Source organism: Thunnus albacares, chromosome 1 (genome assembly GCF_914725855.1).
Source record: "Thunnus albacares chromosome 1, fThuAlb1.1, whole genome shotgun sequence".
Classification (NCBI taxonomy): Eukaryota; Metazoa; Chordata; class Actinopteri; order Scombriformes; family Scombridae; genus Thunnus; species Thunnus albacares.
The window spans coordinates 14175557-14238789 of record NC_058106.1 but is presented as its reverse complement, the minus strand read 5'-3'; the positions used below and the strand labels follow the sequence as shown (position 1 = coordinate 14238789).

Below are 63233 nucleotides of genomic sequence, written 5' to 3'. Positions count from 1 at the left end.
GCTTAATAGGCTTTGATTAAAGGACATGAAGAGAGAGACATATTTGTAGACAGTAAAATGTACTTCAAATTCATTTTATTAGCATTCATGTTGGTTGCACTGTATATGGCCTACTACAGATGTCCATAGTAGTGGTTCTCAATGTGGGATCTGGGGACCCTCAGGGGTCCTTGAAGGGGTTCCAAAGGGTCACCAGCAAAAAGGGGAATAACTTATTTTCACTATAATTCCATCCATAGGTAATACAATGACAGAGTGTATGGCTATGTTGGTCATGTGTTTCATACACATTCTGTAATAAAACATCTAAAAGTAAAAATCTTATCAGATGGGGGACCCTGGGACAAAATTGTATCAAATGGGGGACCGTGGTCTAACGTGTGTCAGTTTAGGGGTCCTTGATGTGAAAAAGTTTGAGAGCCACTGATCTATAGGTGTCTCTGCAGTTACTGTACCTTCAACACATCTTAATAACATTTGTAATGTACTCTCAGTAACTTAAGAGAGACTAAATGGGAAATGGTGCTAACCAAAAATACAATCCTGTAGCATATGTTTTATACCTTAACATTAAAACATCACTATCAACATCACTCACTCACTCACTGTTGATATCGTCAATCACAATGTGACTCTTTAAAAGTTTATCACAAAGACCCAGCAGAGGGCAGTCTATGCTAAAGTAAATGTGGAAATGAAGGCACTTGTAGAGGTGAGCAACATTGCTATCCTTCACACAGAAGGCTACTAATCATTTCAAAGGTAGGCTATATGTATTAAAGTAAATGTATAAGATTATAAAAGTATCTAAATATAGATATAAAAATGACATGTAAAATACTCAAACTGCTGTTCATTACAATAACTTTGTTCCACTGTTATTCATTACATCAGACAAACCCTTTTTACACAAAAACTTTAATAAAAATAATTTTGTCAGGTAACTAATTTAGTTAATTCAAGTTAGTTTTATGTACATTCTTTAAATTCATTAATTAGATCATTAAAGATAACATAAAATGATTCCTTCAGGGTCCCCATGCAGCCCTCAAACTACAAAATGGAACTATTTCTATCCTACAATAAACACCTCTGTGATGTTTTCCCTGCAGTTTTGCTGGGGTGGTTTTATTGACTGTTGTTAAACAGTTGTCTGGTTGTTAAACAGGCTAAATGACTGAGTCATGTCTGCCTGAAACTGAACTTGTACCCAGACACTGCAACTATAAATATAGAATAATACAACCTACTGCAAGTGTGGCTGAGTTACGCTTGCATGTGGCTTAATTTGCACTTGAGGTCATGGCACAGTCAAGCATTCACCAACAGCAGGAGTGTTTTCTCAGTGAGCACATCTGTTTCATTTTAAAGAGAAACTTGTGATTGCCTGCAACTATGTTTGATTAAGCAACACAAGTATAGTTGACAATAAGATATTCCCTTTTTGAAAAATCATAAGAATCAGCAAAAAAATTTAAAACTGGAAGCTGGAAACGTAAGCTCATGCTTGGCTAGACGACAACAGTCTGCATATTGCATTTGAAACAGACTCTTCAGATGTATTCATAGAGACGGAAGTGAGTTGTAGGAGGCGCATAGACAGGACTGGGCTTCTTGCCGAAAGAGGAATACTGTATTTTAAGGACGTAATTACTGTTTGAATACAATGAGGCATCAAACTACTGCTGTGATTGTCTAGCCATGGATCTATTTGGTCAAGAATAAGGTCTTCTTTGAATTTAATTATATGCTGTAAGTTTTTCCTAGTCTGCAGTCCTCTGCATGTGATTTCTTGATGGATGTTAAGCTAAAAATCTATAACTAATAAAACTAGATCGCAAATACCTTCTTTTATCATTGATGTTCAAATTATATTTATGTTACCACAAACATAATGAGCAATCATTGAGAAATGTCCTCATGACAGGTGGTTATATGTCACCAGCTGTAATACATTATAAACACATTGTCAGTAAATAGAAATTATTTTTTTCCTATATTGATCTTCCCTGTAGGCAGTTTGCATGAGTTTGACCTGACAGAGAGCATTCAATTTAAATAGCAGTAAAGGACGGCTGTTGAACACTATCAGACACACGCTAGTTTCTCTCTGTGGGTTTGATGAGGATGTATATAAATATCCTAATCTGATGCAAACTCCCTCAATTTATTAATATTTGAAGGATTATAGTCTACTATATTTATTACTTAATCTGTTGTTTAAGGGGACATATAATGCACATTTCACGTTAATATTTTCATTTTAGGGGTCTACAAGAAAATGTTTCAATGTTCAAAAAACACATTATTACAGTCCATATACCTGAAAGATACACTTCTTACCTTGCCCAAAATAAGTAGAAAGTGCTTAACTATATTATACTTTTATGACTATTGAGCCCTCGAGCCTCAATCAAAAAAGATTAAAAAGCAAAATTTTATCTTTCACTGACATACCAGGATATGACATTCTTTCCAAAGTACTATACGTTCATTTTTAATTCACTGGTTTTCTGACCAATATCTCTAAAATAACATTTTCATCAATAGTTCAGTATGTAAACCAAATGTCATCGGCTACCATTTCAAATATTCAAGAATTTGTCTTAATTTTCTAAGAACATTTTTTCAAATGCTACTATATCTTAAATTTAATAGTATATTTCTCTTTTGTAAAATAAGGACCTTCCCACCTCTTACACCAGCTGCACCCTGTCTGAATTAGAGGAACCTAAATATATTAATAAATATATTCATTGACCTCTTTAGCTTAACTCTTCCTGTTTGCACTGACATGCCGGAGCATTATAACAACATTATAATATATATTTTAACATATATTTTATGAACCTAAATGAATTTGATATTGTTTATTTGGCTGATTTTTGTCAAGCACCGAGCTTTACCTTGCATTTATTTCTGTGTATATAAGAAACAAACATTTAGTGCCTCATAAGTCCTTATACAAACCTTGATTTCATTGTTCCACATGAAATGTAATTGTCTTTCACCATATTTAACAACTTTCCTGCCCCAGATATAAAGGAAAGATTAGGTTCTAGCACTGGGACTGAGGCTGTTAATGGATGGACCCATGAAAGGTGTGTCCTTTTGGGTTCCCACAAATAGAGACATATACTGAGATCTTAGCTTAATAATTACATACTTGTGACTCCAACAGAATAAAAATTAAACCTATAGAGGATAAACCAAAATGGCTTTTTGGTGCCACTTGCGTGCTGGAGCGTGAAGACTTTAATAGCGTGTAGAACAGCATGTCGAACACTGCGGTCAGTTTATTGGGCTGGTGGCGACACAGTGCAGCCCAGGATGTCTGCCTCTGACTTGTTTTCCCCACAGCTGCTTTCAGTGACAGCATCCTGCTTTAAGCAAACTGTTTTTGTCTCCCAGTGCAATTATCACCACCTGGTAATTTTGACAATGTTGTCTGCTTGTACTTTACAAAGCCCCTAAATGTTAATGCTGTCCTTGTGTGACTGCTGCTGTGCTGCTCTGCAGCTCGTCATGTCACGTCTCCAGTTTAATCAAAGGGAGATGATGGGGAGGAAAAATTTTGTTTTCCATCAACCTCATACTATATTTAACTGGCGGATTTTTCTAAATGAGTTGTATTAACAGTAAGTGTCCTTACCCTCTCATTACTCCTGGCGCATTTCCATGCTGACTACTCAGTGACAGACACCCTTTCATGATCACGTGCAAGTATGTTGTTCAGTTTGGGCCTACAAGGTGTGTGTGTGTTTGCACATAGTCTACGATTATGTAGAAATACTGACGCAAAGGCAACTGAATTTGCTGTTTTAGGTTTGTGAGTGTTTGTACTGTAGTTTTTTTCTAATTCAGTCCAAACAGGTGATAGATGATTCATGAAATCACGCAGTCGCGGGGAAGACAAGACACTTTCACCTTCAACATTTGATTGCAACATCTTCATGCATACAGGCTGCACATGTTTGGAGCTCTCTTTGCTAACGCTGATCATGAAGTGGTGGAGGCACTGATGTGTTGCAGTATAAACTTAGTATGACAAGCTGGACGTATGGTGCATTCCTCTCTGTCTCATTTCACCACTGCCATCCATCACGCTGCCAAAGTCCTGCCTGCTGTCGTCAATGATTGATGGGACTTGCTGATCCCATCTTCTGCATCTGCCTTAATGTCCCTCGCATCCTGGTTGCTGGAGCTAATTTTGACATGAGCCTGTGCAATTATTATGTTGTTTGTGCTGTATTTCAGGCTACTGTACATGTATTTTTTTTCACTCTCTCTCTCCTCTGAAAACCTACATTTTACGACAGTTGGAACTTATTTCCCCAAAGCATTTAAACGAATGGTAGCCTATACTGCGAGTTCAGTTAGTACTGTACATATGTTTTTACAAATGTATTGTTGCTTATTATTGCTGAGTTTGGTTTTGAGGTGTATTAGTTAACTGAGCCAGTGTGTTACTTGTTTCTTTTAAAAATCATTCAGACTAAAAACCGAAGCTTTCCTAATGCAGTATATTTAAAATGTAATCAAGGTGACTTTTAACCCAAAATATATTAGTTGAACATACTTGATAGATTAGAGAAATCTTGGCAGCTGACAGTAGTTAGCTGGCAGAGCTGATATATTGTTTCAACTTCCCGACAACAAAAAAAATAGCTATTGTTTGATTGTTGCTGTGCATATTTGGTTTCAATAGTACAACTTAAAATATGTTGTGTGATGCCAAGCCAAAGAGCACTGAGTCCAAAATTTTAATTTAGATTAAAATGGTCACAGAGGTCCTTTATATAATGGAAATGATCATCCCCCTTTTTTATAGTTGTACATAAACACTCATACTTGCACATAAAGATGAAACAAACTCTTCAGTTCTACACATAAGGTCAGGTTTTGCTATTGGCATTCATGTTAAGCTTCGTCAGTAATCAAGAAGTAAAACTCTGCAGCATGTTTGATGAGTTGAATCATTGAAAAAGAGATTTACAAACTCGCTGTTTCTTCCGGTTAAGAAAAAAATGGAGTTATATGTGCAGCTCTCATGGGTATCATCACACAACTATATTATGCAACACAGTGATTCATTTCACCTGCCTTTGTTCTCCTCGGCACTGAACATGAAGCTTCAAACAATATAAACACATTTTACACTGTGGAAACGGACATTAAAATGGGTTAATGTGTTGCAGTGTGGGGGGAAATAGGACATGTAGTGAAGGTTTTCTATTGACTTCTCTGCTAGAATGAGTGAAATTCTACAGGACAAGGAAGGGGTTATGAAAAATGTTATGAACCTCCTGATGCCTCAGTTTGATTGTGTGATCTACTTTTAGGCTCTTGTTTTTTTCTTTGCTTGCCTTTCCTTCCTTCCTTTCACTTTTTGGCACACTGGATAAGACATAACTGAAACCCTACTGTTGACCTTAAAATATTAATTTCAAAAATAAAGTTTTGGCAAGTCAGAACCAGAAGGAGTCCGCCTGTTTCCTGCACAGATTAAAAAAGGAGGTGGAGGAGGCGGATTTCATTGTTTTGAGGTGATGGAGTCAGACAAAATGACCTTCTCCCATTCATCTTTCATATTTCCACTCACGTCTCACCTGCTTCAGAAGCCATTTAGACAGAACCATTGTTTCACCTTTTATCTGAGGTCTAGCTGCCTGAGGGGAACTAGTCTACATAATCAAAAGTTAGTTGGGGACTAAAGAAGACATGTGAGCATCAAGGTAATTTCTCCTGGAGTGCAGATGTTGCACTGGTTGACCCTGTGCCGTGGAAACATTTAAACACAATCCAGCAGGGGTGGGGATTAAGCTGGGTTGAATTTCACTGACAGGACTGTGGATGTAGCTTTCTGAAAGCACAGAGAAAAATTCCTTGACTTAAGGATTTCTTGAAGTCAGGTCAGGTGCATAAGAAAGGAAATACACAAGAAAAGCTCCCACAAAAAGCAAAATTTTGATTTGTTGCAGACAAACAAAAGCGATTCATTTGCACATGACTGATTTGCTTCACAGTGGAAACAGAGGAATCAGTGTTGTCACAGACATGATGGGTATATCTGGGGCTGTGACACCAAGTGAACACTGTGAGATTATCAGGAAAAAATAGCAAATTTAATTTGATCTGCTGATTCACAAATCGGCTTCCCTCAGCTACGCTGCTGTGTGCAGTGAAACGTGACAACCTGTCTCTGATACCACTTAATTGAATGTTCTCTCACAAGGAACAATAGCTGTCATCCGAGGAGAAAATGACGGCTTCATTTTTTCTAAATTTACACCAGAAGTACACACCGTCCTCCGCTGTGTTTGTCTCATGTTTGTATCCTGGTCAAAGTCACTTGTAACCTGCTTTTAACAGCAGCAAAATGAAGGAGCAGAGCTGTAAATGCAACAGGCTGTTGTTGAAAAAGTCCTCAAAGTTACTTGAGTGATTTTTGAACCACATTTAAAGCATTGGACTAAAAAGAACAGAGCCTGCAGACAAATCCATAATGCTGTTTTATGGATTTCATTGCCCACATTGTCAATATGCTGAGCAAATGGGCTTACGTCAAGACTGGTCTCATTACAATAATGAAATGAAATCATGACATTGTCCAGATGATGTGTTTTCGAATGGTTGCCAAGGTAACAGCCATTTCTCGGCTAATGCATGTCGAGAATATTAGGGTTGACTAGATAACAGTGGATGGAGTGCTGGATCATACCAAGTGCCTATGACAAGGTTGGCTGGTCCAACACTCAAATTGATTTTGGAAACGTGATAACCGCACCAGAACTACAGAGAACACATTCACTCATTCAAGCTCTGAAGTTTCATTAACGTTCAAAATATGAATTATGACCTCCTTTATTTTTTGCAAACATATTTGCTAATATTTTCGTCGCACGCTGTGTCTGTCTTCATCTCTGTCTGCCTCTTCATTCTCCTACTGTGGATGAGGTTCAGGTTCAGGTTACTTTATTTATACAGGTAGGTAGATTTGGTTTGCAGTAGAGGACAAGCATTCATCTTGAGACACATTTTATAAACAGACAAACATAATAAAGTGCTCAAGGCTCCAATAAGCAGGACTTAAAAAGAGAAAAATACACAACCCTAGAATAAACAAGGTAAGATACAAGGTAAAAATAAATAAACTTTGCTTCTGTAGCATCTGGGCAATGTTACTACGTCTTGTTCATCTGAGTGATGGCTGCTGGAGCTCACAACTGTCTCCTGGCTGACTCATCTTGGTTGTTTCCAGCAGCTGCAGACGAGCTGAGTGATGGCTCCGCACTCTGCATGTAAAGTACAGAGAATTATTCCATCTCTGTGAAATCTATTGGACGTGCAGTGCCGACTCACTGAAAACACTCTGTATGCATGAGATGTTACTGATTCCCCTGAGCTCCTTGGTTGCGTCTCACAACAAATTTCTACGGCTCATTTCTATTGCCAAACACATCCAGCTGGACCACAATATGATTCTGATACATGCAATTTAGTGGCTGAATAAAAGTTGTATGGTTTATAAATCCATATTTTTAGTCAGTTTCTGTTCTTATGGCGAGACAGATCGCCACAGGGTTGTTTGAACAAGTGGTAAAGTCATAACTTCACTGCATTTCTCTGCTTCTATACCTAAATATGAGACTAATGTAAAAGAAAATCTTCACACAGCAAATGAAAATGTTCTATCGTTCTTCTATATGTACAAAATGTATAAATGTTCAGCACAAACTTACCATTGTGTTCCCAAAAGAGCAACACTAAAAGTAGCATCCCAGATGTGGGAGTCTCCTCCATGGCAACTTGCCTTTACCGGGCCTCAATTAGCTGAGTGGCGGGACACATGGGAACCCCTTACCCAACTCCAGACAGGGCTCCCGGGACCGGAGCAGAGGGGAGCGAGTACAGCAGATCGGTTCTGTACAGTAAAGCCCATTACTGTTGGTCTGAGGTGTCACAAATATGCATGGTGCCTTTTCCCCAAGAGCACACCCAGAGACAAATATTATGAAGGGTGGAATTAGATGCAGCATGCTCCTTTAGTCTTGTTGCAGCTCCCAAGACTTCTCAGCTTTAAAAAGCCAGAGTAATGTGGATAATACTGAATACTTAACATAATCTCTGTTATGTGGGAACCCATCATTATTTCACGATTTGATTTGTTAACACTAAACAACTGTAATACTACTTGCTTCTTTCCAAAGCACAAACCGTGTTGTTTTAGGTTTCTGGATCATTTTCTGACTGTTTTCAGTGATGCGTGTAAACAAATGTGCATATTAATCCCTTACAGAGAACAGTTATCATTGCCAAACTTGTTCTGTGAAGGAAAAACAAAAAAGTACAAACTGGGTCAGTGTGTGTCAATATGACATTTTAACAATTTTAGGATAGTGTGTGCTCTATCCTTTACTGTCAATCATAATGAAGTTGTGCAGCATGATGCCCAGTGGTGTTTCAACCAGAAAGCCCTTCAGCAGCAGCAGGATCTGAACTTTAACATGCATACTTGTATTTCTTGTTTTTCATTTCAAAAAGCTGTGGTAATAATCCAGAAAAAGACAAAAATATTTTCTGCATGTTTTTAAAGACATAAAAAAAAGCAGAGCTCTCATTCTCCTGCTGTCTTGTTCTCTTTTTTTTTGCACATTCAATCAACTTTTCTTCACTCCGTCTTTTTTTCCTCTCCATCTCTCACCCATTTTTGGGAAACTGAGTGCCGTGCAGCTGTGGCAAAACGAAGGCACCTGCTCTGAATAAGATGACGTCTGTGGCCTCAATGAGTCATCCAGACCCTTAAGAGCTGCCGAGGAAACTAGCTGGCTGAATGACTGTACTCCCCCCCACAATCATCCAGCTGAACAACGGGCACAAAATGAGTGGTATTAAAACCCGGAGATAAGACACTGGGCAACTCTTTTGTACATCTCTAGTCCTTTGACTTCCTTTGACTGAAGTGTGATTACCTGGCTGTAATACATAATACAGCTCTTGACGAGGCGACGACTTTAATCAAGCTTCAAAGGCAACTTTGTGGTGGTTACACACACAAAAAGAACACTGCAATCTGTTTTTCTTTTTCTTTAAAGCAACGCGTCAGCCAGCCAGAGGGCTTTGTTTTACATGTCGGCATCAGGAGTGTTGAAATATGGGCTGGTCAGTAATAACTTTACTTTATCAGGACTGAGTCAAAATTATTCATGACATGGATGCAGCAGTGGATTTTATTCCTGTTCAATTTTCACTGCTTCTATTTCCTGCAACTCTTTTACGCTGGCATATGTGGCACTTTGGGTCAAGAGCAAATAGTCTGTTCTGCTAATCACAGGTCTATGATTGTGCTTTTGATGTTGTCTGATTCAAAGCTGAATCTGTCATTTGAAACAATAAAACGTAACCCCACCCCACCCCCCCAAAAAAAGGATAGTACAGACCCAACTTACAGCCGAATCCCAGTTTGGATTTTGGAGGCATTAGATTCATCAGAGTGTTAAAGTCTGGTCACTCCATTATTCTGCTCAGTCAAAACATGGTTTCAAAAACACAACCCCTTCCTGGTCCCTTGACATAAATGCTTCAGTAGTCTGGTGTCTGACTTTTATTGGATCTCTCTGTCACTGTGCCCCTGTGGTTATGGGAAATCTGCTCCTGCTCCCAATTACCCAATCCTGTTCCAGTGACGGGCGCCATTCGTTGTTTTCTATTGTGTGCGGTGCCAAAAGAACCGGTTGTGCCAGAACAGACTTATATTTTAATCAAGAATTGTCCAATTATGCCAATTATGCTGTAAAAACACAGACATCAACCATCCCGAGATTTTGCTGTAAGCAGAATGTGGTTGGAGTGTTTGCAAAAAAAAAAAAAAAACCCAAAAAACCAGCTTGAAGAAAACAAAAACAGGGGGGATGTGAGAGAGAAGCTGAATGATAGACATTTAATATGCATCATGATCATTGTCAAAACCCAACAACAGCAAGGAATAGTCACTCTTCTTTTCTTTCTGAAGTCTTAAAGGTGTTACTACATCTACGTGGGGGCACAACGGTGCTGCAGAACACTGATATTATGAGGATGTTTTCCAGGTTGGGACGACACAGAGCCGCTCTTGTTTGACTGCTGTCTCTTTTCATGCGTGGAATGATCAGTCACACCTGTAGTCACTGTAAAAGTAGTGGCTGTAAAGGGCATGTGATCTCAGTAAAACACCAAACACCTGGGTCTGCTTAGCAACAAGTGTATACATGCATGTGTGTATATGTGTGTATCTGTGTGTGTGCGTGTGTGTGTGTGTGTGTGTGTGTGTGTGTGTGTGTATGTGTTTGTGTGTGTGTGTGTGTGTGTGTTTGTGTGTCTATGTCATCATCCATGCACACAAACACACACACACAGAGGGAATGAAAAGTCTGATTGTGTTGCTTTGTGGGAAAGTTTGCGCCCACCTTCACTTTGAAGACAGTGAAAACAAACGTGCAAATCTCAGATGTGAACATAATCCACCAACATTGCTGAATAAGCCTACTTCTTTGTGGCTACTGTAGACTATTACCAGGTCCAGATGTTTTTTTATTATCTCAGTTTTTTTTTTTGGAGGAAGGAGGTAGTTAGTTTGATCTAAGCCACCGCACTTTACAGCAGGTAGATTGTTTTGATTAAATCTTATCTTACATCGTGGTGTGACAGCTTCAGTAGGTTTTCAGTTTGAGTTTGGTAGTTTTGAATCTGTCTGAGTCTCTTTTGCACTGACTGCACTCTTTGTCCTTGGACCAAAGTTGAAGAAAACATTATACTAATTTTGTTAAAATGTTGCTTAACTTTGTTTTTTTGTATTCATTCTGTGGGCTATAACAGATCACACACTGACTAGCAACAGCAGGGTTTTAGTGAGAAATGGAGAGGTCTGTCTACTGCCAACATGCCTTGCAAGTAACACACAGCCTTGAAATTCCTCCACTTCTGAAACACAGAAGCCTTAACTGTGTCTTTATGCAGCAATGTTAGGACTCCTGAGTTTTACTTTCACGGTTTACTCATATAAAAACAAAAATTGTATCCAGTACAGTTGTCAGATACTTGTTTGGTGAAAATTTGTGAAAATGTAGAAGTTTGAGGGCACATTCTTGTGCATGAGGTCATAACGGGATCATGGTTAACAATAACCATTACTGATATATTATGAAAACCACAAAAAACTACTTTAAGACATAAGATTTGACAACAGCAGTTGATAATGGGGAATGTTAGTGAAAGCGTGTTGGGTGTCATATGAAGTTGAACAGATTTTGACAAATGTTTCTTCTGTTGATGGGTTAAAATCATCATTATTGATACTGATGAATAGTAGTGAAGCCCAATGACAAATTAATATTACCTCTCCGTCACTTCATAGAGAGTTTGGAACAAACATCAGCAATAAAATTCACTCTTAAAAGCATTAACTGAGAACAATTTGAAATGTGTTTTTTGAACTTCAATGATACAGCAGATTGTAGACTTTTAAGATCTCAATCATCTTCTTTTCAAAAATACATTTAGTGATGTTCATATTTTTTTTAAAAATGTAACACTTTTGTGTTTAAATATTTTGTTTACAAAAACTCAAGCATTTATCAAATTGAAATAGCAAACCTGAATTACAGAACTGTTTTTAAATATCTTCTCTGCATTTACAAAACTGAATGAATGTGGTGTCATACACAAATTGGTGTGTCACATGTCTTGAAACCTCTGATAACATGTCTCATCCTGTTTGGTTAGGCAACATTTTAGCAGATCATATTAACATGAAAGTCAGATATGCAAAAGTCAAGCGAGCCAGCAGGACACATTTATCTGTCTTTTCAAATATCAGAGAATACAATGATATGATCTGTACTTCAGAGATCACACTCATTTGCAAACATCACACAACCTGCTGGGAAACATCAATTAACTGATGTCTATTACAGCTCAGCCAGCATCAGGTTCCTCTTAACCAGGAAGAACAAGCAAACATCCATCATCTTTAGCATTTCACAAAGTGTCCAGTGTGAACTGGAGTCTGATTACTTGAAATAAACTTCGGGATAACAAAACATTCTCTGGACTTTGTAATGTTGCTTTTGCACTAAAAATGATTGTTCCTACTTGTTCAAATTCTTACCATAATATATTTTGAAAAAAAAAAAGAAGATCAATTTTTTTGGGACCTGTGGAAGAACACCATGACACCAGGAGAAGCGTCAGTCTCACACAAAAGGCGTTAGTGTGTCTAACCTGATACCTTTCCCAAATTCAAAGTGCTTTCTCACTTTGCTAGACACACCATCCCTGCCAGCTGAAATAACAGTGTGTGTGTGTGTGTGTGTGTGTGTGTGTGTGTGTGTGTGTGTGTACACCCACACTGGAATATGCATGTGCACATCACCCTCACACATCACACTCACCCTTTCTAAACCTCAGCCTTTGAGTCATTTGCACTGTCTCTGTGAACATTTTGTCAGATTTTACTGCACAGCGAGACATGCAATGACTGAACAGGGTGTGTGCTGTGTGTGAGATGTGTGTGTGATGTGCGTGCTTATGTTTTTATGTGTTTCAATCATAGCAGGCAGACCAATTGCATATGTGTTTATCTAAATGTGTGTGTGTGTGTGTGTGTGAAGACAGCATATTTTACAATATAAATGAACACTGCAAGTAGGAAAAAGGCAAATCTAGAAGACTACAGCTGAAATCAGCATGCTTTGAACTAATGTACCATTATTATATGCATTTGTATGGTGGCGACTGACGGGAACTGCACATTTATGGCGGTTGGAGTTTCTCTCTACACTTAATGAGAAATGCTGATCAGGTTTGTCGGGTCACACCCATCTGGTTGACAAAGCCAAAGCTTTCTAATTCTATCACTTCACTAAAATGATAGATTTGCATTCACATTATGCTATCGTTACTGAACTTGAACTTATTTTATGTCATCATTGCTGCAGTTTGAACACGTTAGAAAGCCAATCCTCAATGGAGCAGACATATATTCCTATATGAGGTGCAGAGGTGTTAGAAAAGTTTGTTAAACTTTGAACTATGTAATTGCACAAAATATTCATGAGGTTTTGTGTTTTAACATAGTGCATAATATTCTGTACAAGGTATATTAAAGCCCCTATGTGCAGGATTTGAACATTTCTGACTCCTTATAGGTATCACAAAAGACAGCGACGCATGCTGCTAACCCCCCTCTCTCCACATCCTATCCTGAGGTACTGAGATGAATGGGCTGAAAGTTTTTATCTGCACTATGTGGTTCTAGGAGGATGAATCATAAAAACTTTTTAAACTTCCTGACATTTCCTCTAGCAGCAGGTCCAAATTTTCAATTTTCCAATGAAATATATCAACACATATTAGATGTATTAGCACAGAATTTTATAGTCATGGTTCCCTGATGATGTGTCAGAACAATTTTATTTTCCTCTAGCACCACCATGACATTCACATTCATGGTTTGTGTAATCACTTTGTAATAATCATATTATTAAAATTTACATTCATAGCCTATATAGACAAGATGTAAGCCACCTCATTTTATTTCCATCACAATGGAGCCATATGTAGACCATGTAGACATCATGTTCTCTCTGTGAAGTTGTGATGTAATCCGTATTATTTAACCTTTGCCGTTGATTTTATGGACAGATTACATTTTTACAACGCACACTGTTCAGCACTAAAGAAGGGAAACATGAAGGACAACAGTACAATGTGAACAAACTCTGCTTCTTGCCAGTGGCAGGTGTCCTGGGAGTCTTTGACCTCAGGTGTGAAACGTCACTCCCAGGGGGTCGGTGTGCATCAGCGCTTTCCCATGCAGCAGATGGCAAACCACAGACAATGAGTGGATGAGACAAACGAGCCAGGTAAAGAAGAAGGAGGGGCTCAAATGGGTTAATCTCTCACTGCTGTTGGAGGAGCGACTTGAAACCTAAAGGAGAGGACAAAAATGCATTAGTGGGGGGAGGGCGTGTGGGTGTTAAGTATTATTATACAGTATGTAATCATCACAGGAGTTGAATTTACAGATTTATATTTTGTTTAAGTACAAGGTTTATTGGATTTTAGGGAATTATGTGATAATCAGAAGATACAAGGTTTTTCTAAATCTCAGATTCATGGAACTGAGGCATGATGTGAAGATTCAGCACCACCTGTTCTGACCCACAGTAACCCCTCCCCCTCCTGCTAGGTACTTTCATTCAGGGAGTAGCTTAGCAATTTAAGTAAATAGGCTTACTTGTCAGACTCATCTGCTTCACCATCCACCATCAGTAGTGCGCTTTCTCACAGTTATGCAAACACTTAAGTTGCTTAGATTTGCTGTCATTCAGCTTGGTCATGTGTGCTGGGCTGTAAGATACATAATAAAACAGATAACAGGTCTACCCAGACGTGGGTTCGGTATCAGTTTTAGCTGTGTTCACTAATGGTCCTCAACCAGCAAGACAAGGGAAAGTTGGACAGACTGTCAAAAATTACGATAACTAAGCCCATTAACTCCTCAGGATAAGAATCTTTCCTGCCAAGGATTATTTGCAAACTGACCCATATTGTGATTGTTGAATTTTTTGTTTCATTTCTCTCGCTTTTTAAAAAAATTATTTTTAGCCTTTTAGGTCTTCAAATAGATAACCAGCCAATTATCATTTAAGTAAAAACTAAAGATAATAGATATTTGTAGAAACTATATTTCAAATTTTTTCTAATTATTCAAACTTTCTTTCATTATTTGGCTAAGTGCTCAATATGAATGCTCTCATAGACCTACAATAAAAACAGTTCAACTGAATAGACAGTTCATTCATTCCTTTCATTCCTTTTTGACTACCAGTGTCTTGTGATGCAAAGACATCATATCATCAGTATCAACAATCAATTGTTTGTACAGCAATTGACAATTTACATCTTGGCGAGTAATGTAGTAATACATGTACTTTATAAAATCACATTTTATAAAGAGTTACTGTCTGGTACACACACCATCAAGCTGGACTCCCTTAAAAACATCAAGAAATTTCTCTAACATCCAGTAAAATTATATCTGAAAGATGTCAATTGCTTCGAGAGAAGATGTTTGCAAACAAACTATCTTATTCATCACATTTGCAGGCTGCCAGAGCTGACCTGGCACATATATGATGGTTGGCACATTCACCACAGACTGCTATTTGTTTAGAAATGTTGACCGGCTTGTTAGGTCGGGCCTGAGCTAGTTGACTGCCAGTAAAGTCAGTTCAAAGCAGAGCCTGCACAAAGTAGTGACACATTTCTCATTATGTATTTATTCATATGCATCTAAATAAATCTAAATCAAGATATTGCATTTATTGCAACTTGCAGGTTTGTGCACTTGGAGATTTAGACTGCTTGAAGGAGGAGGACCACACACAGACTTGCTTGTTTCATCAACTTCCTCTTTATTCAAACAGCATTGTGCTGAATCAAAGCCTATTCCAGCTTATGCCTTCATCTTCAAACAGGAATAATGGGTTGAAAACCAAATTTTCTACATTTTCAAACATCACACAAGGCATCCTATAGGATAATTATATCATTCAGTAATCAAGCCATCATCTGTTTCATCTGTATTATTACCTGTGTTTGCTTTATACATTGTGGCACTGTGTTTTGAGTAAATCAAAACAAATCCATCCAGACAAAAGAACAAACAAAGAATCAAATTCCAGTGAATTTTCAACAAATGGTATCAAAGCTAAATAATAACAGTTAAACTTAGCTTGTAAGGAAACACCTCAAGTCTAGCTCTTCATTCAGTCCATGTGGCGATAGTGTTTAATTTATGTATCCACAATGCTTCACGTTTCAAAAGTAATAGATCCACATTGCCATCTCGTTTATTGAAATTCACTTTCTCACTGCTTTAAAAGCATAGACTAGAAATAGTGCGACTGTGTTCTACAAAATATTTTGCTTCAGGAGAAGTTAGATCCTGTCTCCTAATGGCGCTTTTGTGTTCTGAAATCCAAATTTTCAATTGTCGTATTGTCTTTCCCACACACATCAAGCCACAAGCACATTTCAGCACGTAAACAACCCCACTGGTGGTGCAAGTAATGCGTCCCTTTACATCAAAGGTCTGTCCTGATTGGGGATGTCTGAACTCTTTAGTATGGGTTGTGTTATCACAATGAGCGCACGAATCACAAGGAGAATTCAGGTTATCAGGGACTTTAGTGGTGCTTCTCAAATTTGAAGAGACCTGAAGATTTAGATGAATTACTAGCTTTCACCTAACCTTACATCACGAGTCTTCCATCTTTGCTGTGGAAATGATGAATTTCAGCTTAGAGCACCCCTGTGAGATGCTTTATGGTGTGTATGAATTAATATTTAAGGCCAAAAAACTTTGGCAAACTATTGTATAAACACACCCATAACATAAAGTGGGTGGGTGGAGTTTGAGTTTTACAGGCTTTACCTTCTATTATATCTCCTTGCAAGTTTACCATTTTCTCTAAGTAACTGTAATACTGTCTATTGTTTAGGTACTAAATCAGATTTTTTTTAAAGTTAAAGCAAATAGATTATTTGGCCACTTGCAGTCAGCAGAACAAGCTGTAAACATAACATTGACATATTATCATCATAGAAGGTTATATGGTGAATGTGTTTGCAAACAGTTGCCTATTTACACATTGAGCAATCACTAATCAACATTAATATTCATTAGGAGTCATGTTTCTGTCCACCTGACAAAATAAGTCAGATGGTCACTTTCCTTTTAGCTCTGTTTTGCTCAACGACTCTTATCTGCTCTTCACCTATGTGTGTCAGCTACTAGCTAACTTTGTCAGCTGTTTGTTGTGTTGGGCAGGTAGCATACAGTGGGTTCATTAGAGCTTTTGATGAAAACAGCGGCCTGCTGCTGTTGGAAACAAGGTTAACAAGACAGGTGAGAGTGAACCAAAACAGTAAACCAAAACAATGAGCTGAAAGATGCTAAAATGCTCCATAGAGCTGAGAAGGAGGAGATAATAATCTGTAAGGTTTGTCAATATGAGTGAGCCCTTTCACATTACTTTACATTACAGTCATTTCAGCCATTGTTTATGTAAAAGCTGATTTTGTGAAGCTTTAAAGGTGCAGTGTGTAGGATTTAGTGGCATCTAGCATTGAGGTTGCACATTGCAACCAACTGAATACCCCTCCCCCTCTCCTTCCAAGCATGTAGGAGAATCTACGGTGGCTGTGAAACTTGCAAAAAATGTGTAAGTCCCTCTCTGGAGCCAGTGTTTGGTTTGTCTGGTCAGTCTTTTCTATGCTACTGTAGAAATATGGCGGTGCTCCATGGCAGAGGACCCGTTTCCTATTTAGATACAAAGGGCTCATTCTAAGGTAACAAAAACATAATGATTCTTATTTCCAGGTGATTATACACTAATTAAAACATACTTATAAATATTATATTCCATTTCTGCCAAATCCATTCTGCTAGATGCCACTAAATCCTACACACTGCACCTTTAATATTAAAGAAGGAGCACATAAATTCAACAGTAATCCTACAGACGGTGTGTCTGGGACTAACAAAGAGCAACCAACTATGAAAAGAATAAAGAAAAAGATGTCATAATGAGGATGTGGTAATTACATATTGTATATATATATTTATTGTATAAATAGAGATACAGTTGTCTTCGCTGAGCCCCGCCCACACGGTGACGTAGGAGGCAGAGTGTTGAGCTGAGGGCTGAGAGAGGAAAGCTGCTTTAATTGCGGGGCAGAGAGAAAAGCCAGCGATGGCTTCGCTCAGGCAAGAGCACCACTATGGGCTCTCCTGTGGAAAAAATAACAAAAACAGCCCCAACAGGACGCTGTACCATGTCAAGCTCACGGACACGGCTATCAGAGCGCTGGAGGCTTACCAAAACATCAAGGTACCGAGATAAACACACAAGCAACACTTGTCAAAGTTGTCGCTTGTGCTTCTCCTCTTTTCTAATTTGTTGAACTGTTACACTTGGTTAAATTACTGCTCCGTTGTGTATATTTTTTTAAAAGCCTTTTTATATTTCTATAACCTTTAGTCTGTCTTTAAATATATAAGTAAATAAATGAGAGTCGCTCAAGCAAGTTCACAGTTATTCTAACTGCGTTACCCCCTGAGTCAGTTATTGGCTGCATTTCTGCATCGCATACCGGGACGTGAAACCTGTGATTGTCGGGAAAGACTAACCCGTCAGCTATATGCTGGGAAACCTTCCTTGTGCTTCAAAGTAAAGAGAGGGAGAGAGAGAGTGAGAGAGAGAGAGAGAGCCAGCAGTCTGCCTGGTTATCTAATTGACAAGTCCGCTAGTTTGTCTCATAATGAGCTCCAGTAGTGGAGACCATTAGCAGCACACAGGCGTTTAAGATGTGTAACTTTACATTAAAGCATAATTATGTTTAGATTACAGACTTCCCTGAATATGTGCAACTATAACACAACCAATCCCGTTCTTCCTGTAAGATTTAATCTGTCTTTCTTTCTCCTCAGGGATCTTTACCAAGTGAACCATCCATTTGTTTCAAAGGAAACCAAGGGGTAAGTTTTTTGCTACAAGTTCAGTTTATTGTGCACATTAAGTCTAATCTTGTCATAAATCCAATCAAACAGTAAAGCACTGGCAGCTTAAGTTTCAGGTGGCTTAATCACTTTTGTTATTTAACTCGTCTGCGTCCCACAAGGCTTTATCTTATTTCTTTAAGTGGATTAAACCATTATCAGATGATGAAACAGTGCTTTTGTTAAGAAGGCAACTCATCACTTTTATTTTGCACGTTTCTTCAAATAAAGGTGTATGTCATGTTTGTTTTTTATTTCAAAAGAAGCGTTTGTTTGTCACCAATGGCTGTTGGCTCACATAGCCCATCATATACTGTATACTGCACCAGTGGGAGCGCTCAGATGGGAGCTTATAGCTGGTCGTCTCCAGCAGATAGGAGGCATGCAGGTTACTGGGTCAGGCTGGTGACTGTGGAGAAGCTTTGTTAGGTCAGTGAGCGGCGCTGGGAAAAGGATAGGAGGGAGGGAGGGAGAAGTGCACACACACACACACACACACACACACATACGCTGACAAAGCCAGAGTCAACAGTGGAGAGAGGACTTCTAAGTCAAATGAAGAGCCCTCAGTGACGCAGATTAGCCTTTTGCACCTTGTTTTCCTGTAGGAAAATACACTTTAATACTGTGTGTGAGTGTGTGTGTAATAAACAAAGACATGACTACATCAGTAGTGTTCTCGGGCTTTTGAATTTGAACCATAATCTTTAGTATGTAGCCTGAACTATGCATGTTTAGACTGAAGTGAAGAGCAGCAGTGTCCTTGGGGAATAGTTTACTTTCAGTCAATGCTAATTGCACGGGCTTGGAAAGAGTTGCAACCCCCTTCCTGTCTTGACAAGACGAGCTGAGAGGTGGTGAGTTTTGTAAGGGGGCTTGTGTGGTTAAGAGAGTGGTTTTAAGTGTGTGTGATAGTGGAGTGTGTGTTCCTTTTACCTTGTCTGAATTTTAGTTTTAACTGATTACGTGTTGCACCTGAAAAATGGCTTTTTCCAGTCTTTTTCAGCATTCTTTATATCTCTCTCAAGTCAAATTCATTTCTACTTTTTGTATATTGTTAATACTTTTATTATGGTCTAGTGGTTGGCACTTTCTGATTATTCCAGGAAGTTTCTGTAACATGTCCAAACTAGCTCCTGCACAAACTGTCATGATACCACAGGATTGAGAAGCAGTACTCTGCTTGAGGGTCAGGTGTTGGAGGTCAGCTGCTGTTTTTTTTTTTTGTCTGGCTCTGTAGATCCCGACTGCAACTCCAACGAGGCACCGGGCGTCGACAGGAATATGTCTGGCATTAAATTAGAAGAAAAGCTGCAGATCTAATCCACAGCTTCAGGTCTTTAGTCTACACACTAAGCTGCGGGACAGAGTTTGTGCTGAGAAGTAGTTGGTTGGCCATAAAACCTGGCAGGATGGTTGGATTCAGCCCATTTGATTGGAGAAATAAATGTTGCTGTAAAAGAAAGTGTTTTGAAATAGAAATCTAGTTTACTAAGGACAAGCAGTTTGCTAGTATTGTCTGGTACCCAAAGCAGGAGAGAGAAAGCTTTTAAAACAAAAGGAGAGAATAAAATTTTGAATTACATTGATTTATATGATACTTTTTCTCAACAAAGACGGTGCTGGTGAGATTTCAGCACATTACTGCATCAAATACAGTATTGAAAACACCAATCAATACTAACATAAAACATGTTGGGGGACCTGTGTGAGGCCTAGGTCTGTTTGGGTGAGGTTTTACATCATGACAGTTCATTTTTGCACCTGTGGCGTCATTGTGATGCAGAGAATTTCACACCCCTCGCTATATGTAGCACTGAAGTTATTAGCCAAATGAATGTTTAGAGGTAATTACAGGAGCTATAATGCTCTTGATTACAGCGTGAGGCATCGTGCCTTCAGTTTGCATTAGCTTTCCCTGTCTGTCTGACTCAGACATTCATGAGTGTTTGTGTGTGTGTGTGTGTGTGTATCACTGGCACACTTTAGTTGCAGTAATAGCCAGGCAGATGACATGAACTCTGGCCTGCTAATTTCCCCCTCACATTCCCAGGTTGTAGTCCCACATTTTCTGTGTGTGTAATTTAAAAGAGACAACACACACACCCTGGATGCTGATGTGTGACTGATATGCTAAATTCTGTGCATGTATGCATGCATTTTTATGTGTTAAGTGTTTGAATTTGCATGCTATAACATGGGTGTGGATCTGGTTGGGTTTTTTTTTTATGCGTTTATGTGTCCTGTGTGGCCCTAAAGGCATGATTTATTCATGTCCCACCTCCTTTTTCCTGTCCTGCCCCCTCTGCCCATTGTGCAGCAGTCTTTACCCTGGCAGGACCAGAGTGGATCCCCTGAGGACCCTCAATGTGTGGTGTGTGTGTGTGTGTGTGTTTGTTTATTTGGTTTGTCTGTGCCTACAAAAGAGTGCGAGAGAATGAGAGAATATTGGTCACTTTCTATGTGTGTGAGTGAGTGTGTAGGTTTTTTGTCTGTCTGTGTGTGTTTAGGCTGCCTATGCTCAGATCCCCAGAGTCCCCCCTGATTGTGTGTTGTCTCCGCTGATTTGAATAACAATGAGCAGGGGAATGCAGCCTGTGTGTTGTCACCCTGCTTGGATCACCCAAAATGAATCGGGTTTTTCAGCCTAACGCATTACAGTCAGTCCAGATGTGCTGTGGCCTGCCCCGAGGGTTTGTTTGTGCCCAACATGATAGAAGCTTCCCTGCTGTGGATCTAATGGAGTGGAGACTAAAATGGAGAGAGCTGCAAACAACTTCTGTTGTACACATAGTTATTCAACCATGACCAAAGTTTTAGAGTCTAGACTTTTATGTGGTCTGTATTTTACATTAGGATAAATTATGTTTTGGTACGAGTACAGAAGAAGCTGAATAATCAAAGTCATAGATATCAAAGCTGTGTGTAATTTGAGCATAAATCATTTTGAAACATGAAATTAAAAAGTATTTAACAGCACGTGAAAAGATGTAGGGCAATTAAGAATATAAGCATGTGTATATTTTCACATTACAAAAGAGCTTTCACTGCATTTCAGTAATCTCTTCAGTATACTGTATATGTTGTGTGTGTCACTTGTGATAAATGTGTGTTGTTTTCTCTCAGATCACGTTAATCAGTGAGTGCCCACAATGGGAAAATTGTTGAGGGATTATGATGTTTTAAACACTGGTGGTTATAGCTTGCTACTTTTTTTTTTTTCTAAAAAGCCGAGAATGAAAATCTTGCGTGCACCCACCGGATTACATGTTTATTTAGCGAACGTGTGAGTGCAAGACGAAGACAAGCGCCCTCAGAGATCCAGCTGCAGTGCTGGAAAATGCGTTCTCTGTCTGATTAAGCAGCTTGGAGATATGGAGCACATCTTGGCTCGCCGAGGAACGTGTCCCGTCTAATTCCCTCCCTCATGTGAAAATCCACACCATAAGCTAATGAGGCATAAAAGGGCACTTGTTTTCCCCACACATGTGTCATGGTATGGCCCTACATGTCTGGAAAGATAGCATTCTGTGTAAGATCCCACCTTGCTTCGGGGGATAGAAGGAGGGGCTTTTGTCGGGGCACGGTGACCCACAATTTGTTGAAGTTGACAGTTTGGCCCTCGGGCACCTGCCAGAGACGTATCATTCTTGGCATTAGAGGGGGAAACCTCAGGGGATGCTTGTGGCACAGCACCCCTCCTTTCCGCCCTCCCCCTCTATACCCAACTTCCTCTCCCCCAGTACAGGAGCTTGCAGCTCTGGCAGCAGCTCTGGCCCTCTGTGAAATTGCAAATGAAAAGGAGTGGAAGGTGATTACAGGCTCGGGCTTGATTACATGCACTGTCTCCCACTGAAGGCAGCCACATTAATCACCTAGTGCCAGAATGTGGAGCTCAGCTAGAGAGAAGACACCGCGTTGCTCGAAGCGTCGGCTAATTGACTGTAGGATCATAAAAACACGCAAAATCCCTGTTTCTCTCTTTGTATGTTCTGCTCCTTCTTCGCCGTGTCCCGTCCCTCTCTCTTCCAGTCGGCCAGAGACACAGACGCACATTGTGTTTCGTATCGCTGTCCTACGTTGTGGTGGGGGCTCGTCTTAAATGGCATGTGTCAACTTGTGGCCCTGGGAACGATTCTGCTCTTTTGTTTGTGATGAGATGATGAGAAGTAGTGTTTACTGAAGTGTGGTGAGGATGAGGGTGGTGGCTGGCTGGCTGGTTGGCTGGCTGTCTGTCTGAGCGTGTGTGTGTGTGTGTGTGTGTGTGTGTGTGTGTGTGTGTGTGTGTGTGTGTGTGTGTGTGTGTGTGTGTGTGTGTGTCTGTCTCTGTGTGTGTCTCTAAGCCAGTGGCGAAGATGTTTGGCTGATAGCTCGACTTTGGCCTTTCTCCCTCCTCAGGCTTATGAGTGGCAGTAATGCTGATTACACCCCGGTGAGAGGAGCTGGAGCTGAGCCTCCCTTTGCTCACGCTGGATTAACACAGACACACACACACATGCACCGAGTTTGCATTAGCACCCAGCCCAGAGTGACTTGCCTCCTGCTGTTAGCAGACAGCGGTGGTGGCGACAGGTTTCACTCCCTCCTTCTCCTCCTCCTGCACCTCCTCCCTCTCCTCCTATCAACCAGAAAGGGGAAGCAGTGCCATGGCATCCCACTCTGGAGCCGAGGAGGCCAGAACAAAAGACAGCCTGTTTTCAGAAGGCCATTACTCAGACTGCAGAGGATGTGGAAACAATAGGCTGCATGAGATCTACACCCAGACCCCACATTCAACCAAAAGCTAGCAGGAAACATAAGCCCTGTGCACCGACAGCAGTCTCTCACAGTTTTTGTTCAATTGACTTTATAGTTTGATAAAGTCAGGAAAATTAGCCTTTCCCGTCCATGTCTCCAATGTGTGGAGACATTTATGATTTCAACTCATTTTGACTGAGTCAAAACCTAAAGTGCTGAATTTTTTAGAAATGGCAGCATTATGTGTTCAGTGTTACATGGCAACGGCTGGGAAGTATTTCTCAGGAGAAAATTTTAAATCATATGTAGGGTGATCCTGTTGAGCAAGGCTTGTACTTGTGTCTCATCTCACTCAGTGGGTGTACATGCACACTAATGATTAGATTTGTAACCAGATTACTATACTCCGGTTATTGCAACTGTTATGTAAACAAATTAACTTGGTCAAAATTGAAGTAAGCAAGATTTTTTTGTCAATCTGTCAATGTATTTCTTGATCAATCAAACAACTCATGTAAACTGGTGTTATTGCTTTTGGGGTTATTGGGGAAGTCAGGGGAAAATGGAGTTATTACCTTAATTTGGTTATTGACAATAATCGTGGTGTTAATATTGTAGGTCAGTATGAAGAAAAGCATCATTATCAAATGTAAGGAAGAAAAACTGACGAGCCATCATCTCATCTTATATTGTTTAATCTTAAACAGAAGAAATCTTCAGAAATATTGTATTCATTGAGTCTGATTGCAGACCTCTGAGTCAGTGAGCAAAGTAGAGATTTGGGCGGAGATTCAAATAGTGAATAAATAGAGTGAAACAAAATATCACTTCAGCCCTATTATCAGGCTAGTTTTTAGTGAGTAGATGTAAACTGATGGCAAAAAAGGTTGGCAGAGAAATACTTTCATTTGATTGTAAATGCAGTAAATGAGCAGAGCAGACATGGCATGCATAGAAAAACCTGCTGTTTTGATCCTGTTCCCCCTGTATCAAAGACCGTTAACACCATAGCCTCAGACCCACAAGCAGGCATATTGATGCACAATTAAGTGTAAACACACAATCACAGATCACAGATATCACTGCCCATACTAGTATTTCTGGTTTTCTCACAGTGGTACCTTTCAGCACAGAACACCCTAAAGAGCCCAGGAAACTGCAAGTAACGACTCACCAAATCTTAAATCTGCTGCTGCAGTGTTCCCTTACATAAGCTGATGGGGTGAAAAGTTGAAATGTCTTCACATTTATTCAGCTAAATTATAACATGATTAATATAGCAAGATCATGCACAAACATTGTGGAGGCCTTAGGGAATAGATGTGTGCTGATTTATGTGTGTGTGAAATGGAGGGAGTGTCCTGCTCAGTTCAGTCAGTATAGAAACAAACAGGAAGTCAGAAAGTGACATTCAAGTGAAGTTAATACAAGAAGATCCTATTAGTTACAGCAGTATGGTTTTGTTTGGTTTGCATTTCACCCGTGAGCTATGGATACTGTTTAAAGTGGTGCACTGATGCACCTACACAGGTGTTTTCACTTAATTAGACTGATCAGACTTCTTCTCAGGACTGTGTGGACACGCACAGATCATGATCGATTGGTGTCTCTTTCCTGTGAGCTTTATTGCACCTGATAGGGTGGGATAAATTACACTAGCATTTAAAACTGTTCATTTTTTCTGTGGACCACCAACAGCCGCACATGTAGTAAGACTACTAATTTTCCTTTTTCTCTGCAGGCTTGTGTCGATGGAAATTACAAAATGTGAAAGGAGTGAAGTAAAAAGTGTAGTGAAGTTTGCAGACGAAGAAAACAGATGAACAGACAGGCCTACGCCAAGAGTAATGCCTTCGAGAGAGAGAGATTTATGAAGAGAGAGACAGACAGAGAGACGTGGAGGCAGACTGACAGACCGAGGTAGCACAGAAAAGAGTTGGAAGAGTTGTTCTTTACTGCGCTAATTAAAATGAAAATAGGGAATGTGTAGAGGGGGACAGAGGAAGGTTCAGGCTCGTCTGGAAGTGAATGGGTGAAGTGAGTCGGCATCAGGGGCCACGGTTTGGGTTAAAACAATGAATCATATGTGGAAACAGTTGTCAGATTCAGGCTCGTCTTGGTTTGCCCCTTCACATTTTGGCCTCTGGGGTCACTGAGCATTACTGAGGTCATACGTCACTCCTAAGTTTTTTATTACATTAATTTCATAAGAATGGACTCTTGCTAGTGTGTGTATTTACAATTAACCATCTTGGTAACTTTGTCTACGTTTGATGTTTTGTTTTGTTGTTCCGGTTTTCTTTTATTTGACAATCGCAAAGATCAGGAGCAGCCCACAGATTCCCTGAATATTTTACTTGAAAGGAAGACAATAAATATTTCATTATGCATGGTCAGTTGAATTCTTTAAGAGCCAAGTCCTTTGTAATAGCGCCTCTCTGGGTTTGAATTGCCATGTGTGGCTCTCAGGAGAACGTGCTTTGGTGCGGGCCCCAGCAGCTGGGAACGAGAGTGCTTGTTGTAGTTTGCACAGTGGGGGTCTAGAAGTCTGCCCGTGGAGGTCATATGAGCAGCCATCTCTGGCTAAATGCCAGCGAGTGCTGCTCAGTGCACTCACTGGGCATTTATAACAGCTGGAATCCTGTGACGGCACACATCAATCCAGTGAACACAGAGTCCATAAATAATTAATTGTTACTGTGGAGGGAGATTGGAGGAAATGTCCTCTGATGATCCCCTCACTGACAGAATCATGTCTTTGTCTTTTTAATTCTTGAAAGTGGCACAGGCTTCTCTTAATAAGCATAACAATTCAGTTATAACTTATTTAAAACATTAAATTTCTACCTAGATGTACAATGTGTCTGCAGATGATATGTGAGATGTGTGAACTCACAGGCTTTCCAGCTCTTACAAAAACTAATGCTGCTGCTGCTGCTGCAAAAAAAAAAAACATTCCTGTGCAGCCTTGTGCTTTTAGTCAGTGTAAACTCAGAGAGGATTTCAAGGTTGAGTTTAAACAAGTCCAGTGTCGTTTTATGACTTTGTTTTGTTGGGTTCTTACATTTTACAGATAAGCTCCCACTATGTTCTTGTGAAGTGGCATTTGTCCAGATCATTACTTTTCTAATACCTCCCAGGAAATACTAATCACACTTAATGTGAAAGTTGGATTTGACTGGAAGTGGAGCTCAAAACAAGCAACAAGCCTCTATTTAAGTAATCCACATGAGCAGCATTTGCCAGGTAGACAGTGAACCTTTCATTTATCTACTTTGTTGCCTCAACAGGCAAATGGTCACCAAAACTTAGTGTAAGCCCTGCATCTTTTTCATAGGATTTTGTGTTTTTTTTTTGTTGCACTAATGATTTTTATCATTATAGACAGAGGTGGCATAAATTTTAAGTCTTCCGATTGTTTTGTCCGAACAAGAGTCCCAATCCTAGAGATAGCTTATTCAATTTAAAATGGTATGGAACTAAAAAAAACAGTTAATCCTGGTATTTGATAAAAGGGAGTTAGATAACGTTGCACGTTTTTGCAATAATGGGAGTGGGGGATAATCACTAGTCCACCAGTTGAATGTAAGTCCAATATTCACTCTCCGTTTCGCTCTGTTTTGGTCTCCACCATTTCCTGGGGTAAATACCTGGCTCTTTAGCTGCTAAATGCTAACTTTGCTAACTTCAGCTAACTTTGTGTGCTAAGGCTGTCAACAAATATACTAAATTCGATTATATAATCAATTTGTAAAAAACAAACAAACACATTCGATTGTGAAAATGAATATTCAACTCCTGAAAAACAAAAAAGCAGCACTACTGTAGCTGTCTGCCTTGTGAGTTCTCGTGTGGGCCTGGGCTGCTGCACTGAATGCGCTGCATGACGGACAGGAGTCATATAACGTCACTTTCATTGATTGAAAATGAAATGAAGGTCAAGTTGAAATGAGCGAATAATTCAACAACAACGACCGCGTTGAAATGATGGCAGAGAGTTCACAACCCAACTTGGCCACAGAGAGAGTGATTTGCACTCTGAGCAATCCAAAAAGCCCCATTAGGAAATACTTCAGATTATGGTAATCAGTATGAATATTAACTAACCTGTATAAAAATTAGGCTACCGAATAATATATTAGTCGCGAATCATTCGTTTGATCTCGCTCCGAGAGACAGCTCGTTTTCAGTTCTCACTTTAACAGAAACCACAGCGCAGTGAGAGAGACGTCTACGGCCTTTAAATGCAGTTTTTTGGTATAGGACATTATTTTATTTGATTGTTTTGTAATGTGTAGGTATGTGGATCTTTTAAAAGATGTGTTTATGTTGAAATAAATATACCTATTCAAGTACTTATTTCTTTTCTTGTATTGTTTTGCCCTCATATGGACATAATGCCCAAAAATAGATATTCGAATGGTTCAAACCCATGTGTTTTTTTAGAGGGAATAATCAAACGTCATTTTTGGCCAATTTTGGCAGCCCTACTGTGTGCTGGTAGTGTGGTGTTAAGGGCTTTTTTCCTGAAAACCTGCTGTGGCTGGAACAACATTGATTAGACTGTATTGCACCTCAGTAAAACAACGTAAAACAACACAAAGTTATGCTAACATGCTGATGTTCAGCAGATATAACGCCTTGGACACACTGGATGCCTGAACCTCAGCAGTGTGTGTGCGTCGCTGAACTGCTGTGTCTCTCACGCTTGCAGCATCCACACAGGAAGCATGTCTGCTGCGGCACTTCTGTCACTGGCAGCCCTATCTTTCTAGTTTTCAGCCTGGGCGGGCAGTGTGGCCGCTCTAACCTGTTTACATGGGCACCGAAATGAAAAGCAAGAGGTCCCGCGACGCACACGCGCTGCTCACGCATCCAGTGTGTCCCAGGGGTAATGTTTACAATGTATACTATCTTTATGTTGCATGTTAGCATGCTAACTTTCTTCTGATTATCTTTGTGGGTTTACAAGCGACACCTTTTGCAGTACTTATAAGCAACTTTAAAAGATCACTTGATTATCAAAACTGTTTAATTAGTTTTTCTGTTGGATGAAGTAATTGATTTATTAGGTAATCATTTTAGGACTAGTAGGGATAAGATTATCTCAAACCTCAGTTCTCAAAGAACTAAAATATGAACTGTTGTTTTGTGAGGCTCAAACTACCAACTATTCCTCTGGTTTCACAACTAATTTAAAGTTAGTACTTTAGTAGTAGTTTAGTAGTAGTTAGTAATTTTGTTAATCAGAAGAGGTAGATTGCTTGAACAGATTGGGAGGTGTAAGATGCTTGGACTGACAAAGATGAGCAAGCAGTTAGTGTTTGCTGAGACAGCTGTATTTATATCACTGTCACCATAGTGGCTGTTTAAATAACAAGACTTTAAATGTTTAGTTAATGGATATGACTAAGTGGTCATTAAAAAAATGTGCATAATCTTGTGAAATGTTAAAAAAAAATTGTCTCATGGTGAGAAATAATCCACTCCAGTGTGATGATATCTACGCATGTTTTTTGACCTCTGTCTCACACAAACAATGACACATCCAGGATTAACCTACAGGCTGTAAGAGTGTATCATTGAAGGGCTGCCCACAGGCAAATATTACATAATCCAGACCAAGACACGCATTAAAATGTCAGACACTGAGGAGATCCACCTGCGCAGCGACATGCAATCTGGTATATATCTTTCAGCGCTATCAGAGCTCAGCTGTATATAGTTTGTATAAATTCCTACAGTGAAAGCCTGCGTGTAAAGACATGTGGAGCAGGCTGATAAGAGAATAGAGCCAACGTCTGTGTTGCTTTGTTGCACATTTACGTAAAAACATTTGAAGTGACTTTTGAAAAAGAACAGAGAAGCAGTTGGCCAACCTACTTAATGTGTGGGCTGAGCAGCATTCACAAAACTATTAGTTCAGACTGAGTTCACAACCTTTTTTAAACATTCATTCATTAAACTTTCTATCATGTTCAGATCGCCTTTGTAAGCAGAAATGGAATTTTAAAAAAATGTTTGAAATGACAGCTTGTTTACCTGACCATCATCAGGACATTTGTTAATGTTTAACAAGTTAAACATTGGTTTATTAGGGAACAATTTATCCTGTGAGCATGATTGCATTAAAAAAAACTCTCTGATTCCTAGTTTGGGTGGACGTTCAGTGTTGTTCCTGCTGTGCAACAGTCAAAAACAAAAACACAGTACAAATAAATACATAAATGGTGTTTCTCTCACATTCAGTAGAGTAGGGATCAAGAACCTCACAACTCTTATTAAAATGTTATTTGACTCCTGCATTTACAGTTTTTCTTCCATATAGTGGATGTCACAATCCTCACAACTTAAACACAGTTTCAATCATGCAATTAAAGTTGAAAAAATATTATAGTTTCATCATTAGTAATATGAATATCTAATTAACAAATAATTGTAATTATTTAAATGTAACAAGTTGAGAATTGTTGGTACTCTGATTCACTGGTAGAGATACATTATGAGCCATGACGTGCATTAGCTGTTACAATAAATTAGGCAATGTTACTGGAAGGCCAAAGAAAGCACTTGAGCTTAGGCTAAGACAAAGGCACATTTGCATGCTAGGAAATGTTGGGTGAAGAATTGCAGCACCACAGAGAAATTATTTTATCCATAGTTTGATTTTTAAAAAAGTCAACTAGAATACAGTTATCTGGAGACCATGCAGGGCAACTGTTGTCAAAAGTGCCAATACAAGCAACCTCTTTTATCATTTCATGTTGGAAAGTATGAGGAATTTCTGAGTGTGTGCTACAGCTCCAATGCAAGTAGCCTCAGTCACTGACAAGTTGTCGTCCTTAAACCTGCATTACCAGATTGTTTGACTACTTGGGGTCAGTAGAAATAAAATAAGCTCACAACAACACAATGCTGACATATTATCACCTTGGAAGTTGATATGAAAAAATTGTTGGCAAACAAGTTTGCTTATTTACTTATCTAGCTGATACGGTGTAACATTAGCATTCATTTGGAGATGTGTTTCTGGCCACCTGATCAATGTAAACCTAGTATTCACTCTCATTTTTAGCTCAGACTTTGAGGGAAATATCTGCTTCTTAAGCTGCTAAATGCTCGACTACGTTCACAAGCTAGTCGCTAACTTGCTCTGTCTGTCTTGGTGCTGATTAGGTAGAATACGGTAGGTTCAACAGAGCTTTTTTGCTGAAAATATCTGTCTTTTGCCACTAAAAATGATGCTGCGAGATTGAGCCAAACAGTCAAGTTGCTGACCGTATAACCAAAACAATGAGCTGAAAGATGTTAAAACACTACATAGAGTTGAGGTTAACTGCAGAGTCAGGTGATAATAATCTGGTGGTTCGTGATTACCAGCAACCCCTTTCACATAAGGCGGAGTAATTTGATTGTTTGTTAATATAACAGCTTTAATAAAAGCCAGTAGTGTAAGGATATTATACAGGGAATAGATAAATATATACCATTCAGAATCTCACTTAATTTAAACCATACCTTTATTTGGTAACACTTTATGGTAAGGCTACGTACCCTTACCATAAAGTGTTACCACATATTTTAACTGTTCAATATTCAAACATACTGTAAATTTAAGATTATACTGCCCAGCTGCCGCACTGCAGCCTCTGTGGATGCTAGTGTCACATGCACACATCCAGGTGGGAAAATCAGAGCAGGAACTGGACATGATTGGCCAAGTATGTTTGAAAAAAACGAGACCAGAGCCATGTGGGAGCATAGGAGCACAATAGGAGAAAGGATAGGAAATCCCCCGTGATACCTTAACGCTTAAAGCCGCTTCCCACCCAAAAAGGATGGCACAGCTGCCTGTAGCATGAAGAATGGGATTGTTGTGAAACTGTTGACCCCCCATCCCCCCCCCACTGTTAGAAGGCAGTGAAGGATACATGTGGTGACAGCGTGGATCTCCTCTGTACGGGGATGTTTCACTCTGACATTTTTCTTGCTGTCTCAGCTGTAGCTCCTGACTAGCTTGTGCCTCTTTCTCTGTTCAGTCAGTCTTATTCTCACGCATGTGCCCTCAAAAGAACTCTTTCATGTACTCTTAAATAGCTGCAAATTTTCCATAAAGTGAAATTAAAATACCAATGAAGTAACTTTAAGAGTCCTGGGAGACTCAACTGATCTGAATGTGAAAGCTCTGAATAAAGTATTTCAGAATCCTGCTTTCATAGACGTGCAATTACATGTTTTTCAGTGGTCAAATCAGTGTAGATCCTTTTTTCTGATCTTCATTTTTCCTGATCTGTTATTATATGTCTCTCTGTGTGTTCGTGTGTGCATTTGTCTGCCCTGGAGGTTGCAGCCTTGGCTCTGCTGCGCTCCACTGAGTCTGCCAGGAGATCTCATGGACGCCTCAGTGGAGCGGACTCTTAAAAACACTGTTTACCCAAGGAGATTTATTTAAAGTTACAGAGCGGCACAAAGTCTCACTCTAGACCGTTTTGTGTGTGTGTGTGTGTGTGTGTGCATGCATGTGTGTGTGTGCGTTAGGTATTTAAATGTGTGTGCTCACATGCAATGCCTCGCTGTGAAAACAAAGATGGAGCAAGTGCTGGATTGCTGTTTCCCAATCCTTTCTTGAAGGCATAGATGACCTAAAATTTAATTTCAATATTTCTCCACAGCTCATCAATCATATTCAAGTGCTTAGTTTGTTGTTTCCAAGCCCTCTTTATCTACTCAGTGACAATGATTAGGGCATTTGTGTACCCTACTGACACAAGACTCAAAAGCATGACATCTGATATCAGGATCTTTGCGGAATGTAAATGAGGCACTCAGACACATTTTTTTAATGTAATTTTGTTGTTTATTTGTGTTATGTATGAAAACACGGATGTAGACTTGAATGTATTAGACGTTCAGACTGAAAACTGCCCAGCGTTAAAACAGTATAAGGACCTGCAGTGGTGAGGGCGTGTTGTTTGAGGTACTGGTGAGACAATTAAATAAGATCCAGGAAGTCCAGTTGGAGTTGCAGATAGAATAATATCTATAATATGTATATATATATATATATATATATATATATGTATATGTATGTGTGTGTGTGTGTGTGTGTGTGTACATGTATATGTGTGTGTTTATCAGAAGCCAAAACACTGCAAAGCTGTTTGTAATACTCACAGACAAGATTTTGCAACTCTGGAAAGTTATGACGGCGGCGAATGTTTTATCTTTTGTTGCAACGATCGCTTGGTAAACAGTTAAATACAGCATACATGTTACAAATAATCCACCAGGAATGTGCACTTCTATGTATGTGATTGGCCAATGCAGCAGCTTACCAGATGATGTCGGGTTGTGTTGCGCCAAAAGTTCAACTTTTTGTCTGACGACCGCTGCGTTTTTTTGTTGAGTCGTGTGCATTGGCAACCCCCCGCATGAGCCTACTGCCCCCATTCAAATGAGTGTTCTGAACACGGCCTTAACCTATGACAGGTCACATGGACAGGTTCCTAGGTGGGTTGAACATGTATACAACAAAAATGGGTCTCCTGTATAGTGGTGGTATTACCACTTGCACAAATGCTCATCAGTAAGGAAAACAAACATATGTGGTAATGACAGATGAGGAAGTAGCCTGTTAGCTTCTGTTTGGAGATAGATGAGGTGAAATGACTTAAAATGGTGTTTTCTTTTTTATACCAACTTGTTCAAGTTGATATTTTCAACTTGAACAACTATCAGTGAGTAGTCAAGGATGGTAAATGTTGGTGGGTCAGTGGGTATGTCTGGCTGTCTTTGCTGACTCCCTGACCTTTCCTGTTCTGCTACCATCACACCAAAATTTCCACCCAAGAAATCTCTCAGTCTGATGGTCATGCTATAAAGTTTAATGGGCACATTCATGCTCCACAGAGGGCGGCTGTGGCTCAGGAGGCAGAGCGGGTTGTCCACTAATCGGAAGATTGGAGGTTGGATCCCTGGCTCCTCCAGTCCACATATGGAAGTGTCCTTGGGCAAGATATTGAACCCCAAATTGCTCCCGATGGCTGCGCCAGTGGTGTCTGTGTGTGAATATGCTTTAGATTAGATCCTGATGAGCAGGTTGGCACCTTGCATGGCAGCCTATGCCAGTCAGTGTAAGAATGTCTGTGTGAATGGATGAATGTTGACATGTATTATAAAGTGCTTTGAAAGTGGTCGAAAGACTAGAAAGGCGCTATGAACCTTCCTCTTATGGCATCTTCAGGCCAAAAATGTCAGCTTTTTACACAATCTATTGAGATGTCATCCATGAAATTTGTTGCACACATTCATGTTCCCAACAAGATAAATTAGTAAAACTTCATTGGCCCTGTGGCCTTTCCTACTGGTATGGTACCACACATTTTTAAATTGTCAGTATATTCCATTCAACACTATTTTTTATCTGTAATGACCAGTGCCACATCAAGGAACTACTAGCAGGCTTTTAGTATAATTATTTCAGGATTAACTGTCCTTTTCAGACCTTAACTTCATTTGCCAGAGTCCAGTCTTTGCAGTGGGCTGAAAGTTGTGAAGAAATAAACTTCATTGATTTATGTTGATTGCAAAAACCATGATTTTGGACAGTCATGTGTTCTTGGCTACAATGCTTTTGGCATCAGAGTTGGCGTCTGAAATTCTGCTGAGTAGATAATTGCTTTTCCCTACAATAAGTTGACAGTTTCAAAAGATAACAAAAGACGCATGAACTCGAGAGGTCTCAGGAAAACATTTACAAGTTAAGGCAGCTGGCTGTTATCAGGCCGGTAAAACAATATAACCTTTTTTTTTACTTAACATGTTCATGTACAAACAAGTAGAGTTGGATTACTTGGGTTGGAATAACCTGTTAATATACACAAATAATCTGTTTATACAGACAATCTGATTAGAAATATCAAATGTTTATGTGGTTTTGGTGAATCTGACTTTTCTTCTTCCTTTTTCTGTGTTTTCTTCTTAGTACATCAAGATCCCTGCTCCCACATCAGAGTCGCCAACTGCTCTTCGCGTCTTCTCCTTCTACTTATCCAGTGACAGCAAAGACCAACCTCAAGCCAGCTTTGACTGCATCCATCAATATGTTTCAAGGTATGAAGGTGAACAGTAGAAAGATACTTGTTATCCTTTATACTGTATGTCTTTACATTAAAGAGTAAATAAAGCACTCTTTAATTTATTTCTTATCAACATTTTACACCGAGCTCAACTATTTTTTTGTCTTATCCAAGATCCTGATTTGAGCTCCTGTGAAAACTATCTAGAAATCTTTTTTTTCCACATAGATCAGCAAAGAATTTTGGCAAATTTATACTGCAAAAGTTGATTCAGTAAAGGTTAGCTAAGGCCCCAGGTATATCTGTTCCAACAATTTTAGATGTTGATCTGATCTACTGGTTGTGGCATAATTGACCCCAGACCATAACTTTTTATTATCTTTATAGGTCAGCAGCCTTTCACCACATCTATTTTCATGATTCGTCAGCTGTCTGTGTGCTTACACCTCTGAAGATATCATAAGAGACGGTTAGCTCACTGCATGCTGTACACAGGATGGGGCTATTGTAATTTCCTGTGTATTTCTGGGCTGACCCTTTCATTACTGAGACCCGTGATGCCTTGTTTATGGAGTGGATATGCATGGAAACTGAGGGTTATGCTCTGTTGCTGCCTCCTGCTGCCAGATGGCTAGCTGCGGTCTGAATTCAAACTAGTTCTGGTTCCAGTCAGCTGCAGGAGCCAAAAGCAACAGTATAACTGGTGAAGAGCGAGATCTTGCTGTTGCTCCTCCTGCATTTGTTTAGATATTTAGAGGATGAAGAGGAGAAATGATCAGTGGTCACATGTATATAACTGTTTGGCTCTAGAATTGGGCTAAAGGCAGGTGGGGAAATAGCTCCTATTTTTTTAAATATATAAAACTGACTTTGGCAGTGCAGGAAATCCCTGATTTATTCACAGCATTAATGCAGGCCAGGTTGATGTATTAAACTTTTTACTTTTGTCCAAGATGATCCTTGTTTTGCAAGTGTGCTGTCAGGAGCCAAGCTAATCCTGGAGGTTTTCCACAGGCTCTATCCTGCTTTGACCCAGGATATCTGACTTTCTCACATGTAGAGGGCTGCAGGGCTATATACAGACTGTGACATAACATACAGTAACCATAGACCTCTTTTAGCCAGCTTTGACCACAAAGCCACGTTATGCTGTGTGGAGTCCATATTGGTATGCTGCTCTGAGATAGCTTATGTCTTTGTAGTGTTCACAGTACAGTCTGCGGAAAGCTCTGCGGTTCAATAACTGTGTTTTTGTTTTGCAGTGACGGCCATGAGCAGCTGGAAGGTCAAGGTATCATCCAGGACAAGATCACAGTGTGTGCCACGGATGACTCCTACCAGATGACCCGTGAGAGGATGTCTCAGGTGGAGAAGGACAGCTGGAGCCGCTCTGCCATTGAGATCAAACCTGGAGCCACACATCCAAGTAAGAATAGACTAGAGGTCTTTGTGGACTAGAGGAAAAGCTGAGGTATCTATGATGCATCTGCAGATTTCCATGGAGTAAGGCCAAACAGTTAAAGAGGGATCAGCAAATTGGATGTGGATACAATGATGGAATTTAAGGAACAAAAGTTGAAATCTGATAGTATCAATAAAAGTAGTAAGAATATTATCCTTAAAGTCCCCTTCCAGCCAAACATGTGTTTTTCTTCTTGTTCCTACAGTTGGATGTTTGAGCTTCACTATGCAGAATGATGTATGTGCAGAGTTTGACTCTTGAAGGCTGTTTTCACATTAATCTGCTGAAAGTGGAAAGTCTCTCTGAGTTCATTGAACATTCGATTTTAAGGGCTGGCCCTACGAGCAGGATTTGTGACATCCCAACTACTTTGGAGCCAATCCTGGTCCAGATGCAACTTACACAAGTGTGACGTGGAAACTTGAAGCCTGCAGTGCACAAACACTGAGAATGAACTTTACAGAGATGTAGGAGACAACAGGAAAACTTCTGAAATGAAATATATTTACATATTTATAGATTCTAGATTTTTAATGAGGGAGAAGGAGTAGTTGCCATTTTAAGGATTTTAACATGGTAATTATACCTTTTTCTGGAAAATTCATATTAGACACACATTATTGTTCCAAGCAGAGAATTTTTTTATGTCTTAATACACGTCTGGAGGGGATCTTTAAATGAGAAAATATTGCTCTATTCATTGCTTCATTTGAAAAACAGATATTTTCCTGTCATGTGTAATGAAACCAGATGTGCAGGCCATATATTGGTTATTCCAATAATACCAAAAGCTAACTCTTGTCCCTTATATTTATTATTTTGTAAAATTTTTGGCGTTTGGTTGCCAGTTTGTTATTAGATCTTATTTAGACTTTCCTCTCACATCTGGCTTTGAAAAGAGTTTTGGCCAAATTGATGGTCTTTGAACCATCATTTCAGAGGTAGAAGGCCAATATGAGATTCAAAGCCAGGTTCTTCCTGCTTACACTATTGGAAAACAGCGTTTTAAAAAGAAGAGTTGGGGGTGGATCTTCAAAACATGGCTTTGGATATTAAATGTGAGCTGTAAAGGGCTTTAACTGTAGTTTCATTTTTTCACCAAACAACTTGGTTTGTTAAAATATGGTCCCACAAGTCGGCAAAATAGCTAAAAGCTTGTGCAACAGTGGCTGACTGTTGTTGCAAATATGTCACAAATAATGATAATAAAAAAAGTTAACCAGAGGTTTGCCACAAAATGTATAAGTAAAAAGTATAAATTCACAGGTGATAAGTTGTTGCTCCAACATTTGCATTTTGACAAAATTTTCAACACATTTCCTGCAACATTTGCCAGAGTTGTCTGTGTGTATGTGTTATCAGATCTTAATCAATAACTTAGAGCATATTAATCATAGGAGAAGCGACATCAGCTGGCAAGCTACTTTCTTCCTTCTTTTCTTTCCTCTTTTTTTCTGTTCTTCAACCTTTGCTGTGGTTATGCAATATTGTTATTTGGCATGATTGTAGACCCCCGTGTCAGTGCTGGAGCCCCAGGGAAGCTGTAACTCCTGGTGGTTTAGACCAAATTTAGACTGTGTGGATTGTGTATCATCAGGTCTTAGGGTGAAGATGACTTCACAGCATATATGCCGATAGGTAAACATTTAATAACTGCACTCTGAAGCCTCAGGAGGTGCTTATAAACACAGTGTATATTATCAGGCATGCCAAAACCTATAGAGCATGCAGTTGCCACTTCATACATCCCACACCATAATTATTACATAATTCAGAGTATTTTTATCATGATTAGTGGCTGGCAGTAGAGTAATGATGATGCATTATTATCATTACTCTACTGCCAGCCACTAATCATGATAGATTTATTATCTCTTGGCAGGACATACTTTTGTGGTTGAAAGTAAAGCCTTCTTTTCCTGTACCTCTGCCCCACTCTGACCTTCAAAGCGCAGATTAACCTGTAATGGGATTAGCACAGAGAGATAGCTTTCACTGCTCTAACATGCCCCATCTGTCTGCAGCAGGGATGTAATGATCAATGGGGTGTTTATATCTGAAGACAAATAGCCACAAGCTAGCATTCAGGTGTGATCTACAGATAAAGGTTATTAGACGATATTTTGATGAATGTTTTCTTGTTCCTCTTCAACCAATTATCATGGTAGAGCATGCACGCATGTTAGGCAGGTAAAGGCAGTGGTGAGAGTCAGGCTTTCAGGCTTCTCTTCTTTTAACTCTTGTCAGTCACATCTCACTGCCTTTGTTTGACCACTTACATAAAAATATGTGTCTGAATTGCACATTTCATTAAGTTCCAGTTGTAGATTTTCTTGCTCAGGGCTTACAAATTAGTCCTAAAGAGCCGAAATTTAGTTTCTATAATGTCTTAGGATTAGCTTATTTTGGATATGTCATATCTTGTCATATTGTCATATTTGAAGCAAAGACATGTGTACTGGTTGTAAAATGTATTGTACTTTATACAGCTTGTACACAAACACAGAGTTTTGGGCACTATAATGAAAATACAGCTCAATGAGTTACACTGTGAAACCTACTAATGAATCCGGTTCTTTCTCGCTATCTGCGTTTTTGTGTGTTCAGGTAAATGTGTCCAAAAGTTCCAAAAGAGGCCAGCACCTCTGTCTGCATCAGACAGCAGCTTCTACAAGCAATCTTCCAACAACCGGAGGAACGGCAGTATGGCCATGCCAACCCAGAAACCCCTGAAAGAGCGCATCATCCACTTGCTGGCTCTCAAACCCTACAGGAAACCAGAGCTACTGCTGTGGCTGGAAAGAGAAAGAGTTAACCCCAAAGACAAGGCTGAGCTCGGTGCTATACTGGAGGAGGTACGCAGAAATAATGTGTATGCATGCATCCATGCGCACACATATAAATGCATAGAAATAAATGCATGCATGCATATACACACATTTGACTCATCACACTACAGACACATCATGCACACATGATTTTCTACATTTATATGACTTGTATATTCTTAAACACACATGTACACATCTAGAAAGACATTATGCACACTGTTGCATGTGTGTGTGCCCATGCATACATGACCTAAAGTTATATCTGCATGCTATGCACAAATAACACACACACACACACACACATTTCTGTCTGGTGGGTGTGTTTGGAGTGAAAACCCAATTGAGCAGTGACATATAAACACTACAGTGTTCCAACCAGCCGTTAACACGTAATAAAATGCATTTAACAACATTAAAAAAACAATTTCTTTCTCACACACACAACTTTATTCATTCCTACTAGTACCAGTGCTTTGCACCAACCTTTCCATTAAAAACAACAACCATAAAAATGCTTAATTTTTGCAGGACTGAACATGATCCTGGTTTAAAGTGCATATGACCCAGAATCTGAAAAGTAGAGATCTTCTTTCCAGCTAGCAAGCATATAATCTTGTACTGAAAGAAACCAGGGGCCAGTTGTGCTTTAATTGAAGCTGTGATCTAATTTAGAAACGTTTACTTTATGTGACTTTCCTGTATACATTTTTGTGTAATTCCTAAATGATGTTTGTGTGCTTTTACTGTCATCATGTGTGTGTTTGGGTGTGTGCGCATCTTTGTGTATTTACTGGCCATAGTGCATGTCGATACGTGTGCATGCGTGTGGTTTTTGTGCCAGTGTGCGTGTGTAATTAGGTCAATGCTGTAATAGCCTCTGCAGAGATTGTGTTTGCAGTGGGGCGGGCCGCTCTGTCAGGAGGCCCCAGAAAGATAGATGTCCACAGAGAAAGGCAGCCTGACTAGATTAGAGAGGAGGTTAAAGTCACTGTGAGAAAGAAAGCCAGAGAATCTCAGATGGGAACAGAATCAGAGAAAAAGGATTTTGCTTTTCAGGAATGTGGATGTGCCACTTTCAGCACATCCAGGACTCCAGTTTGTGTTACTGTTTGACACTGATTTCAAATGACAGGGTGCTGGTTTAAAATTTAGACTCTACTATAATTTACTTATTTACAGTGGTCAGTTCTTCCAGATAACATCAGTTTGCAACAAGCCAAAATGAAAAGTTTGGAGAAAAAGAGCTGGAATATAATAAGTGTGTATTTCAGTGTGATGTGTGGATTTCATGTGACACTGATTCTGATTGCTCTTCACTGGCTCCCCATCAAATTCAGAATCCAATCAATGTTCTTGTGATCACCTAAAGAGCTCTGCATGGTCAGGCACCTGCCGAGATCTACTGCAGCCCTACTGTATGTCACCAGCAGGTCTCTAAGGTATTCTGGTCAGTGTTTGCTGGTTGTTCCTCGATCTAGGCTTAAAACTAAAGGAGACTGTGCTTTTGAGGTTGTGGCTCTCTCCCTTTGGACTTAAGATCTGTGGACTCTGTGGAAACCTTTAAAAAGCAGCTCAAGACCCATTTTTTTAGACTTGCCTTTATGTAATATTTCTATTTTCTATTTAATTCTGTTTTTATTGTGTTTTTTTCTGTATGTATGTTTGTGCTTTATTTCCTCTGTGAAGCACAGTCACTTCTGTGACGTCTCTGCTCTCGAAAGGTGCTATATATAAATAAATAAAGTTACTTACTTACTTACATTGTGTTTTAAGTTAAATCAGATTAAATTAGGAAAGTTATTGAATATATTTAAAGTCTCCCTCCAGTCGAACATGTGTTCGTGTTCCTACAGTTGGATGTGTTCCTACAGTTGGATGTTTTCTCTGTGCTCACCTTCAATCTGAGTTTAATGGGCGTACCCAGGAGCATGATTTGTGACATCCCAACTAGTTTGGAACCATTTGAGGGCCAGTAAACCACTTACACAAGTGTGATGTAGAAACTTGAAGCCTCCAGTTCACATACACTGAAAATGGACTTTACAGTAAAGTAGGAGACATCATGTATCCAGCAGTTCTTTTTAAATGAACACTATTATTATGCATATTCATTCATAGATTCTGGATTTTTATTGAGGTAGAAAGAGAAGATGTGATTTTAAGGATTGGATTTTTAAGGAATGGATGTTCATATTAAAGGTGGCCAAAGTTTCAAATAATGAGGTAAACACATGTAGAAGTAATCCCAATGAGCAAAAAAGCACTGCTTTCAGACTGCTCTGAATGCTCGGTGGCCAACAGTTTTTTCTACTTTCAGCTTTTTAATGGCGCTAATGAAGCTCTGCTAATTATGTGAGGAACACATTTCACTTCCTGTAAATTCTTCATAATAAGTCTCCTGTTATTTAGTGATTTAAAAGCTTTTAATTTGAAGCAGTAAAGCAGGAAATGTTGGTTTTTCATCGGTGGTAACTTAACACGACTCTGATGCGGCTTCCTGAAAGCTGGCCAATCAGAACAAAGTGGGTTAATCAGGAGGGGGGCCTTAAAGAGACAGGAGCTAAAACTGCCTGTTAAGAGACAGAGGCTGAACTGAGGGGCTGCATAAAGGGCCAGTAGAAGATAAATAAGCAGCTTTTTGAACTGTGAATCATGCAAAGCTATTCTAGTGGAGTCCCAGAATAAAAAAAATAGAGCTTGAAATGCGCATAATAGGTCCCCTTTAAATTTTTACCTTATTTTGACCAGTGTTTCAATACCATGTTGAATATTTGGAGTTAAAATAACTATACTTTCAACCTTTATACAGGCCCATACATAGTGGGCAAGTTACAACATCTAAGGTGCCACATAACACATTTTCCCTATCTTGCTTATTTTCTGGTTCACCAAAATAAAAACGTACACATCGATATAGATATAGTAGATAAAATACCTACATGATACGTTCTAAGTAAGTCATCATCAGTTGAATTAATACCAAGTTGTATGTAACAGAAATGAAGACAGATTACAATCAAAATCAACCCATTAATATAATGAAACATGAGGTGTTGTGCCTCAATACATTTTCACTCAAATTAATGTTTTGTCTGTTCTTTGTGTTTGATTGCTTGTATGTATTTTTAAATTTGATAGACACTGAGAGCAACATCAAGAAGGAACAAAGCAATAGATTTTTAATATTTTGATTCTTTAAGAGTAGATGTTAGCTGACAGCTACTGATGTGAATTCAGTCAGGAATGAAAGACTTTTAAATGGGAGTTACCTCATGCAGTATCTTGTATTTTAGGTGGCAAAAGTGAATCCCAAAGACAGCAGCTACCTGCTGAGGGATGACTTCTACAAGCACGTGCGGAGGGACTGGCCAGGCTACAGCGAGGAAGAGAGGCAGCTGATCAGCAGGCTACTGGCCAGGTGGGTTATCAAACGAGGATGAAATCTCTGCTGTTTAAACAAACTAATAATTGCATTGCCCTGCCTCATTATACAGCCTGTTTATTTGACTTGGCATCTACTGTACATACAAGTTTACTTTAATTTTCAGTATGTTCAATATGTTATCAATGTTTTGGTTGGTGCTTGAAACTCTTTAATGTATTGTGGTTAATTTTCAGTATATCTCTGTACTGTATTTACTCACTACTTCTGTTCTCCTTATAGTAAATCTACTACCGCTGATACTTTTTGTGTACTCTTTAGTCTAATTGTCTACTTTCTCTTTTTTTGTCTCATTAAAAGTTAGAGTTCTTCCTATCTGAAACGAGATACTAAGACTGTCAGACAGTCTTGTACTGACTGTAAAGCCATCTTAGGCAACTTTGTGATTTCAGAGCATATAAATAAAATAGACTTGACTGAGTGGCATCAATGTTGTGGTGACAAAACAGGCTTCTAGTAACTTTAATAAATAACAATATAGTAATATGGGAACTTTCTTTTTCACTGGTCCAATTGTTTTTCACAACTTTAGACAGGCAGTGGCTAAAGTCCATCTCTTATCTGTTATTTTACTTCCCTCCTCCACATCTTCTTCTTTCAGTCCCACACAACTGTGCACAGGTGCTAATCAACACACAAGAACAGAATCTGCCAGAATCCACATTGCATTTTTGTGCTTAGTTTTATTAGTTTTTCTGTAATTCTCTGTAACTTTGCAGTGACACCAGTCAAAATTAATAACTAACATATTAAATAATAACAAATAACATATTTTTGTCTCATTTTCAAATTCCCTCGTTCTTCCTTTCTGTTTAACAGAAAGTTACAGCCACACATCAGCAACCAATCAAGGAATCCTCAAGCAAACGCAGCGATGCTGAAGACCTCAGAGGATACAACACTACATCACAGCGCAGCAAAGAACCCTGCTGTGGTAAGAGGCCATATTGATTTTGTTAATCTGTGTTTTAACCTGGTTGTTTCGTGTGAAGGATTAAGCGATATAGAAAAAAAATCATTAATTTCTCATGCTATTACATTTCAAAATTTGCTGATAATTGCTTCTTCTGTTTTTATACTTATATTTATGATTTCTTTTATATATGTATATACACAGTATACAGTATATTTTGCACTTGAACAATTGTTGCCCACTAATCTCCAGTCTTTGTCTTGTTGGTGTTCAATATCTGCTGGCTTTTACATTGTACAGGTGAAGTCATTTGAAATGATAGATTTTGTATGTTAGGTTTGACATTGATTGACAAGCTAGATTGCAGGTTGGTCATTGTATTGAAATATTAACGTATGATATATAATTAGATGTTTTTCTTCTTCCTTTCCCAGAAACGCCCCGTGCCTTTTGACTCACTGGAAAGGATAGCTGTTAAGAGACAAAGATTAGCTGACCAGACGCTGCAACAGCAGCCCGCTGTAAACGGACTCTTAAACAATAAAGGAGGTCACGACAATACACCTCCTGCCCTCAACCCCAGTTTCCACACAAAGACTGAGTTTCAAAGGACAAGTAACCATACAGGGAACCAAAATGGTTTACCAAGGGGCCACAATGGCTTTCCTCTAATGCACAAACTGTCTAGCACCTCTGACACACCTGTGACAGAGACCAGGGAGCAAGAACCCAAAGTAAACAGTCACCAGCCACCACAGGGTGAGTCTGACTGTGCTCACCAGCAGCTCACCAACAGCCAGCACAGAAAGAAGAAATCTAAAAAGCACAAAGACAAGGAGCGAGAAAGGTTAAAAGACAACCAGGGCAATGAATGGTTAGAGACAAGTCCTGATCTCAAGCGGAACATGGACAAACTTGACAGTAAGGCTCTTTTTTTTTTAACATACCATTGAATTTTATGCTAAACTCTTACGTGACTCCATGTGGCACATTTCTGGGACTATTTCTGTTCAATTACATCTGTCATATGGCAGCACTCACATCTCCAAGACACCCTTTTGTCATAATGTGTCTCAACTGTTGTTTCTGTTTCTCCTCCATACTTGTCTACAAAATGACCACACGTACTTTGAACAGATGGCCAGTGGTAATTGTGTGTGAGGTCTCTCTAAGCACCATTTGTTACCCCACTGGTGCATTTATACAGTATTATCTCATAAGCATGTCTGTGTTGGTTCCCTTAAGCTCACTCTCTTGAGTCCTCAGTGTGTTATGTGGCTGACTGACTCAACAACAGCTCAAGCAGTGCATTGGGTCTCTAAGCTGACACATCTCCTGATACCCACAAGCTCTTAGCTAGTCTGCACAGAAGCAGGCGGCCAGACACACACACTCACGCTGTGGCTATTAGCAAAACAAAATTATTGCTAAACATTCAGATCATGTCAAAGTGTCTTTATTGAGTCACACTAATGCCAATTTCTTTGTCTGATGTTTTTTTTTAGATCCTGACATCACAAATGATGTGGCCTCTGAAGGGAAGCCAGATTATGTGCTGTGAGTATAAACATGATTGACCATCATTAAAATATGTTTGCTGTTTAAAAGTGTGTTTAGGATAAACAGTAGGACAGTGTGCTCCCAATTTTGTTTTTGCTCATTTTTTATCTTCTCTAAAAAGGAAAAAAAAATCATATTACACATTAGTAGACAGCCATTACTATTTAATCACTATCATTTATCTGTAGATGGTTCTAGTGAAAGATTCAATAAATAATTGTCTAGAGAGGTGACGATTGGGTAACTCAGTATCAGGAACAGTGTGGCCACATACTGCCATCTTGTGTTAAAAAAGAGGTACTACAGAAAATGGAAATTATAAAATGGGATTTGAGGAAATGTTTACAACAAATGGCCTTTTGTAGAACTTCTAAAATAATAAAAGGTTATGGCAGATGAAAAAATAGTGGCTACTGAAAGTAGGATAAGAGATTTTAGTTTCTTCTTTTTGTCTTCTGTAATCAGCTGCATGTGATAAGGGAGATTCTTCAAGATGAATACTGTCTGTAGTATTAGCTAGCATAACATCACAGGTATATCATCACATGTAACTCTATAAGTGTTTGTCTGTGTGTCTCCTTGTAGCACATATGACACCATCACGAGTTTGGAGCAACGTCAGAGGTACCAGGATGATTTCTGCGCAGAATACGACGAGTACAAAGACCTCCACTCCAGGATCGCCACCATAACTCACATGTTTGTTCAGCTAGGATCCAAGATCAAGAGCTTGTCCCCTGGCACTCAAGAATACAAGGTAGATACACAACTAGATCTGACTTGAATTGTTTTGACTACTTACATGAGTAGATACATGTCACACAGTGCTGAATTGCAGTAGATGCAAAGGTATTATTGAATGCAGTCAAATTAATATTTACAAAGTATTTATTTGTGTTTTGTACCATTTAGATAATGGAGGACCAAATATTAGAAAAGTACAACAAGTATCGAAAGGTAAGTCAAACATTTGCTACCATTTAATGATTTAATTTATTTATTATTTAATTCTTTTTAAGGAGTACCTCTATGTCACATCTATGCTGGGATACATGCAAAGAGACCTACAGTTTTATTCAGCACATCCTTGATATATACTGAAGTTTTGACTGTGCTAATAACTTATAAGAAACTGGTGTTGGCCCTAGAATAGTGTTTATTCTGTATACACAATAGAAAACTTCAATTACAATAATGAACTGAATGAACTTCTGTCATCCCAGACAAACCTCGACTTCCTCCCCTCACATTGGCCGCTAGTAAACAATCTATATTTTGTGTCAATAGATTGTTTGAGTTAACTTAACTTTGATGACTTTTAATATGTAACATTCACATGCAATGAATTGTGAGAGAAATGTTGAAATATGTGATACAGGAAAGGCTATTTGCATCAAGAACCCAATTATAAATAATTATAGGCAATTATAGGCGTTCTCCACAAATATGCTTCATTTGTGTAGAGAGCCAATCATCTTCTGAGTCCAAGTACTGTGAAAACAGAACTCTTTTTAATCATTGCTCATCAGCAGCTTGAAATGCCAAACACATTGCTCTGAGACTACTAAAAAGCATTTTGAAGTATTTTCATTCTTTTTTGCTATACTTGAAGTGTTTATAACTGTCTGTGGTCAGTGAATTGCATTACAAAAAAAAATTAAAGTACCTGCTGCCGATATTCCCTTAGATCTACACTACATGGCATCAGTAAGTGGACTTTAAAGAGATCAAGGCTTTCTTGGAAAGTAGTCAAATATAAACTAGACAAGAGTATCAAACTAATCAGAAATAAGCCATTCAGTCATATTAAATTTAAGATAATTACAAAATTATGATCTTCTGTCTCTGATAAATCTTGCATCAACTTGCTAGAATAAGTCATGTCATGTCGTACAGCTGGCAAAGAAGTTCAGAGAGCTTTTGGATTTATTAGTGTAGTGTATTCATTAGTATAATGTGTTAATACATGTGAAGTCAGAATATCTGTACTGTCATTGTGATAGTGCTGAAGCAGTGCATAATGTTGCACATCTGAAAGCTGTAGAGATATCTTCTATAAAGTCAGCTGTAAACTATTTAAAATGTTTTTGGCAGTACAAAAAGGTGAAGACCTTTTAAGCTGTATGTTCAGTGTCTTTAGATTTAAAAGGGCTGCTGTCTGGCACTTTGCTCCATGTGTTTTTTTTTTGGGGGGGGGGAGGTTCACTTTTTATTAAAATGCTTTCTCTTCTCTCCACAGAAGTTTCCAGGTTACCGGGAAGAAAAGAAACACTGCGAATATCTCCATGAGAAACTGTCCTACATCAAACAGCTCATCATAGACTATGACGTCTCTCAGGCTTCTTCGTAGCATGGGCTCCCCCTCCTCGCTTGTTAACATCAGATTTTTTTTTACATGGAAGCATAAACAACATAGGTGAGAGTGATATAAAAGGTTTTGAGTGAAACTGCAGCTATCAGCACAGACTGCCTCTGCTGGGACCATTGATGACAGATGCTGTGAACACTAATGATTACAAGTCAAGAGCAGATTTCACTCTGGTGTTTATAAGTCTATTTGTTTTGAAGTTATCATTTCTTTCACGTAATGTTGATGTCAGAAATCATTTTAAATTAATCGAGTTGCTGGAAAGCATCTGTGCTCATCACATTGCCATGACAGACAGTTTCCCTAATAGTCTTTCTTTGTTAAAAACCAGTGTCAGTGTAAGCCATTTCTTTGGAAATATGTAAAAGGTAGCAAATATGACTTTAACTTATTCACTTTGTTCTTGACACTTGGCTTGTTAAGTCAAACATAGCTCCAGGCACGGTTTCCCTTTCATTTTCATTGGTTTAAAAATTGAAATATGCAGCACAAAAAAGGGTGTACTTTTCAATTCCATATCAAAGTTGCTTCATTCATGATGCATGGTTGAAGCAGCCCTGTGCAAAAAACCTTCACGTCTTATTATGCAAATGGGGTGAAATAATGCCACTCGTTCCCAGAGCAGTTTTCCTGAATGTTTCAGGCATTTATCTAGTTTATCAAGACTAGTTTGCAGCAGTTGCTGCATTAGCATCGACATATTGATGCTTGATTTTTAACAAAATCTTAAAAGAAGTTGATTTTTTTAAGAATTGGAAACAAGTGAAATAATCTTACCCCTTGACAAAAATAGGATTTTAAGGACTCAGTAATATACAACATGACATACTGACAGACAGATGATGATATTTCTGGTTCTATGCAGTCCTCATATATTGCACACTAAATTTGAATTTTTTAAATATTTGCTAACCGTTTGAAAGCAGCTGAATCCAATGAGCAAAAACTGGAAACTGTTCAGCATATACCTTAATACAGTGAGGTATATGCTGTCTCCCAAATGCACTTACGTTTATCTAAAGTATTTATTAACTACAACTCTTTTCAATGACAGTCAAAGGAACCAAAATGTCTAGCCTTCATGGCTGTTGCAATAATTTGCTGGGGAAAGACAATTCTTCCTCCCCAAAACAGTTTATGACATTATTAATCAGGCACCAAGTCTAGTTTCAAGTATTTTAACCCACTGGAAAGAAATCTCTTTCTCTCTTTTTCTTTCTTAGAACTACTGATGTATTTATTTTATGCCACCTTCCTCTGTCCTGTGTTATTGGTCTCCTTAGCTTGAAGCATCAGGTCATGTTAGATCAAAGTGTTTGTCTAAGCAGTTGGCGGAGCAAGGTGGGAGAGGTTATGAGTAGATACTAACATAATATATTGTATGTTTTATCTCTGTTTGACCTGACACAGTTGTGGAGTGTCACTGGGTTGAGGCTGCCCTTAAAGTCCTCTAAATATTATTGGCAACAAAAGGCCTCAGATGGGAGGTACGGGGCCACTTCACCCAACATGTTAGCGGCATCTGAAATTGTTCACTCATTCACTATAAAGGGAAAAAAGCAGAATCAAACACTACTTGGTTAAGCTGCAAAGTGTGATGGTACAGTAGTTGATTTGCTCTCATAGTGGTCACTTTGAGTCTATCCACATCATTAGATATATAAATCCTCACATGAGAACTCAGGTGGCACTACAAAATGGGAGAAAACACTAAATTGGCGGTTTTAATAGAGTTGGGTATCATTTGAATTTTATCCATTCCGGTTCTTATCTATTCCCAGTTTCAACCCCAATACGGAAAAAAAAGAGATCAAATGTTTAGAAAACAAAAATATCTTTATTCTTTTGAGCGTTTACTTTGACTTTTATTGTTTCATTAAAAGACGTACATTCAAAGTCTGAACATTATGCTTTTATTTTAAGTACTTTCTGTCTCATCTTTCCCTCAATGACAAAGTGTGCTGTCACTGTAAAGGCTGTGGTAACTGCTAGGTTGGATCAGCCGGAGGGACGAACTCTTGTGAGTGCAATTAGGGTTAGGGTTAGGGTTGAGGCCAAGGTTAGGGTTATGCACACAATGAAGAAACACAACGCGTACAAATCTCACAAGAGCTTCACAAATCGTCCCTCTGGCTGATCTGATCTAGCCATGCATGCTCGTATCTAAGTAAATCAACACGTAGTTGCGTTAATGCATTACGTTGACGGGTTCTGGCAGATCGTCTTTGCAGATATGTAGCCTTTCTTTGCAATAATAAAGTGTTACTGTGAACCGATGAGCAGAACTGAATTCAAAATTATTAATGGGTACCCGTTCTTGGCATTTTTGATTTGGTTCTAATTTGGAACGAGTTTTCGGTTCCCAACTGTAGGTTGTAATAGTGTATAGTGAATGATTTCAGAGTCGGCCATAGATAGTTGGGTCGTCAGGGAAATATGGAGCCATATTGGTAAAAAATGTACATTTTCTACACAATAACCCGTTGTGGTACTTGGGTATTGGAAACACTAGCCTGGAGGATTTTGTAGTCTTCAATTTCCAGTTAATAATCAGTCCCCATTCAGGTGTTTTTTGCACTAAACCCACTCTGAAAAAAGGGGCAGCAGGCTAGTGAAATTTCCCTTCAGATTGTAATTGTAATTAATCATCATGGTTACAAACTTTCTACTGAATGTTATCACACAGTCGGTGACGTAGAAGCCTTAAGAATATGAACTTTTATAGAACAAAAAAATCAAACTGCCAATATCAACTACAGTACAAGTCATTATCCACACACTTTCTGCCTTATATTACTGTTAGCTGTTACATTTTACAACTTTCTTAGCCATTTCACTGTTCAAATTAATGCCAACAGTGACTTTCAGACACATTTAAATATTACTCTCTGGAGGAAATATTCTTGAGTTAAAAATGTTTCGTGCACAGTTTGATTGGCTATGATGACAGACTTACTCCTCAGTTGCATTTGTAATCCTTCTGGTACGTTATTTTAAAATCATCATTTCTCAATAGGAATACCACTGTGGTTTATACTGCCACTGATATTGTTATTGACAACCCACCTGACTCAGCTGGTGGTAATTATGAGATGGTTTCAGGAGGAAAAATGTGTAATGGTGTCAAGTGTTTGAAGACCATAAATATCTGTTGGTTATTGAGTATGAAGGAATCACTGGTCTTTAAATACAGAATATTTCTTACAAGATCATTAAATGAATTTCATTTATCTGTGCAAGTCTTAATCACAAAAGGTTCACAAGGTTTGTTTGTTTTTTGTTTTGTTTTTTTGTTTTTTTTTACTGGTGCACCAGTGTGTACTGCTCAGTGGGTGTTTTTTATGTACTACAAACCTGCTGAAGGGAAAGCCTCATCTAAGTCACAGAGGAGTCGGAGAGGAGAGTATAAATCATGAACTGCATTTTACACATGTATAACTTTCTCCTGTCCTGTTGTGCAAAGTTCAAAAGAATAAAAACATCAAAGCGATTCAAAGTGGTTGGGTTTTTTTTGTAAACCTTGTTCTTTGAACTTTCCATGCATGTAATCACACAGAGATAATCATCATTCGTGTTTTCTTTAATCACATTGTTGTTCAGCTATGCACTCCAGTAATGTTTTGTTATTTTTCCATGTGTGGGTTTATCGGACTGCAGACATGCTGTTGTAGGAACAAAAATCATATTTTATTACATAAATTGCTGTCAGGTTTTTATCTTCCCGTAGGACATTTGTTTGTTTGTTTGTTTTGCCCTTTAATCATCTCAAAGACAGTGCTGAGAAGGAAAATGTGGAGAATCTGAAATAAAATCATTGTAACAACTAAATATGTATAACTGCAGAAGTGACATGCCTATTAGAAAGCATAAAAAGCAGCAAATGTACTAATGAATTACCAACATTTATAACTGCATTATCACTACATACAAAATGATCAACATCAGAGGGGTTTTTCACAACCTGGCAACCCAAAAGTTAATTGTCCTTATTAATGGCTTAGTATTTACCAGCCTCTGTTCTGAATATAATCAGCTGCAAATAATGAACAGTTTGCTTTCATTAAACTAGTGTGGATTTATATAGCCTATGTTAAAAGCCCCGCTTGTACCGTTCCTCCCAAATGAATCCAGGTACTGAATTTCTAGGTTTGTAAATTGAGAAACAGCCTCTGATTGCGCATATTGATCCTATAAGCAGGCGGGGTTTGACAGACACTGGAAGCTGTTTATACGTGACTGTATCTGATCCATACTGCATTAAACGATGATGTGAAAAGTTAACACCGTGCGCCTCTCAAAAATAACCGTCAAATGAAGAATTGACGGTATTGACCGGGAATTATCGACAAGTCCAGCCAGCTAATTTAAACCTTAGTTGAGTCGGTCTACTTGTTGCACCAATGACCTCCACCGGCATTCTGCGAAGACCCGCCCTCCTCTACCTCTGATTGGCTTGTACTCGTTACCTTTGTGGGTTGGTTAGGTACAGGCATGAGGAGTGAGATGATTGGTTAAGGGTAAGAATATCAGAGTCAAAGCCAATCAGAGGCAGAGTAGGGCGGGTCTTCACAGAATGCGGGTGGGGAAAAAATAACGCAGTTTGTAACCAGCGCCACCCACTGTTGTCATGACGACCATGAAACTCCCAGCACGATATAATACATCCATGGTGAGACCGTCGTAAACTTTGGCCAAATTCAGGTAAGACTTCTGACAATGATGACATTTCTACGTGATATTTTGTGTAATTAACAATTAGACGTTCAACATGAGTTTACCTTACTGTCCTCCTTGTTCACCGTGTATGTTGTAGCTGACCATAGATGTAACGTTATAGGAGTAGCTGCCATTCAACAAACTGAAAGAAGGCCGGGGGTCAACATACTCACCCTTGCAGCAACAGTGAGCTCTCCAATGAAATCGCTTTATAACAATATAATGTGCCAACACTGGCGTACAGTATGAGAGTTCATAGTTATTTTGTACGATATACAGTGTACATTCACTGAAATACTGTATTTGAGTAAAATTTACTTGAACATGTCCATTCTACTTAAAATTTTCTACACTTCAGGCACGTATTGTACTTTTTACTCCACCACATTTATTTATCAGCATTAAAATTGTTCTTACATGTTAATGCATGCAGGAATTATGACAACCAGGATTTTTTTCCTAAGTGTTTTTAATACCCTTTAAGGCATGAAAAAAATATACAAATATATACATAGATATAGATATAGATTTTTTTTTTTTTTAACATCCATTTTTCAAGGAGTTTTTCACGTGTCCACTCAGGTGGACAACATGCATTTGAGTTTTCAAATTAAGAAATTTTTATTTAACAAACCAATGAATAAAATAATATATTAAGTTAAAGCTATAAAATAATTAAATATTTATTTTTAATGCTGTTAATCTAATGTCTTAACATATTTTAACATATTCTAATACTGTACAATGCAATGGGAAAATGTTGAACCTTGTTCCTCACTCCTCAGCCTCTTCCCTCTTTCTTACTTTATTAGCACATGAGCTACAGATGACTTGAAATGTAGAAGATCCTTCTTTTCTAATCCAGACATTCTGTAGTGGTGCCGGGCATTCCCTCTGCCCCCTCAGCATCCTCAGCATCCTCAGTATCCTCAGCCCCTTCAGCATCCTCAGCCCCCTCAGCCCCCTCAGCATCCTCAGCATCCTCAGCATCTTCAGCATCCGCAGTATCCTCAGCCCCTTCAGCATCCTCAGCCCCCTCAGCCCCCACAGCATCCTCAGCATCCTCAGCATTGGTTTTGAGAAATTTGTGTTGCACTTACAAAGGCTCGCCAATGGATGGCAGTGTTTGGGGTAACACACTAGCATCCACTGTGGTGGCTGATGTGCAACTATGCCATTGAAACTAATGCATATATAAGAAAATGGCTTTTAAATAGCTGTCCACTGTAGTGACCACTATGCATGAAAGGGTTAATACATCAGTAATAACACTTCAATATGTAATATAACACTCTGAAAGGGGTCATTCTGCATAATGTGTACTTTTTATACACTTTGCCCTTTTGCTAAGTATAATAATAATAATGATAATAACTTTATTTATATAGCACTCTTTAAAACACACAGTTAGAAAGTGCTTCACATATAGGATAAAATATAGACATAGACAAGAAATAAGCACATGACCAAGATAATCAAAACTAAAGGCGAACAGAGAGTAATTATAAAAATATAATAGAGATTTAATAATTAATATTATGAATGCAGGATGTTAACTTTTTATGGAGTATTTTTTGCCATTTGGTGCTGATCCTTTGGTTAAATAAAATAAGTGCTCCACTGCTGCATACACACTCACCGAGCACTTTATTAGGAACACCTGTGCAATCTAATGCAATCAAATATAACAGCTCCATCATTTTATGAAGCTTATATATTTTCAGTTTTTGTTTACATTGTCAGAAAGTTGATAATTCTACTTCATGTTTATTTTTGAGGTCGTAGTGGTGTACTGGAGTGCAGTATATTGAAAAGTGTTCCTTAAAGTTTGTCCACACCATTAACATACATGAAGAGGCAGACAGCAACATGACAGTGAAGACAGTATTTATGACAACTCACCATGTTAAACTGCCCGTCCTCCTACCTGTCTTCATGCCCAGCTACTGTGGTGTTGCATCAAATTCAGTAAGTCAAAGGAAACAACCTGCTTTGTATAATTATCATATTTATATATTTTTTATCGTAGGATGTCCACGTACACCAGAAAAGATACAACAGACTCAGGAATGGAAGCCACTTGCAGAGCAGAGAAATCCAGAAAGAAAACACCTACTCTGGAACTATCCAGTGCAACTCAGGTACAGTGTTTAAAATTATTAGGCTCTTTGAGGAAGTGAGTGCATGTCAGAGATATTAAATGTTTGAGATTTGACAAACCGTCCAGCAAAACAGTTAGTATACTGTTAATTATTATGAATAGCAGTATGTCTGCACCCAGTTTTGAGTTAAGTATGTCAGTCCTTTGTGACTCAATAACTTGCTTCAACAAAAAAACATCAACTCCAGTCAAGTTTATTTGTGGAAGAAGATCAGTATCTCCCAAAGGATTTCTGGGTATTATGTTTGACTATTGTCACTTATCCTTCAGCTTCCAGAGAGCACCAACTGCTTGGCGTGTTCAGAGGATGGCAGATACCTCAGTCTGGGTCACGTCGGGGGGTTGTCTGTTTGGTGTGTGTCTTCTCTGATGTGTGTGGCAGAGTGGCTGCAGGACAACCTTGAAATGACATCAGTTCAGATGACCAGCATGGCTGAGACGGCCTACCTGCTTGGCAGCGTTGATGATATGGGTGAGTAGTACGCTTCTTATCTGTTTATCATCTTTCTCCTGCATAAAACTTGTGTCTCTTTAATGAGTTAACAAATACAGACTGACATTCATTTGTACAATTGAAATGCCCTGGCTTTATCCTGAAATCATGAACTGAGAAAACACCTGTCAATCAGAGGAAAGACCGGTTGAAATTGGGAATACCCCAAGAGGTTTCCATAAAGAGAAGAAGGTTCCTTGTTTAGAAAATTGTTGTCATACTGACATGAGCTGCTGTTGTTTTCGACCTCAGGTGTTGCCAGAGTCTTTGCATATCACTCTGAAGCTATTCACCTCCTCAGTGTTATTAACATCATGGTGAGTATTGTCACTTTTTATCTACCATCTCATGAGATATGCCCTCTCGTATTTAGTTATTTAGTTAGTAAACACCAAATCTGTAAAACATTAATTCATACAAAAATCAAAAGTACAAAAGTTTTTACTTGAGTTTTTATGTGTTGTTGATCATTTTCCTTACAGGCTAAGGAGAAATCCAGTTGTTTTTTTTGCTTTTTTTTGCTATTGTTTTGAAAAATATCACATATTTTATTGTGTAATAGTGTCATTTTCTGTATGTATGTAATTCTATTAAAAAAGAAGAAAAATATTTAAAAAAACATCTTTCAATATCAGGAAGATATCAACAGGAGGAGTGTTTGCTTGACATTTGAACTATCTGAAGGGGGAGATTATGGAGCTGCATCGATCAGCTGTAAGTGAGGTCTTTCCTTTCTTTTTGAGCTCTTTACATAATTTGATTTTGATAAGTAATTAATAGCTAAGACTGCAAATTCAACTACTGAATCACATGATTTTTTTTTATCTCCTATCAGGTAATGGTGCTGTTTGGCTCAAAGTCTATCACTTCCCCTCAGAAGCATGGCTGAAAGAGTTAGAGATGGCAGCATCGCAAAAACAGGTATTGTACTGTTATTTAATTGGTAGGCTAGTTTATACATGCACTTACTTTGTTGCACACTTCTTATATAATTACTTTTAAATTGAATATCTGCAAGTATTGAAAATGTGTTATTAAAAAAATAAATAAATATTTTTTCTCTTTTTATCCTCAGGACCCAAACTTATCTGGAGATGTGAAATGGTCTCCAGCTGCAGTGGCGACTAAAATCGGGCCTCCCAAAACTCCAGCAGGTAGAATGTATTACTTAAAACAAAAAATAGTGTTATTGAACAGAGCAGAAATACACTTTTTGTGTGTGTACAAATGAAAGCGATGGTGTGTATGTATCTCTATATCTCTCTCTCTGTTTCTGCTGTTTTAATGGCACCAGACAGTTCGCTTGAGGTGTTGCGGACCACAGATATTTTGACGCACTGTTTAGCTCTGGACGGACACACGAGCAGCCGCCAACAGGAGGAGGAACAGTCTTTCAATACAGATGCGGGAAAAACAAAAGAAACAAATGACAGCCCAAGGTACAATAAAGTTCACACTAATACAATCAGCATTTCACAGCTGAGCTGACATGTGAGTGGAGGCCGTCTCACATTAATTACATGGACTCTTTTTCAGACATTGCACTCAGCACTTTCTTCTGTCCTGTGGTCAGTTTCCTGGAAATAATAAAGCAAAGTCAGGTTTGTAATGGAGTAGGGGATGCGGTGGGTTCCCCACTATATGAATTTTCTATTGTAAGGTTTATGTGAAATAATGGCATAGTACTGTTTCAGAGCCCTAAAAAAACTTTTGGTGGTTTCCAGAATAATAGATCCTTATAGTCTTTATGTTTCCATGAATAAACCTGTGTGTCTGACAGATTGACAGGCACAAGGGTACAGATTTTATCCTTTACATTCATTCAATCCCTTATAAAGGCATTTTTAAATTCTGTGGTGAGTGGACATGCTCCTTTAAATGTCATCTTTAATCTCTGACCTTTTCTCAGCAGGAGTGCCTGTTGCTGTCTGTGTGTGGTGGAGTGGCAGCCATAATCTTCTTCAGTATTTGCTGCATAAAACACCAAGGAACAAACCAGGTAGGCTATTTGGTCATATGCTCACAACTGGAACTTTATAATTTACTGATATATTTAGCTTTTTAAATCAATAGCCTGTTGATAGCTCCTGTGTTCTGTGCTTTGTCTTCATACTGGAGAGAGCAGGAAAACTAAATGTTTTCTTTTTGAAGCAGATGTGGAACCTTTGCCAGATGTTTTGTGGCCAAATGCAAATGAAATCATCTGCTCTGCTGTTAGTAGATGCACCCGTTTCATAGCTCTTGGCCTCAGTGATGCTTTGGTGTGTGTCTGGGACAGACATTCTGGTGAGCAAATCTTGGTCAGCTATCTTTAACGTTTTATCAAATCAGTATCAGTTTGCTAATAACAATCAGCTGACTTATTTTAATCCCTATCATGCTGAGGACATTTCCACATACTGTAGTTTAATCAAAACTACATCACAATATACTGAGTCGAGTCTGTTTATTCCATATTTTTACTTCCAGTCCTCATTGTTCCATTTGTATCAACAGCATCAGTAGTATGACATTAACACTTTTACCTTCATTTAAGTACATAAACTTTATATTCTCATCAAGATTGTTTATCTCGTGCAAAGTAAGATCAACAATGCCAGCAGGGTTTGGTTAAGCCATATCGAAAGACATTTAAAGGCATACTGTTTGACCTCTATTTTACTGTTTCCACACCTTTTGTTTGGCACAATATGTGTTAATTTGTATCAGCAGTCCAATACACTACAGTGTACTATCCAGTACAATATAGATTGGAAAGGGCCATTCTGAAGGAGCTTAGGTGAAGCAAAACATTGTGTAGGAGCAAAAATTCAAAGTTAAAATGTCACTATTAAGATGTCACACAGAGATTAAAATCATTACCCACCAAATCAGTTTTTTCCATTACTGCATAATAAGAGAAACAGCATTTAATAGCTCATACATTCACACACACCTGAATCCACCAAGATGCCATGAATTACACAATTATTTACTTCACCACTCTCTCTGGCAACAAATACAAACAAAAAAGAGTGGCTGTGTGGTTAAATAACCCGCTCACACACACACACACACACAGCTGTGCACATTAAAGCACGATCCAGTGAATTCTGCCGAGCTCCTCATCTCAGTTAGTTGTGAGATATATTTAGGATTTCCCTGAGAGAAACTCAGCTGAAAAGCGATAATGAGGCTGAATCAGTTTGTGGATAGTAAAACGTAGACTTTGTGTGTGCGTGTGTGTGTGTGTGTGTGTGTGTGTGTGTGTGTGTGTGTGTGTGTGTGTGTGTGTGTGTGTGCTAACAGCTAACAGCCATTTTTGCTTGTTAGAGATTTGTAATATAAACAAGGTTATGGGCTGTTTGATTCTCTTTCTGTGTCTCTCTTTTGTCTTTCCTTCAGGGTCTCCATTGTCTGTTGTCTCAGTGTCAGCAACAGACAGCGTCTTCTCCAGGCTGCAATTTGTAGATTACTGGCCTCTGTCCACTGATGATTCCCAGACTTTTGCCACTGGCGAAATCCATCTTATGGTGGTTAATAAGAACGGAGCAATTCATACAATTAGTATGGGACGAGGAGCAGAATCCTGCACTATGCAGCTCACTGAAAGGTTGCCTAAGTTTTAGAGTATTTCTCTATAAAATCTATGCATCTAACTTTTTCTCGTCAGAGTTCCATGTGATATTACTCAAAATATGATGTATCAGACAAAGCATGTTCAAGCATGATTTCCTATATCTCTACAGGCCAAAAGACAGTGGGGATCTGCCAACTATCACTGCATCAGTGCCGTTCCTGCAGGGTTTGGTAGGAACACTGAAATTGTTGATAAAAAGAATACAAAAGGAATTGTTATAATATCTAATCCATTTTTAATCTCTTCTGGTCCTGCTGTCTTATTTTTCTTGCTGATTGACTAGTCACTTGTGGTGCAAAGAAATGGAAAAATGTTCCTACAAGATATCATCAACAAAGCCACTGTGTGCTTCTTGATTCCTCCCGCAAGTCATCTACTGGCTACTCCCTGCCATCCAGTTTATGCTCTGAACACCAAACAGCAGACTCTGTTCATACGAGGTAAACCCAAAGACAAATATATTTTTTTAGTTTTTCATTAAAGCATAGCATGCAGCAGCTTCAGGAGAATAAGTATTGATTAGTGAATCACTGGTGATGGTCTTGAAGTGTTTGACATTCAGTAAGTTTAAAGTGGATATGTGAGTACAACAGCTGTACAAACAAGGTTTCATAAAGTCGAACAAATGCCGTAACTAAGACCTTGCGTGTTTCACCCAGGTGACCAGGACCCCAGCTGCAGTACTTCTTCTAAAGGAGACTGCCAGAGTCAGCTTTTCATCTTCCAATTTGGAAAGTCTGACATCATTAAGCAGTTTACAGTTTCACTTCCAGACTCTCCACGGCAACAAAAAGCATTCAACTTTGACACTCTAGAGGAAGCCTGCAATCTCTACCTTCAGCAAAGGTTTGTATTCTCATCTGAATATGAGGTCTCCAGTCGTTATTGAAGATTACATATAACTGAGATGAGTCAGATGATAGTTGTGTGTAACCTGTAGTCCCATGAACTGTGTTTCTTATGTTTTCACGTGAAGAGCGCTGTCCGTGGATGAAAGGAACAAAGCTATAACGCAGACATGGAAGAAACTACAGGAAACAACAGTGATGGTACAACAGACACATGGTTCTTGAAGAACTGCAACAAACTGCAACCTTTTACACAGAGTTACTATAGTATTGTAATGATATTGTAACGTTATATAACGTCTAAGAGGCTGCGTGTATGTACTTTAATTCCTAAGTTTCTTCAAATGCCACCACCATTGCTGCACTGTTCTCCATTCTGCATTATGCATATATATATAATTATTCTACAGTTATACTACTATAGCTGTCTTTTTCTTTTTCTACAAGAAATGTATGAAACAAAATGAAAAAAATGAATCTGAAAATACTGGCTTGAAATTACTTTGTCTTCTGAAGAAAGACTTTCCTGTTCTTAAAATTGAACTTAAGGTAGATAAATTTGTTTCCAATAAACTATTTATGATATAGTGTTTTGAGTAGCATTCAGTCTAGTGACTGATGTTAGCTTATTCTTCATTCTTCATTTCTGTTGGACTGTCTATCATACAGTATGGACATTACATTTCTCAAACATAGGATGTATGGATGCTAGTATATTCATATATATAGTGTGGGTTTCATATATCATATAAGCAATTAATTAAAAATAACATTATCACTGGGAATTGCAAATGTAAAAAATATAAATGGGAACCACAAGAGGCATCAGTGCATGTCAGCACTGTGTATTTCAGATGCACTGCAACAAAAAAGGCACTGATAATCAAAAGAAGATTCTCTTAACAGCAAGATATGATTAAAGTGTCAGTGACCACCACCCAGTCTTCAAAACAATTGATAATTGAGAAGAATATTTGAGCAAAAGTATCAAAACAGCAGAATTTAGTCACAGCAATAAGGAGATGCTTACTGATATGACAGTCTCTGTGTTAAACTCAGAAACCTTTCTCTTTTTTTTCTTTTTTTTATGTGTGTGATGTTTTTTTACTCCAGGGCTTTAAATAATAAGGGCAGTGTGGAAATGCAGTTGTTACTGTAACAATGACAATATCTAACCATAATCTTTCAAGTCAGTGGAGCTTGTTACACAATGCACCACACCAGAGAAGGCAGTGAAAAAGACGCATGGCTAAATATAAGCAAACACAAAAACGTCTAAGATTAAAGGGTCTGTTGGGTTTGGAGCAATTTGTAAACTCTGCGGCAACTGAATGAACGGTGACGTGACTGTGTTCATAAAAATATCTTAAATCAATACTAATCAATACTCACTGTGTCTGCCAGTAAATTGACGTCACATACAAGACCGTTAGTAAGCCCTTGTTTAATATCATCTCTCAGCTCCAAATATGGTAATAACCTTACCAACATAATCTAATTTTCAGTGAGGTTTTCTAAATAAACATATATTTGAAGGATTGCTTCTGAAACTGTCTTACCACAGATAAGAGACTGATTTTGTATCTTTTTTGTTTTGAATTAGGTAACATTTTCATAAGTGTAGAGCCAGAAGGCAAATCTCTAATATGTTTTTTAAATGGATGAGTGTATTCACGTTGATTATGAGTCGGCCAAACTCAGACATGGTACATTGGCATTTTGTTGCTTTTGGGATCCTTGACTGTTTCATATGTCAAACATTAATGTCAGAGTACACAAAAAACGAAAGGACATGGTTCAGGAATTTAGGTTAAAGTGCATGTTATAAATGTCTTTGAAATTAAAATTTTATATTCTGTCATGCAATCATAAAACAAAAATACCAATTTAGGGACCTTGACTGTCTGTGCTGTGAAGGTTTAGGTATAGTTTAGATGGTTCTTTGTATTAAAACAGAAAAACAGATTTGGTCTTGTGTACATAATAGCTGTGGGTACAATTTTAAATTTAAAGGTGCAGTGTGTAAGATTTAGTGGCATCTAGTGGAACAGACTTGGCAGAAATGGAATATAATATTCATCAAGTATGTTTTCTAATTAGTGTATAATCACCTGAAAATAAGAATCTTTGTGTTTTCTTTACCTTAGAATGAGCCCTTTATATCTACATAGGGAGCAGATTCTCATCCACAGAGGCCGCCATGTTGTACCACCATGTTTCTACAGGAGCCCACAACACACAAACTAAACACTGGCTCTAGAGAGGGCCTTTCATGTTTTTTGCGAGTTTTGTGGCCCCCCTTAGGTTCTCCTATATGCTTGGAAGGGCAGGGGTATACATTCATTCATTTGGTTCCAATCTGCAACCTCACCGCTAGATGCCACTAAATTCTACACACTGGTCCTTTAATGGAAATTTATCCCAATATGTAAAATGAAAAGAAAAGAATAATTAAGTTTCAGTTTTAAAGGAAATTTCTTTCAATAGGGCAGAACAACACAGAAACTATGTTTTCAGGTTTTATCGATCCACGATGCTTTTCAAACATCAGTCCCTAACATATTCATTACACGTATCCATTAGTGGACGTGTATGTGCTCCAATTTTGTGTCTGGCAAGCTGACGCATTTGAACACAAGGGAGCATAATCATCTTCTAAATAATGTCCATACTTATTGAGTAGTAGGCTAACAGCAAATTACATGGAAATAGGTGAGATGAGCTCACACAGTCTAAAGACCAGGGATGTGCAGAGAGCCCAGTATTTGTATTTGTAACTGTATTTGTTGAGGCAGCAAAATTATTTGTATATGAATTTGTATTCGAATAAAAGTGGAAAGAGGCTTAAAAATCCTGTTTTTGTATTTATTACACTTTTAATTTTAGAAAATTAAAATGTTCCAATAAGTGATCGTGAATAAAATACCTTACGAAGGAGGTCCCCACACCAGGTCTCAAACTGGATTCTCCCAGATCATAGACGACTGCGCTGACTACTGAGCTAAAATTTTACTCATCGACTCATTGCAGACAGACCTCTACCCATTTATACACCCATAACACAGAGGCAGCACACCATGTAACATGTAGAGAAACTCCAGTGGTGATTCTTGTTTTGCACTTTTCATTTATTGCCAATTTTTTACAACCTAACTTTGTGGAAAGGAGAAGGGGAAGTCCCTTTGGACTTACCCCTGATAGATGTAACAGTGGAGCAGAGGAGAGAGACTGAGATAACGATGTAACCGACTTGTGAACTGGTATTTGATGATTTTTTTTTCTCCCCCCCCAACATTTTTTTTTTTAAATATTTGTATTAAACAAATATTCGCATAAAACACAAATAATGTATTTGTATTCGGGCACACCCCTACTAAAGACCCTCATCTGTCAGAGCACATATTGCTCATCTATAGCCAATCAGCAGTGTACAACTGTAGAATTATTTCTGATTGACTCCCTTAGACTGGTTTAAGACCAGAATGTAGTCTTGGCGCTCACTTACAACATAATATGATTTTCAGTGAGGTTTTCTAAATAACATGGGATTGCTTCTGAAACTGTCTTACCACAGATAAGAGACTGATTTTGTATCTCTTTTATTGTGAATTAGGAAACATGTTCATAAGTGTGGAGCCAGAAGACAAATCTCTAATATGTATTTTAAATGGATGGCTGTATATCATGTTGATTATGAGTCAGCCAAACTCAGACATGGTACGTTGGCATTTTGTCGCCTTTGGGTTAGGGTTCCTTGAATGTTTCATATGTCAAACATTAATGTCAGAACACACAAAAAACGAAAGGACATGGTTCAGAAATTTAGCTTAAAGTGCATGTTATAAATGTCTTTGAAATTAAAATGTTATATTCTGTCATGCAATCTTAAACCAAAAATACCAATTTAGGGACTTTGATTGTCTGTACTGTGAAGGTTTCAGTATAGTTTAAGCTAGTGGTTCTCAAAGTGGGGTCTGTGACCCTCAGGGGTCCTTGAGGGGGTTCAAGGGGGTCCCCAGCAAAAAGGGGAATAATTTATTTTCACTATAATTCCATCCATAAATAACACAATGACACTTATCAGATGGGTTCTCAAAAAAAGTTTGAGAACCACTGGTTTAGGTGGTTCTTTGTGTTAAAACAGAAAAACAGAAAAAAAGATTTAGTCCAACTCTAGCACGCTGATGCATTCAAACACAAGGGTGCATAATCAGCTTCTAAATAATGTCCATACTTATTGAGTACCAGGCTAACAGCAAATTAGATAATAAATAGGTGAGATGGGCTCACAGAGTCAGAAGATCCCTCTATCTATCAGAGCACAGATTGCTCGTCTATAGCCAGTCAGCAATGTAGGGCTGTAGAATTATTTCTGATTTGCTCCCTTAAACTGGTTTAAGA

The 63233-nt window shown here is 38.6% G+C and overlaps 2 protein-coding genes across 3 annotated transcripts; both read left to right on the top strand.

Moving 5' to 3' along the window:
* The first annotated feature begins 17747 nt into the window (after positions 1-17747).
* LOC122973339 (RNA polymerase II elongation factor ELL2-like) lies at positions 17748-50485 on the top strand. Its single transcript, XM_044340802.1, has 12 exons — positions 17748-17936; positions 18536-18583; positions 34326-34453; positions 35682-35845; positions 38489-38736; positions 42006-42130; positions 42974-43088; positions 43502-43988; positions 44573-44624; positions 45213-45384; positions 45540-45584; positions 46867-50485. The coding sequence occupies exons 1-12, from the start codon at positions 17799-17801 to the stop codon at positions 46975-46977; spliced, it is 1833 nt and encodes a 610-aa protein (XP_044196737.1). The 5' UTR covers positions 17748-17798; the 3' UTR covers positions 46978-50485.
* Positions 50486-51589: 1104 nt separating this feature from the next.
* On the top strand, positions 51590-60894 carry wdr93 (WD repeat domain 93). Of its 2 annotated transcripts, none has more exons than XM_044340702.1 (16): positions 51590-51696; positions 53741-53852; positions 54143-54344; positions 54618-54682; positions 55001-55079; positions 55201-55286; positions 55441-55519; positions 55660-55804; positions 55902-55966; positions 56278-56364; positions 56520-56651; positions 57750-57957; positions 58094-58154; positions 58268-58424; positions 58644-58830; positions 58961-60894. In XM_044340702.1, exons 2-16 carry the CDS (start codon positions 53742-53744, stop codon positions 59055-59057), a joined length of 1761 nt encoding a protein of 586 aa, XP_044196637.1. In that variant the 5' UTR covers positions 51590-51696; position 53741; the 3' UTR covers positions 59058-60894. The 2 variants fall into 2 exon arrangements, with proteins under 2 accessions (XP_044196637.1, XP_044196574.1); XM_044340639.1 differs by having other exon boundaries at positions 56275-56364.
* Positions 60895-63233: the final 2339 nt, after the last annotated feature.

What these genes read in the sequence shown, in the direction of transcription:
- LOC122973339 (XM_044340802.1), top strand. Translation starts at nt 17,799, where the DNA reads ATGGCTTCGCTCAGGCAAGAGCACCACTATGGGCTCTCCTGTGGAAAA. An exon ending in ATCAGCAGGCTACTGGCCAG is followed by an intron (nt 42,131 to 42,973) that starts GTGGGTTATCAA and finishes TCTGTTTAACAG; the next exon opens with AAAGTTACAGCCACACATCA. An exon ending in CAGCAAAGAACCCTGCTGTG is followed by an intron (nt 43,089 to 43,501) that starts GTAAGAGGCCAT and finishes TTCCTTTCCCAG; the next exon opens with AAACGCCCCGTGCCTTTTGA.
- wdr93 (XM_044340639.1), top strand. Translation starts at nt 53,742, where the DNA reads ATGTCCACGTACACCAGAAAAGATACAACAGACTCAGGAATGGAAGCC. An exon ending in GCCTCCCAAAACTCCAGCAG is followed by an intron (nt 55,520 to 55,659) that starts GTAGAATGTATT and finishes TAATGGCACCAG; the next exon opens with ACAGTTCGCTTGAGGTGTTG. An exon ending in TGTCTGGGACAGACATTCTG is followed by an intron (nt 56,652 to 57,749) that starts GTGAGCAAATCT and finishes TCTTTCCTTCAG; the next exon opens with GGTCTCCATTGTCTGTTGTC.